The 72,089-nt window shown below is 43.6% G+C and overlaps 1 protein-coding gene across 3 annotated transcripts; it reads right to left on the bottom strand.

Annotated features, from left to right (window-relative positions):
* Window positions 1-13,067: 13,067 nt before the first annotated feature.
* LOC129838476 (sodium-coupled neutral amino acid transporter 4-like) lies at window positions 13,068-54,905 on the bottom strand. 3 transcript variants are annotated; one of them, XM_055905459.1, is made up of 16 exons: window positions 54,577-54,666; window positions 31,651-31,875; window positions 31,133-31,229; window positions 30,749-30,864; window positions 29,271-29,344; window positions 29,044-29,136; window positions 28,861-28,942; window positions 28,612-28,694; window positions 28,376-28,434; window positions 25,487-25,738; window positions 25,139-25,218; window positions 24,928-25,028; window positions 24,571-24,695; window positions 17,667-17,811; window positions 17,312-17,409; window positions 13,068-16,946 (listed from the first exon to the last, which is right to left on the bottom strand). In XM_055905459.1, the coding sequence occupies exons 2-16, from the start codon at window positions 31,761-31,763 to the stop codon at window positions 16,842-16,844; spliced, it is 1,623 nt and encodes a 540-aa protein (XP_055761434.1). In that variant the 5' UTR covers window positions 31,764-31,875; window positions 54,577-54,666; the 3' UTR covers window positions 13,068-16,841. The 3 variants fall into 3 exon arrangements, 2 of the variants coding, with proteins under 2 accessions (XP_055761434.1, XP_055761433.1); XM_055905458.1 differs by lacking the exon at window positions 54,577-54,666 and adding an exon at window positions 35,525-35,643; XR_008756853.1 differs by lacking the exons at window positions 13,068-16,946; window positions 17,312-17,409; window positions 17,667-17,811; ... (9 more) ...; window positions 30,749-30,864; window positions 31,133-31,229 and adding an exon at window positions 35,525-50,635 and having other exon boundaries at window positions 31,774-31,875; window positions 54,577-54,905.
* Window positions 54,906-72,089: the final 17,184 nt, after the last annotated feature.

The raw sequence follows: 72,089 nt of genomic DNA, 5'->3' as shown, positions 1-72,089 counted from the left end.
TGACACTAGAAAGACAGGCTTAAGATGACACTAGAAAGACAGACTTAAGATGACACTAGAAAGACAGGCTTAAGATGACACTATAAAGACAGGCTTAAGATAAGACTCAATTAGACCATTAATACATTGGCCTAACTCTTTGTAAGTGTTAGAGAAAGTACTCTGAGACTTACAAAGATCCAACAGCATACGCTGAGGTAATTAGACACACAAGTGGTACACTCAACAAGTGGTAGACCATGAAAGAAACATCAACAGAGTCACTGAGACAAGGCTGTGAAGAAGACATACAGACTAGGCCTACTTACAAATGAGTGCACTGTTTTCCCTCTGCCACAGCAACGGCAGTCAAAGTTCCTGTCTTCCGGTTGTTGTTGAGTGATTTTGGTCGCTTTGCTCAACGGCATTGTCGCAGTGCACCGTGCCGGAAGTGCTGTGAAATACCATCTCCATGACTATTTCCTGTGGAGAACAGGAGGTTAAGGGGACAGACATAAGGCATTATGACACAGCTTCCTGTCTGACAGCTTCCTGTCTGACATAATGTCAGCATTGGAGAAGATATGATTGGAGAAATATGTTCTCAGGAAGAGCTGTAAGAGGTGTTTTCAAGTGTCTTCTGGGAAGGGGAAGGAAATGTGGTGTTGTGATGTTAATCAAGAACATTTTCCACTGTGGCTGAAATGGTGGCGTAAACATCAGACCGGACTACTCCTATTTCTATAACTAGTACACCAACAGTTCCTCATTGCAAATGGTTACTGCTCTTTTCTTTATCAGAGTCAGGCAGTGCTTAACCACACCAGACAGAAAGAAAACAGCACCACATTGGTCTGGGGTTAGTTTCATATCACTTCTGAACACATTTCTATCCACAACACGTCCTGTTCTCTCATTGCTTACATGTCATTTTTTGATGAACAACTCTTTTCTTTTATTTGAGCAGTAAAATCCTTTAGTTTTTCTTGGAAAAGATGTGTTGACAAGATGTGTGAGTGTGTTACTAGAGCTGAACATTGGCATGTCGGATTCATTTAAGGGCTCACTTTGCTTCCAAAATATGAACAGAAAACATTTAAAATGTTGCTTTGTAGTTTGCACGACAGTTCTAATGATGATAAACGTTAAAGTAATTGTGTGACGTGGGTGAAGGATTGTGATAAAAAGACAATTTAATGTTTTATTGTTGAGAAACGTGAAGAAACGTATATGGCCAATAATAATCATAGTAATGAAAATTGCACACAAAAAATATGATAATCAACTTCCTACATAGAACATGGAAGCAGATTCATGACAGGATGCTGATAGTATATCCGTCGTAAATCCAAAATGACCTACTTACCGAGTGGTGTGAATGTATTGTAGGTTTGAACCACCTAGTGTAGACTTTTGGAACCCCCCAGTGTATACTGTTGAACCTCCCAGTGTAGACTGTTTGAACCTCCCAGTGTAGACTGTTTGAACCTCCCAGTGTAGACTGTTTGAATCTCCCAGTGTAGACTGTTTGAATCTCCCAGTGTAGACTGTTTGAACCTCCCAGTGTAGACTGTTTGAATCTCCCAGTGTAGACTGTTTGAATCTCCCAGTGTAGACTGTTTGAACCTCCCAGTGTAGACTGTTTGAATCTCCCAGTGTAGACTGTTTGAATCTCCCAGTGTAGACTGTTTGAATCTCCCAGTGTAGACTGTTGGAATCTCCCAGTGTAGACTGTTGGAACCTCCCAGTGTAGACTGTTTGAATCTCCCAGTGTATACTGTTTGAACCTCCCAGTGTAGACTGTTTGAACCTCCCAGTGTAGACTGTTGGAATCTCCCAGTGTAGACTGTTGGAATTTCCCAGTGTAGACTGTTTGAACCTCCCAGTGTAGACTGTTTGAACCTCCAAGTGTAGACTGTTGGAACCTCCCAGTGTAGACTGTTGGAACCTCCCAGTGTAGACTGTTGGAACCTCCCAGTGTAGACTGTTTGAACCTCCCAGTGTAGACTGTTTGAACCTCCCAGTGTAGACTGTTGGAACCTCCCAGTGTAGACTGTTGGAACCTCCCAGTGTAGACTGTTGGAACCTCCCAGTGTAGACTGTTGGAACCTCCCAGTGTAGACTGTTGGAACCTCCCAGTGTAGACTGTTTGAACCTTCCAGTGTAGACTGTTGGAACCTCCCAGTGTAGACTGTTTGAACCTCCCAGTGTAGACTGTTGAACCTCCCAGTGTAGACTGTTGGAACCTCCCAGTGTAGACTGTTGAACCTCCCAGTGTAGCCCATTTCAACCTCCTAGTGTCTTCAGGTTGACCCATATGAGACATGTTCCCATCTTTGTTGTTTCTTCTTCTCCTTGGTTTCTGACCTTCATGGTTTTCAAGAGGAGATTCTGTGGACTTTACTCACAAGGCCATCACACTAGGAGCTCCTGACACACACAGACACTCTACCCCGCCTCCTTCCAGATGCCAGGTGGGACCTAAACCCACTTTCAGCCATATTTCAACTCTAGTAAACTCTAATACAAGCTACGTTATCCACTTCTTTTTTCCAGTTTATTGTAGAAAGACTGATAAGCACGATACAGTAAAATTCTATGCAGAAATGTAATTGACAAAAGGGCCCAGGAGTTTAAAAAAAAAAGAGGACTGTGACTATGCACTGTCATGGCTTACCATAGCTAGCATCTTTGAACTGCTACAGTGGACCACACTTTGATAAGAGTTTTGTTTGGATTTTCACGATTGTTTCTTTACTTGGGGGTTCATTCTAAAACTGCACTTCTAATGCTGTTCAGTCATAAATTATTGTTGAGTCCTATCGATTCCAGCAGCATTTGCAGACTTGGTAGTGATACTGTAGCTATTAGTTCAAAATGGAGGATACCATATGTGACTCTTCATGTCCTGCCTTGAGGAAGACTATGAAAGTCAGAACATAGTCTGGAAGAACCAAAGAGTACCGATTGCAACGACCATCAAGTGCTTCAAAAACCAAGACGAGCCAAGAGAACTGGGTTAACTTGAGTTATGTGAACCTCTGGAGGGGTGAGAAAGAAGAGTTGGGTTACCAGGTGGCAAGGGGCCCGTTGGCACAATTATGGAAGGGTCAGGATAGGCTGTGGAATCTGATAGGGGTCAGGGACCCATGAAAACCTGGAGCTTTCTCTCCTCTCAGTCGCTTCTTCCTCAGACCCCACGGCCGCCTGGCTCTCTGACTGTCTGTTCCTTTGTCCACCATTGATTATATAAGTCTACGGTGTCCGTTCACCCACCCACTGAGATAGCTCATATGAGATACTGATACACACTGCCAGTGATCTCTACCGCTGTGCAGGGGGTAGAAACAGTTTATTTGTGCAGTCTCATTATTACATAGGCACGCACATTCCCTCAAGTTCTTGGTATGTGCTGTAGGAAAATAGGAACTTGTTCACACGCAAACTTAGCTGTCATCATAAGTGATTGCATCGTTTTTCTCACAATAACATATTGATTGTCAGAATGTTGTCTCCAAAAATGTGTTCAGGCATGACCTAGCAAGTATAGGGACCTACTTGCTGTTTTTACTCCCCAAAAAGCTACAACTCTAGCCACTTTCAAAGATGGATTCAGTTACTTAAATTACAGTAGAGGGCCTGGTTCCGCTGTCATCTAGTTGCTTTACTGCTACTTCCCTGGAAGATCCATGTGGCAGCACCAAGCATTGCATATCCCGTGAAAGAGCGTAATGCTATCAGTCCTCCCTATTAGCATTAACATTCCCCTTCAGCCTGTATAACCATAATGAACCTATCAGGCTAAACACACTTGCTATCAGCATTATGTCAAGGAAAAACATGCAACAACCTAATCACTGGTCTAGGATCACCTATGATCGACATGTAATGGCTATAAAGGAGAGAATGTGTGACCAAAAATGTCAATTTATTTAGCGGTGTAGATGCCTCTCATTGTATGTCTCTAGTCTGATCTATTTCCTACACAGTCATTTCCCTCTGGTGCTCTCAGGTTTACACCTGGAGAGAACATCAATGGCCACTCTATCGCAACTCCGGATGACTCTGCGTTTTCTTTTTGAAAACATTGCTGTTGCATACCTCCCAAAAAACAAACAGTGCCACCAAATAACAAGTGAACAGCTTTTGAAGTTCACACATGAAAGATACGAGTAGCTAACGAGCACTTTTCAGGTAATGTTTGTCAACTCACATCCGTCATCCTGATACCAATCAATTATAGATGTTTTACCTCAGATACTGTAGCTATTGATAAAGTAAGTCTTAAGAGTAGAGCGGTTGGCTTGAAAAGCTACATGCTTGGTTCCGTTAGGAATGACCCATTATGGTTCCGTGTGGCTCAGTTGGTAGATCATGGCACATTCAATGCCAGGACTGTGGGTTTGATTCTTATGGGGGACCAGTATAAAAATGTATGCACTGTAAAAAAAAAAGTAAATTGTCTTCCGGTAGGTGGCGTCACTTCTATCCAGCGCTGGTCTGTCAGACAGTGGGAATTACCTAAATAGATACTTCCTTTTGGGACACTGCTCTTTCTCTCCTAAGAGCTGGTAGGATCATGCAAATACAATCCATTTCCACGGTATGAGATGGTCACAGGATATACTGTCAAAGACCATTGTCCTGCCACATCATAACAACAAAGTGTACTGTACATAGTGGTTTGAAAAGTGTCTCGAAGACCATTCTGTGGACAAGGGTCTCTTTCAATCCTACAGCAGGACCTTTGGACTGAACCATCGATTTAGGCGGGAGCATTCTGCGGCACGAGATGGCTTATCACTGTGTTTGGAATGTCGTTGGGAAATGCTCACGTTCTTTCAGGGCTATAACACCAGCGACTCAGAAATGATCAAAGCTGTGTATCTTATCAACAGGAAGCAATAAACGAGATTCCACAATAAAACCCCAATAAAACCCATGTTACATCATTTTCAGTGGCTTTCAAAGAATGAACGTGCCATGATGAATCTATTTCCTGTTTGTGACAAAAAGGGGCACATACAGGCACCACTTGAAGAATGCTCCTGTGATGGACCTTAGTGGAGATCAACTTCAGGATTTGAGGTCCTTTTAACACTTAGGACATCCAGTCCATAAGTATATATATTAAGGCCATCATCTGCACATTAAGATTTTCTGTCCTGGTGCTGTACATTCTGTCCTGGTACATTAGGATCATACTGTGACCATCAACCGGCATGCTAACATTTCAGACAGACGCTGCCTATGTACAATATGTGTCAAGACTGTGGCATTGAATTGGCCAACTAGCCTAGTTTCCAAGGCCATTGCCCAAACCTGCTTCATTCACGGTTCCATTTGAGTTGTATTTACATTTAGAAACATGGTAAGCAAGCTGGTTTGTTTACCTTGACCTCCAGAGTCTGATGCATGTGAGACTCATTTAGCAACAGTCAAAAATGTAAACATTGAAGGCAATGTCATCACATTACATTTTCATACACAAGTAGTACTTTATTTCTACATATCTGTAGCCTATAGTCATGGAAGTGCTCTTAGGGTTGTTTAGCCCAGGGAAGGGAAAATGCCTATGGGCTCTCATGGCTTCAGAAAAGCCAATGGCTTCTCATTACGCCTTAGCCTGTGTCTCTGTGATTGGACCATTTGTCAATTACATGTTGACCAGGTAACAACGGTTCCTGAGAGGTCAGAATCATGGTCATTCTGAGTGGAGGGTCTTTTTTTGGGTGGTGGTCAAAGGTTGCTCTCTCACACCAAGCGGCTGCTTCTCTCACCGTGTCGCCATTTACAGGGTCTTGACCACCACTTGTGTGTGACACAGCAACTTCCAGTAAAGGACGTAGGAGCAGTAAACCATTCAACTCCACCAAAACAGATAAAACGGGGTATACTGAAATAGCTTATCTGTGTATATGCTACAAGTAACTAAAATAGCTGATCATAACCTCCCGGGTGGCGCAGTGGTCTAGGGCACTGCATCGCAGTGCTAGCTGCGCCACCAGAGTCTCTGGATTCGCGCCCAGGCTGGGCTGGGTTCGCGCCCAGGCTCTGTCGCAGCCGGCCGCAACCGGGAGGTCCGTGGGGCGACGCACAATTGGCATAGCGTCGTCCGGGTTAGGGAGGGTTTGGCCGGTAGGGATATCCTTGTCTCAGTATGTAAAATGTAATAAAAATGTATGCACTCTTCTGTAAGTCACTCTGGATAAGAGCGTCTGCTAAATGACTAAAAATAAATAAAAAAACAAAAAAATAACAACTGGTATCTCTAAAAGTTAATGATAACATTTCAACTTATATCTAAAATAGCTGATATCTCTAAAATAACTGATCATCACTGATATCTCTAAAACAGCTGATCATCACCGATATTTCTAAAATAGCTGATCACCACCGATATCTCTATAATAGCTGATCACAACAACTGATATCTCTAAAAGTTAATAATAACATTTCGTTATATCTAAAATAGCTGATCATCACTGATATCTCTAAAATAGCTGATCATCACTGATATCTCTAAAATAGCTGATCATCACTGATATCTCCAAAATAGCTGATCATCACTGATATCTTCAAAATAGCTGATGATCACTGATATCTTCAAAATAGCTGATCATCACTGATATCTCCAAAATAGCTGATCATCACCGATATCTTCAAAATAGCTGATGATCACTGATATCTTCAAAATAGCTGATCATCACCGATATCTTCAAAATAGCTGATGATCACTGATATCTTCAAAATAGCTGATCATCACTGATATCTCCAAAATAGCTGATGATCACTGATATCTTCAAAATAGCTGATGATCACTGATATCTTCAAAATAGTTGATCAAAACGTTTCAGCAGTTATCTCTAACAGAACTAGAGAGGCGGGCCATCGTCACAACAGTTTTCCAAACTCAAACAAATAATCGTTGTCACACAACCCTACATCCGACTTTCAACCTTTGTGTAAACATTAACAGAGGTGGGAGAAACGGAACTACCCCAGTTAGTCTGTGATTGTGTCCATCAGGGTCATTAGTGCAAACCGTAGCAAAACTCATCGCAATGGAACACGTTTTGCAACGAAAACGAAAGTTTTTTATTGGACAAGTTTAGGTTAGTGCCTCCCTGTTTCAGTCTGTTTTCCTCCACTTGGTGCCTAGTGAATACGACCCAGACGTTTCTCTTACATACGGTATGTTCCTAATGCAGGCTACACGAGGGTGGCAGGACTATGCGATCTGACCGAGGTCATCTCAAACATGGACACTGGATTAAGGTGACAGTTTTCCTGGAATTCTCCCCACCGTGCAGGACAGTTAATCCTCATAAAATAATGATCTGAAGGAGGGAGAAGAAATGAAGGTAGAGAGAGGGAGAGAAACTTTAGGGGTAAAGAAAATAAATAGGCACATAGGGTAAGAATGTCTAAAGTTAAAGTGAAGAGGAGGAAGAGGGGGATGGAGAGGGACATTGGGAAAGAGGATAGACAAATTGGATGAGAGGAATATGGAGGGATGAGGTATAAGAAAAATAGCTGTGGTTAAATATATGGGCACACTTGCACCCTTGCACAATTCACTATTTATTTTAAAACAAGTTGATTTGTGTTTATTTCACATACTGTATTATTTGTTTGATATACAACTGCACAGGGCCAAGAAAAAAAAAGAGTCATAAAAGGACCTGGACTAAACTATTAAAAATTCAAATGAATTTGGTTGATTCTCATCTATGTGTAACTTATCTCACCAGTGGTACATTTCAGATGCCTACAGGGTAAAAATAGCCATTCAACCACTTTCTAAAAGACAAAACTGAACATTCTACTCCATTGCACATCATTGTAAAGTGCAAGGGTGCCAATATATTTGACCGCAACTGTAACACATAAAGTGATTAATGAAGGGCGTGAGAGAGTAGTGCAGAGCAGAGTGGGTGAAAGTGGGAGTGGAAGAAAGAGAGAGAGGAGGGGAGGGGTTAAAGAGAGGAGGGGAGGGGTTAAAGAGAGGAAGGGAGGGGTTACAGTGAGAAGGGGAGGGGTTAAAGAGAGGAGGGAGGGGTTAAATAGAGGAAGGGAGGGGTTACAGTGAGGAATTGAGGCGTTAAATAGAGAAGGGGAGGGGTTAAAGAGAGGCGGAAAGATGTGGAGGATGTGAAGAGAAAAGGACAGGGTAGCCAAGCCTTTATTTACCTAGTCATGGCAGTCACACCACTGTGTAACATAACAAACTGCTCCAGGTTAAGTTATTAAGAGTGCGCACAAGGCATAGAGTTGCCTGTGAACGCAGTAGCTATTAAATAAACACAGCCTTGGCAACAGCCAAAGATCTTCAACATTGCAGGGATAATGATATGGGAATGAGGACGACACCCAAAATCCAATGTCTAGAAAGAAGAAATCCCCCAAAATAGGCACAATTCAACCCAGCAGGGTTGAATGTCAAAATGTTTTATCCAACCAAGTCAGTGGATTCTGTATGAAGTAATCCAAATAATTAGTCCACAAGAACATTGATGAACAATAAACAAGACTACTATTTAAGTAAATATGGGTGTGGTCAGTGGCCGTGAGGGGCCCAGTTTAGCCTACATACACGCACGCTAAGTAATTATGGAACCTTGTGGTTACATGGATTGTATGGGACCATAACAGCCATGCAATATAACTACAGGGGAGACTGTCTAAATTGCCTGGTATATGAAGTAAAAGGCCAGTCCTGTAATGGGCACTGTACTGTTTGAGATGACTAGTTTTAATGTCATATGGTCTATGGTGAAAAGACAACGCAACTACACTGAGCTCCAAAGGTATTGAATGAATCGTGAGTAATGATGAATGAGAACGTTACAAATATCATACCCCCCCAAAATGCTAACCTCCCCTGTTATTGTAATGTGGAAAGGTTAGCATGTCTTGAGGGGTATGATATTTGTGCTTCTGTAACTTTCGCACTCATCATTATTCAGGATTAATTCAGGATTATCCGTAACCATGGTAGCATCCACACTCAAGTGTTTAGAAACATTCTATTCTTACTTATAATAAAAGTGACTCCAAAATGACACAATACATTACTTACCATTCATTTCTATTGGGCACAAAATAATCTGAAACACAACCAAAACAAACAGCAAATGCATCCAACAAGTTGGTAAAGTCAAAAGCGTGACATAATAATTGAGTGCTAGAAATATGGGACCAAATACGAAACTTTTGAATACTTTAATATACATATAACTGCATTTATCCCAATACCTTTGGTTCCTTAAAATGGGGGGACTATGGTACAAAAAGTGCTGTAATTTCTAAATGGGTTCACTCGATATGAATGAAAATACCCTCAAATTGTATTTGTCACATGCGCCGAACAGATGTAGACCTTACAGTGAAATGCTTACTTACAAGCCCTTAACCAACAATGCCGTTTTAAGAAAAAATACCTAAGAAAATAAAGAGATAAATGTAACAAATAATTAAAGAGCAGCAGTAAAATAACAATAGCGAGGCTATATACAGGGGGTACCGATACAGAATCAATGTGCACCGGTTATTTGAGGTAATTGAGGTAATATGTACATGTTGGTAGAGTTCTTAAAGTGACTATGCATAGATAATAAACAGAGAGTAGCAGCAGCGTAAAAGAGGCGGGCAATGCAAATAGTCTGGGTAGCTGTTTGATTAGATGTTCAGGAGTCTTATGGCTTTGGGGTAGAAGCTATTTAGAAGCCTCTTGGACCTAGACTTGGCGCTCTGCAGAGAGAACTGTCTATGACTAGGGTGGCTGGAGTCTTTGACAATTTTCAGGGCCTTCATCTGACATCGCCTGGTATAAAGGTCCTGGGTGGCAGGAACTTTGGCCCCAGTTACGTACTGGGTTGTACGCACTACCCTCTGTAGTGCCTTGCGGTCGGAGGCCGAGCAGTTGCCATACCAGGCAGTGATGCAACCAGTCAGGATGCTCTCGATGGTGCTGTTGTAGAACCTTTTGAGGATCTGAGGACCCATGCCAAATCTTTTCAGTCTCCTGGGGGGGAATAGGTTTTGTCGTGCCCTCTTCACGACTGTCTTGGTGTGCTTGGACCATGTTAGTTTGTTGGTGACGTGGACACCAAGGAATTTCTAGCTCTCAACCTGCTCCACTACAGCCCCGTCGATGAGAATGAGGGCGTGCTCGGTCCTTCTTTTCCTGTAGTCCACAATCATCATTGTATAATTTCAAATCGAAAGTGCTGGAGTACAGAGCCATAACAACAAAAAATGTGTCACTGTCCAAAAATACTTTTGGAGCTCACTGTATGTGACTCACATGTACACAACCTCAAACAGCATCTGCATCAGCATGTGTCTTAGCTGTATACAGCATTTGAATTCCAACACACCATGGCTCAGTTTCCGGTGAATATGTCAGTTTGCCGGCTACAATCAATTGCTATTGATTCTTTGCCAGGAGATATTGATGTATGTGCTGTGGGTTAATGGGAAATGGAATCAGCAGGCATAGAGGCATTTATCCTTAACGGTAACACTTCACCTCATCACTTCTTGGTAAGGCCTGACATTGGTAGGCTGTCATTGTAAATAAGAATTTGTTCTTAACTGACTTGCCTAGTTAAATAAACTATGACATAACAGATGCCCTAAGCAGCCATGACAGCTGATGTCAGCTCATGGCAACTAACTTAACTCAGTTGTGACACAAACCGTTATTTTGCTAAGCTAGTTGGTTAAACTTACAGATAGTCAGTTAGCTGACATCTGCCATAGTGTTAAAGATGCAGCCCGGCATCTTAAGCACAACAAATTCATAACATATTGTACGAATGTAACATATCATGTGAATTTGCAGGACGTAACATATCATACATAACTGGATGACGTAGTACACAAAAAACGGAGACCCGTTTTGTCTCGTGAGCACCCCTAAAAAAACTACTGGCTGAAATTATACAAAAGTTCTTGAGAATCACTTTAAGTCATCTGTCATAAGAGTTAATGACTGCATATAAGGCATATTATGTCACTGCTATGACAGTGCTACACAAGCCTTACTACAGAGGATTCTGTACTTACCTCTTCAACAAACACACTATTGTGGTACAGCATATTTACTGAATATGGAATTCTCTAGACCAGAGCCGTATATCAACAGAAATGGCATTGGCCTAGACCTTTTTGTTTTGAAATGAAATCTCTGAGACGTCTCATTGGATGAATTACTGTATCACAGTGTCATAGAAGGACACAGAGAAGGAAGGTCAGCGCATCACTGGAAATGAGGTGAGTATGTGTCCTTGGTGGGACAGGGTGAGGATAAAGAGATAGAGGGAGAAAGAGAGAGGGGGGTGGTAGAGGCAGGGGATGATCCAGAGGCAGAGGCGTTATGTAACCAGATCCACAGGGAACCATTCAGAGGAGTGTGACCTGCATCCTGAGTGAGGCTATGAGCTGGTGCTCACACTCAGACACACAGACACACACCCAACAAATGTAATAATACAAGAAAGTAGTATTCTATTTTTTACTGTTATATTTTACTACAAAATCTAGTGGTATGTCTTAATGGCCCAATTTCTTGAAATTTACTGATGGTATTTCCCCAAATTTCACAACATAAATCAAATAACATTTAAAGCATTCATAATTAACCATGAACTGATGGTGCAGCAGGTAGCCTAGTGGTTAGAGTGTTGGGCCAGTAACCAAAAGGTTGCTAGATAAAATCCCTGAGCTGACAAGGTCAAAATCTGTTGTTCTGCCCCTGAACAAGGCAGTTAACCCACTGTTCCTAGGCCATCATTGTAAATAAGAATTTGTTCTTAATTGACTTACCTAGTTAAATAAAAAACATGAACTGAATGCACTTGAGCTACTGTACAGCCAGTACAGTTGGAATAGTGTCTTAATTCATATGAAACTCACAACCTGCTCCACAGAATTTGAAGGCTGATTCCTGATCTTAGATGTTTTTGGTAAGGTGGAGGGTAGAGAACAACACCTCCTAGCTCCCACCTGATCACCAGTGTGTGACCTGTCCTGGAACATGACAAGCGGGTGCTAGATGTCAGGGCTGGATGTTAAATAGACAGGACAAAGGTATATTTCTGGACAGGCCAGAGTGCACTGTGTCATTACACCAGTAAAATTGCTCCCAAATTAAGAGTTATTACGCCCTGTGAGTCGGTCACAGGCATCGTAACACCAGCCGTGGGCAGGGAGAGCGAGGATTTGGTGAGTAGATACAACCCCAAGCAAGTGCATACACGTACATGCACATGTCCATTAGCCATACTGCATATTTGTTGCGGAGCTTGAAAGATAATGATGAATTAACATTAACACTATAGCTGTAGAAGAGAAGAAATGAAATTAAAATGTTATCATAAGTTGAGGTTCAATCAAATGTAATTTAATTAGACCTCGTTGTCAAATGTAAAAAAAATAACAATAATATTTCACATATTTACAAAGAGTTATGGTATGATACTTAAATGATTATACTAAACTGGTCAAGGAATTTATAAGATGCATTACTGAAGAAATCAAGTCGTATTTTTCAGTAGCTAATAATCAGAGCAATTTTTTGTTGTTGCATTTTTAGTTTATTCTGGGTACTACTTAAGCAATAAGGCCCGGGGGGTTGTGGTATATGGCCAATATACCATGGCTAAGGGCTGTTCTTACACACAACGCAACATGGAGTGCCTGGATACAGCCCTTAGCCGTGATATATTGGCCATATATCACAAACCCCCGAGGAGCCTTATTCAGTGGTATAAAGTACTTAAGTAAAAATACTTTAAAGTACTACTTAAGTAGTTTTTTTGGGGTATCTGTACTTTACTATTTATATTTTTGACAAATTTTACTTCACTACATTCCTAAAGAAATGAATGTACTTTTTACTCCATACATTTTCCCTGAAATCCAAAAGTACTCGTTACATTTTGAATGCTTAGCAGGACAGAAAATGGTCCAATTTGCACACTTGGTCATCCCTGGTCATCCCTACAGACCTCTGATCTGGCGGACTCTAGGCACAACTCCTTGTTCTTACCTCATTTCAACAGCAGAGAGATCCAGCCAAGTTTATTTCACATTTTTATTGTTCATGTTACATGACATTGAAACAGCTTCTCTGATACAAAAATCCCCTTTGTTCAGGCAAATATACAATTTGAATGTTAGTTGATCCACAGGAAGCAGACACTGAACGGCAGGACACCGGTGCTGACCCAGTGCTTCTTTCAGGCCAGGTTACAGATAAGGCAGATGGTTTTGGGGTAGAACATTACTTAAATCCTCTGGCATGAAGCATACTTTACGTTGTCAAACGCATGACACGCAGTTTGCATGCCAGTGTTTGGTCATTTAACGTATATTAAAGTCAGCTGTCGTGACTACAGCATGTCCTGCTACGACAGTCTAAAGTATGCTTCATAACAGAGGGTGAGGACATTGTACCTGAGTGATATTGAGGGCAGCGCTGAAAGATCCCCTCCCCAACCCTATTCTTGAGTGTCTGAGACCCCAACATCTGTGGTCTCCGCTCTGGTCCTTCATTGGGAGAGAAAAAAAACGAGCCCCTTATAAACGTTAAGAAACAAATGAGAAAATCACTGTATGACGGTCTTACATCTGGTGCCGTGCCTGACCCTAAGGTTTGCTCCCTAGATGAACTGAAGTTTGCAATTATTAAGGCAAAGATTGGTTTCTGCATTCTCACACAATAGTAAGGTTTTTGTCAATACACTTCATGAAATGTATCTTCACATGCAGTAACTGAGGCTCAGGAGGAATTTCAGCAAAGACCCAGCAGCCCCTATCGATGCGGTCTGCATCTAAAATGTGACTGTTGGGTGGTTCTTACTAGAAGCATGTGATCTGAACGTCATTGATCTTTTGATAGCGCACCCACCTGCATGGCATGAATCAAATACTTCAGCTCAACATAGGCAATATCTACCTAAGTCTCGCAAGACATCAACACTGAGATTCTACTTGGACCCTGCAGCCACTGTAGGACTGAGGCATCAGACAACATTACCGACAAACCATTCATTAATTCAAGGTCTAGGTACTCCAGATATGTAACTATAAAGAAACGAAAAGGGATAGAGATTTTTTACAAATGTACAAGCTTCCATAAAAGAAATATCATCATAGCGCAAAATCAAAAACATTGAATACTAAAATAACAGTCAGATTGTAGAAGACTTCGGGTAAAATCCTTACAACCGCCCACACACATAATTCAGTGAGTGCACCATAAAATACGATTATTTACAAAGCATATACAAGTTGTCAGAAAAGACCATGTTTGTAATCCAAAACATACACATAACATACCATTTCATTTGAAATATCAATTTGTTTCATGCATATATAGATCCACAAAGGATCTGTAAATGTTGTCCATTCTGGCGGGATCCATTCGGAACACATATCTGCTTTAATACCTTAGAAAACAGGTATTCTATGCTTTGAATGCAAACTGCTAATGTAGCCACCTACTGACAAATGTTTTTTCAGCACAGCAATATTTTGAAATTCATTTATCGTGGTGTTAATGAATTAATTAGGGCATTTTAAGAAATGATGGTCTGTTGAAATGATGTAAATTACAGTAACAATAGTCACAATTACAGTAATAAACACATACTGTTTATGTTAACTCTACTATCAGCAGCAATCTGCCATAAACAAATCGCTGGTAACAACGTCACCAAATGACAAGCCCGCTAAGTAACAGTGGATGCATTTAATTTCTCTAATCTTCTCCACCTCTGACATTATGACCCATATTGAACTTAAAGGGGCAATCAGCAGTTGAAGAAATAACAAAGTGTAGCCCCCGCTGTTCCATAAAAATCTGAAGGATGAGATATACGGATGCAAGTACTGACCTTCCATATCAAAATTATGGCTTTAACCATGTTTTGAGGCTATATATTGTTTACATTTACGTTGTTTACAAACATTGGAGTAAACTAATCATATATTTTGGGATCTGATGGGGTACGACGGTTAAACTAAGCTCTTGAGGCATTTATAAGTTATATTTTTCAAGAATCAATGGGTACAAATCATTAATTTATAAGTAAAAAAAATGTAGCAACTGCAGATTTCCCCTTTAAGATGTGAACTGCAAACACAGATAAAACAATGTATCTTGTGTCTCAGAAACAGCACAGTCTGGAGGTCCAATCCATTGCTTATTTTACCCAGAATATTTTTTCCCACAATTGAATTTTGTCACAAGATATTGTTTTACACACTGGGATAGAATAAAAACATTCTCATGGGTTATAGGATCGCTGTGCCAAGTCAAATAGATAAATATACCTGTATGGTATACTGCCAGTAGACCTTCTTTAACTCTCATAGAGTTCTGTTGTTGTTCCTCTTCACTGAAACTAGCATTCACTAGTTGTATTTCATAGCACAGTTTACTTCACATGAAGTTTAGGAAGAGATGGAGTTACAAGTTGAAAATCATCTCAAGCCAACAACATGAGCTCATCTCCTGGTAATGTTCGCTGCAATTGACCCAAGGGCTCTGTAGCGTGACACATTGGACAAGAGTGAACAAGAAGGCAAAGAAAGAAACACGTAAACTGTCATTCAGTAGATCAGTAGACCATTGGCCAAGTACCGATACATTCAAAACTCGGCAACATTCAAATCTCTGCGACAATAACACTGAATGTAGTCTCTTGTTTGAAGCTCAGTCTACACGGCTGTTTCAAAATGGCTGACAGTGTGTGTTGATCATCGCGTTAAGTGTTGATTGGGAGAATGGACATGACTGAAAATTTTGACTTGGTGTATGTGTCTGTCAATGTGTATGATTGCTAACGTCTGACCTCATGATTGCTGTCAAGGGATGTTTGAGAGCAACACACTGGCCACTGAGAAATATGTGTGTGCACATAAACTGTGGTGACTTGACTGATTGTAAAAGTATAAAATACAATATAAACTACTTTACCAAATTATGGTTTACAAATATCCCTCAGAACAACTTTTTCCAGGCTCTAGCTCGGAAAAAGATACTACACCTGTCATATGTACCGTTACATCGACTTTGCTTACTCCCCCTAGGTGTACAAAAATATATTTTGACAGTAAGCAAAATAGCTCCAATTAGTGTAGATGGCGTGCTGTATGTGTGTGTTTTTTGTGTGTGTCTGGCTGTGTTAAAAATACATAAAAACTTGAAACATATGCTAAAAGTGCTCTTTGTTTTTGAACCCTTGTCCCACCTCTCTCTCTCTCTCTCTCTAATCTTCAAGTGTGCAGAGCCCATGGCCCTGAAGCCACGCCTGCAGTCACAACCAGCTCCAATAGTGGCAGCTCTCAGATCAGCTCTCGTTCTCTTTGGGTTCTCTTGACAGTTTAATGGTTGAGGTCCCTGCTCGTATTTTTCCTTCGCTCAGGTAATATCACAGAGTAGGGTTGATGGGCTATCTAGACAACTACGGCAGGGCGCGCAGCAACAGCCACAGCGTCTGCTGTCTTTTCTCCCGTTTCTGACCGTCCTTCTTGATTACTTTGTGTCCTTTCGGCGAGTCCCTGTTGTGGAGGATTCTATAGAACTAAACCATCCAACAACAACAAGAAAGAAAAAGAATAACAAACTTAAAAGAGTCTGTTTAAGTCGTAGAACGTAGTCCCCTCCAGTAATACTTTGTGGAAAGGGGTGGGGGTTGAGAAAAGCGAACCGCCCTTTTACAGTACGCTGATGTACTCAGTCTGTGGGTGATGTGTGGGGGCGCCCCCGGGCCCCGTGACCTTACCCCCAAGGCACAGTCAGGGGAGGGGGTTTGAGGTGAGAGGGGGTTGAGGTAAGGGGGGTCCTCTTAGTGACCACCGCCGGAGCCGGGAGGGTTGTGGATCCAGTCCATCACGATGAGCGACAGGCTGCTAAACATGAAGATGATGCCCACCACCAGGAAAATGGCCGCCTGAAAGACATCAGGAAAAAGAATAACGACACTGTGAGAGGAGGTTGTGTGAAGTGTTCATATCTGTACATTCAGTGCAATCATTTTTTGGCAAGATTCTCAGTGGGCCTCTGGGAAACCCTGTTTTGGGGGACTGCTGTAACTCTGTAAATCAGGGTTGTTGTGGATGGGGGTCTGTTCTAATAACAGCTATGGTGTGTCTGTGTGGACATGTTGATGGGTGCTAATTTCGACAGGCTGTATCATGTGTGTGTCATATGTTGCGTGCGTCAGAGTGGCTGTTCTGTGTGTGAGTCACCGTATGTGATTTTGAGTTGAGTGTTTGTGTGCGTGTGTTCGTGCACCATCGTTTCCTGCACACTTACCGAGATCTTCTGCACGGAGCGCATCGGCACGGACTTGACCAGGCGTAGATAGAAGGCAGCAGGGAGGATGAAGATGAGCATGGTGGCTGCAGAGGAGCCTGTCAGAGGGGAAACAGTAAGAAGACCACCATCAGTCGTTTAGTCTTTTCTGTCTAAACAAATGTCCTCACTTAGACAGAACTAGCCTTAGGAGGTGCGGGCGTTTGAGCCAGCCCAGCACTAACACACCTCATTCAACGAAATACCTCCACATCAAGACATCCATCAGTGTTAGTGCTTAGTGGGAACAAAAGCCTGCACACCCCGTAGCTCTCCAGGAATGGATTGGGGACCACTGCTGTGGTTGAGGACTCACCGATGAAGCCGAAGATGTCTCTGATGGTGGGGACGAAGATGACCAGCAGGTTGTTGAACAGGAGGATGAAGGCGGCGATGAGCATGTGACGCACCCAGCTGAACTCCCGTTGGCTGAACAGCATGGTATTGATGGAGGAACGGATCTGCAACACAAACCTCTTTATAACGTCTGATCAACCGCGACATACTGACGATCAGTTGACAATTAGGATACCACTTGTGAAGTGTTTTTTTATGTACTGATTAATACAGCACTTTTTTGTCCTTTTTTCTCTTATACACACACACACATACACACAAACGCACACACACACAAACAATTACACACACACACAGTCAAATTCAAGGGAGAGTAGGTAACAATATCGTCAGTCACGTCTGCAAACTAGTCTAAGCCCACAGGCCAATTCCCACAGTTGGCTGCTGACTGAAGTGTGTCAACTGCAGCAGCTGAGAGTCTAAGTGGGCAGCCAGGCAGAGAGGCGGGGAAGGAGGCCACCAGCTATGAGGCTGAGAGCTGCACAGCTCAAGGCATTGAGTTAAAGACTTCACTGGGTGAGAGGTCACGGGTATCAGGTGAAAAGGAACTGTTATGTGCCAGCCGGCCACAGGGGGAAAGGTTGAGGAGGCGGGGCTTAACGCGCCATTCAAAAGGCAGAGGATTAACTCCGGGAGAGCCACCTGCAACGGAACCCTGGGATTGCATCAGCCGAGGGCCAGAGAAGGCGGGACTGAAGGCAGCAGGATAGGCGTGTTCTGCCCCCAGGCAACGCTTGTCACTTAAAAATGTCCCTTTTTTCCCTTTACTGAAAGGGAAAAATTTGTTCATTTGTTCTTTTCACTAATGATACCTTTCCTATGTAAACATTTAGAGAGCAGAAAGACGAGACGCTTGGCTGGTTCATGTTTCAATCTAAATACTTGTTTGGTGAGGGTTGATGGCGCGCTGCTCTCTTGAGTTGTGGATCTAAAGCCAAAATGGCCGACACTGACACCTTGCTGAAAGAATGAAGGAGTGGCAGAGATTTACACCCTTATTATTTTAAGGGAGTGGCAGTAACCCTGCAAGGCAAAATTACCCCCCCTATTGATAATAAACAATCCCCTCTCCCAGCAGTCATGGCATAATTGGGCCGGTGAAAACCTGGAGCCTGGGCGTGACATTCCTACCCACCTGGACGCCAAGGCTCTGAACTATTCAGCGCCCAACAGAGATCCTGCGCAGGGCCTTTGGAGTGCACCATGCAATATTTGCCTGCATCTCCCTCCCTCCACCCGCTATGACAGCTCCCACTGGGGTGAGATATGTGGCAAAGCGCCACCGCTGCTAAGGTACCTGGGTCTACCAGGCCAGCCAAAAGCTAGCAACATGGCCCAAAACCAGGGAGCCAACTGGGCTCCAACCAAGTGAAAGATGCTGCAACCTTTTCAGATACAGCTAGATATATGGCATAGTATTACTACGCCTTGGTTTGCCCCTGCTTTTTTCATAGGGGAGGAAGACATTAAAAAGGGAAGAGCAAAAAGGTAAATCCAAGATTAAGAGAAACAATCACACCATAAAGTCAGGAATAAGATAGACAGGTTTTAACTTGAGATTTTTGAAATCCTCAATTGACTGACCATCAGAAATAAAACACATTTTAATCCCTTTTCCACCACATTTAACAAGCCTATTCAACCACTGTCAAAGACAGGTGACAGGGTTCACTTTGTAAAGCCAGTCAAATGATCCTGAAAATATTTTATCACAGCAATAACAAGGGCAGATATATAATTAACTCACTAACTATAAGCTTATTTTCCATGAAGTCACTGTGAAAAGACAGCATGCATGGCAGGCTACTTTTGGTAACAGCCAACTGGGCATTGTGCTTGTGCACCACAGGATTTGCCTTCTCTGACCTGCCCTCTAGTGGAAAACCTAACAACCCCATCACAAGAGTACCATCACTACTAGGCCAATGTAACCATCATAACTGACTGCAACACAAACATAATCCCATCTTATTACAGAGCCATAAGCAGCAGAAAAGACCAAGGTTAATAGTTAGAAGGCTATTTCCTGCGTTTATATTTCTCAGACAAGTGGCCCCACTGCTTTATTTAGAAAGAAAAGGTCAACCGCCTTGACATGAGGCCATAGAATATCACAATATAACAGATCATCTCACACCAACATTCACAAACAATGTTGTAGGTCCATTAAAATGACTCATGAAAACAGGAATCCTTACACTTAAGAACAAGTGACTTTTTAAACATCAAAATGAACAGTTGACTTGAAGTAATGTCATTATTTGTGTTCCTGTTATTGAGGAGCCATGAAACAAAGAGAGCATGGGAACTAGACAAGACTGCCTACCACATCTAAACAATGTTTCATTAAAACCTGCTGGTTCGTGACCAAGTATCTTTACTGTTGCCTTTAAGTTCTTTACTGTTTGAGCCCACTCTTTCACCTCGCCTCCCCTCTCCCCTCCTACACAAGTCCAGCCCTCCTGCTTGTAATAAAGGACATAGTGCTTGAGAGACAAAGCACACGTTAATCTGACTGCTGAAGGCCTCTCTGCCAAATGAAGGGCAAAGGACTCTCAAGGGAAGATCTCAAATGTCACGTCTCGTGATTCAGAGGGCTGGACACCTGGCAACGTGATGCCAGCATGACTGGTTACTTTCATCTCACCTCTCCTATGTCTCCACAACTATATCCTCAAGCTTGTGCGGTGAACTGAACTCACTGCGCTGTAAATGCTGAGGTGCACGTGATGCTTTGTTGAAGCCTGAGCAGCAGTCAAGGGGGGGGGAAATCAATGGTTTGATGCTGGGTTATCTAGGCCATGACTAACGTGTTTGGAAAAGATGCCATGCATATGCTATGCCCCACAGTTTTTCAGGTGTAACAGACCAGTAACTAATGGCTACAGAGAACAAGGCAGCACATCAACATGATTGTGTCCAAACATGTATTCGACATGCTGTACTTGCTTTATGTTCACATCGCCTCCCTTCATTTCTGTGCTTGACTACGGCCTGCTCAAGGAGCCTTTCTGCTATGGGAGAGGCTGTACAGACACACCTGGTGCCCTCTGATTCAGAATAGTTGGGTTAAATGCGTTAGACACATTTCAGTTGAATGCATTCAGTTGTACAACTGACTAGGTAACCCCCTTTCCCTTTCCCTAATGGATGATGTACACTACATGGTCAAAAGTATGTGGACACCCCTTCAAATGAGTAGATTCAGGTAATTCAGCCACATCCATTGTTGATGGGTGTATAAAATCGAGCACACAGCCATGCAATCTCCATAGACAAACATTGGCAGTAGAATGGCCCGTACTGAAGAGCTCAGTGACTTTCGACGTGGCACCTTCAAAGGATGCCACCTTTCCAATAAGTTAGTTCGTCAAATTTCTGCCCTGCTAGAGCTGCCCCGGTCAATTGTAAGTGCTGTTATTGTAAAGTGGAAACGTCTAGGAGCAACAACAGCTCAGCCGAGAAGTGGTAGGCCACACAAGCTCACAAAATGTGACCACAGAATGCTGAAGCGCGTAGCGCGTAAAAATCGTCTGTCCTCGGTTGCAACACTCAATACCGAGTTCCAAACTGACTCTGGAAGCAACTTCAGCACAAGAACTGTACGTTGGGAGCTTCATGAAATGGGTTTCCATGGCCGAGCAGCTGCACACAAGCCTAAGACCACCATGCGCAATGCCAAGCGTTAACTGGAGTGGTGTAAAGCTCGCTGCCATTGGACTCTGGAGCAGTGGAAATGCATTCTCTAGAGTGATGAATCAGGCTTCACCATCTGGCAGTCCGATGGACGAATCTGGGAAATCTTAACGCTACAGCATACAATGACATTCTAGACGATTCTGTGCTTCCAACTTTGTTGCAACAGTTTGGGGAAGGCCCTTTCCTATTTCAGCATGACAATGGCCCCATGCACAAAGCGAGGTCCATACAGAAATGGTTTGTTGAGATTGGTGTGGAAGAACTTGACTGGCCTGCAGACAGCCCTGACCTCAACCCCATCAAACACCTTTGGGATGAATTGGAACGCAGACTGCAAGTCAGGCCTAATCGCCCAACATCAGTGCCCAACATCCCTAATGCTCTCGTGGCTGAATTGAAGCAAGTCCCCGCAGCAATGTTCCAACATCTAGTGGAAAGCCTTCCCAGCAGAGCAGAGGCTGTTACAGCAGCAAAGGGGGGACGAACACATTATTAATGCCCATGATTTTGGAATGAGATGTTCGACGAGAAGGTGTCCACATACTTTTGGTCATGAAGTGTATGTGACGCAGCTGAGAGTCATGTCGAGACAAAGGGGTTTGGTTCAGTTAGTCGTCCTGATAAGCCTCTCCCAGATAGGTAATGCTGGCTACCTGGCAACAGCAGCAGCATGGCACTAGTTAAAACCTGTTAAAGAACGTGATGATTATGTCGATGGGTGAGGGAGAAATAACTTGTCTTATTGTTCACCATCTCCAATTTGTTCCATCCAACTTGATTTTATTCCGAGTAGGATAGAAGCCTAGACAATAAATAACTTGTAATGTTTGTAGTAACCATCTGGATACAATCTACTGCTCAATGGGGAGAGTTTGCGCTGCAAGCAGGCAACACAACAACACAGGGAACAGTGTCCTTCGCTCCCACTTGCCACAGTAAGGAAAGGGTAGCTAGATAGCGTAGCCAATAACAGACCATTGTGATAGCTGAAGCACATTTATTGTAGTTTTCACCAAAAATATACAACTCCTGCATTAACATCTAACGTTATATTAAAAAACATATATATACTCTGATAAAAACAAAATTATTTAAACTTCGGCAGACAAGTTTCAAATTCTCGCTGAAGTTTCTAGCCATAAGAATAAACTAGGTAGCTGTGAAGGGCTCATTGGGACTGACTGAACCCAGTACGTTCGTCTCTACTCGACTCTCAGTGCGCAAGAAACGTAATTAATTTGGGCACTAGGCGTGTCCGTATATCCTCCCTTCTGACACTGCATTTTGGTGTCAGCTGCAGTAGTCAGTGAGTGCATTGTCTCTCCCTTCCTCCCTCTGTCTTTCTCTCTCCCTCCCTCTCTCTAAGGGGGAGGTCACAGTGGGGTTTTTTCCACTGTCTGCTCAGGGCTTATCTCCTGTAAACTTCCACTGGGACTGTGAGATTCACTTGCACATTCCCATGACCAAAGAAGCGTTCACTCCCACAGTGAGAGAGCTGGTGAGTTTGTGAGTTTCTGTGTGTGTGTGTGTGTGTGTGTGAGATAGTGTGTCTGTGTGCGTGTAAGAGTGTGGGAGTATCAGTATAGCCCACAGACAAGGTGTGTGTGTGTGTGTGTGTGTACCACTGCAGCCCACAGACAAAACGGATACTCCCCCCACCTCTCTTTCTCTCTCCAAGCAGGGATTGACTAGAGCCATGGGGCTGACAGTTCTCCCATACCCTCTGCTGGTGGCTCAGTGTAACAACACCACCAACACATACTCCATTTACCCATCCACCCTAAAACTGTCCCTCCCATCACAAGAACCCATCTCCCAACTCCTGCAAGCTACAATGACTGAAGGTAAACAGTGGAATTGTGGTGCCGTTCCCTTGTATAGCACTTTAATCGCTTGGAGAAAAACACATTCCCTAAATCTAATCTATTATTACCATCTTAATGTTCCTTGGGTCAACTAAGTCCTTTGAGAGGATCCATTCTAATGGGCACTGCTAATAATATTACATAATAACCAGTGGAACAGAAACACAGTATCAGACCTGAACTGATGCTACAAACCAAGGCTAAACTGTACAAACCAAGGCTAAACTGTACAAACCAAGGCTAAACTGTACAAACCAAGGCTAAACTGTACAAACCAAGGCTAAACTGTACAAACCAAGGCTAAACTGTACAAACCAAGGCTAAACTGTACAAACCAAGGCTAAACTGTACAAACCAAGGCTAAACTGTACAAACCAAGGCTAAACTGCAGCTTACACTTTAACAAAATAAGGACGGTAGCAAGTGACTTTACGGTATTTATTTGCTAGGACAGCCTGTGGTGACAATGTGCAACTTAGAGCAGAGTGGGAAAAGAGAGACAGGGGAGTTGTGAACATTACACTGTGTTCCTTGGCAGCCAGGCTAAAGAGCTTGTGACGAACAAGACGTCTATTGTACCACTGCTTTTCACATTGACATTTTAGTCATTTATCAGACGCTGTTATACAGAGAGACTTACAGTAGTGAGTGAATACATTTCCGTGCTTTCACATGCTGTGTCTATTGATGTGTGTCCATCTATGTGTCTCCCAGAAGGAAGAGACTGAATATGTCTGGCATCATGTGAGGAGCAGTGTAGGGGTGTAATTGTTTCAAAGCTGTGTGTGCGTGTGCGTGTTAATTTGTGTTTATGCTTGTATTTGTGTGTCTAAAGTATGATTGGAGGAGGGACAGAGTGCTCTTGTAAGGAAGCTTACGACAGACAAACAGAGCTTGGAAAACATGGGCTGGTTCTCATTTGGGACCTGGGGAGTTGGATTGACAGGATAGCTGAAAGTCTAATAATGAGTCAGCTAACATCACATCAGAAGAGTATGTGCTTTACCAAGTTCAGCAAGAAAACCAGCCGTGTCAACACATCCACTCACTCACTCAGCCAATACAGAAAGAGACCCTCATGTTGGTATTAAAATAAATTAAAATGACCTGGGTGTTGAGCAGCGTGTGAATGTGTCTGCATAAATTGTAGGTGTGAGAATGTGTGCATATGTTTTGTGTATGTGGGTGTGTGTGTGTGTCTGTGTGCATGCATGCGTGTGCGAGTCTCTGCTTGTGTGTGTGGATGTGCATGTGTGTGTGTGTCTGCGTGCGTTTGAGCAGATGCCTCGTTGTACTTACAGGGAACAGGACAATGGGGACAGTCAGGGTGACAGCGGTCAGGACAGCCAGACGGACCAGCAGGAGCATGGTGTCAAACTTATACACCTTGGTGAATGTGTGGAGCAACTCTGCCTCCACGTTTTCTGTGTTCAGGAGAAAGAAGGAATACAAGCTGTCAGAGAAATACCAATACAAAAGCCTGAACTGGGTGTGAGAGAGAGATATGGTAAACAAACACACAATGGTTATAGTAGCTTACTAGTGTATATTAATACATACTACTGGCTCTTTTTCAAACATTTCACTTATAAAATGAACATATAACGCCAATAAAAGCAGAAACAAAGTAATAAAATTGCTGTAAATGTATCTTACCGTAGAAAGTGAGGTAGCCGAACAGCGCTGAAAGCATGTACATGACCAGCATGGCCAGAATGGACAGGTTGGACACGTTCTGCATCTTTCTACGGGAGCGACTGGGGAAAACGCAAGTTGAGATGTGAGATGTATGGAGAAAATGTACCACAGCAATTTATTTGAGCGTCTATGCAAACGTGTCTTTTGTAATTCACTTGGATGCACTTACTCTTTGAGTTCACTGTAGATGGGTAGAATTTCAGGGTGGCACACAAAGGAGAAGGCCAGGATGGGAACAGTGTAAGCAGTCTGAAATGACAGGAGAAGAGATTGTGGATGAAACACAGGCCCAGATACACACTCACAGCAGCTAACTATGTTTGGTTTGATTTCATGTACGTTAAGAATTGCGTTCTTCTAAACGTTGATTAATCACGTTTTTGGAATGTTTTTCAGAGGATATTGTTTCCAAAACACAGAATTATGACATGAAGCATCCCGACTCACCACATATACACACACACACGTATGCACACACCCCACCCACATACAGTAGCTCCACACCTCACTTACTCACCTGAGAGTTGAACACAAAGTACTTGGGCGTGCACATCTCCTCCACGTCGTCGGGGTGTGGTTCGAAGCGGACCCCTGAGGTGTGGTGGCCGTCCAGGTAGGAGGCGGGGGACATGTCAGCTCTGGAAAATTCCATGAGGACGGTGCCGTTGTGCAGGGCGTGTGGCCCCAGGGCTGTTCCATTCATACTGTGGTTGGCATGATGGTACATGAAGGGCATCGGGCAGGGGAGGTTGTACTTCTTATAGATCAGCTGAGGGGTAAAGAGGGAACAGAGGGGTGAGATGGGGACAGAGAGATGAGGACAGAGTGGTGAGATGGGGACATAGAGATGAGGACAGAGTGGTGAGATGGGGACAGAGGGGTAAAGAGGGGGGAGAGGAGTGACATGGGGACAGAGTGGTGAGATGGGGACAGATAGGGTAAAGAGGGGACAGAGGGGTGAGATGGGGACAGAGGGGGGAGAGGAGTGAGATGGGGACAAAGGGGTGAGATGGGGACGATTAGCAAACATAGAAATGCATTATATTACATTGGCAGCATTCCATAACATTGCAGAGCAATGAGTTCCTTCCAACCTGTAATCTTTCATTCTGTCTTCAAAGAAACAGACGCTGAACGCTAAACTATGTACTTTCAGGGTTACTAACTACATAGGATGCCTCTCCGATAGCTACTATAGTATAAACCCTGTAAAGCTGAGTGTGGCCGCAAGCACAGATCTATTTCATTAATGATGATACAGACTGTATCAGGGTTTAATATGATACAGCACTAGAGAGCAAGTGGGCCAAAGTGGAGTTTAAGATATCAATAGAAGGCTATTGATAAACTCATCTCTAATCTCATGTACGGTAACTAACCAGCTGAACTCCACACCAGGCATATTCTAAATGTTACTAGGAACTACCATGGCATGCAAATCACCCACATTGCCTGTGAGAGCAAAGCCAGCATTGGCATAATACCCTACAAACTGTCAGGATGACATTTAAGGAGGATAAAGTAGGTACGATCAAGACGCCGTGTGCCAAGAATACAAAAGCAATGTAGGCGAAATGTACTATTTTGGCAACAAGTATAGTGGGGCAAAAAAGTATTTAGTCAGCCACCAATTGTGCAAGTTCTCCCACTTAAAAAGATGAGAGAGGCCTGTAATTTTCATCATAGGTACACTTCAACTATGACCGACAAAATGAGAGAAAAAAATCCAGAAGATCACATTGTAGGATTTTTTATTACTTTATTTGCAAATTATGGTGGAAAATAAGTATTTGGTCACCTACAAACAAGCAAGATTTCTGGCTCTCACAGACCTGTAACTTCTTCTTTAAGAGGCTCCTCTGTCCTCCACTCGTTACCTGTATTAATGGCACCTGTTTGAACTTGTTATCAGTATAAAAGACACCTGTCCACAACCTCAAACAGCCACACTCCAAACTCCACTATGGCCAAGACCAAAGAGCTGTCAAAGGACACCAGAAACAAAATTGTAGACCTGCACCAGGCTGGGAAGACTGAATCTGCAATAGGTAAGCAGCTTGGTTTGAAGAAATCAACTGTGGGAGCAATTATTAGGAAATGGAAGACATACAAGACCCCTGATAATCTCCCTCGATCTGGGGCTCCACGCAAGATCTCACCCCGTGGGGTCAAAATGATCACAAGAACGGTGAGCAAAAATCCCAGAACCACACGGGGGGACCTAGTGAATGACCTACAGAGAGCTGGGACCAAAGTAACAAAGCCTACCATCAGTAACACACTACGCCGTACGCCGCCAGGGACTCAAATCCTGCAGTGCCAGACGTGTCCCCCTGCTTAAGCCAGTACATGTCCAGGCCCGTCTGAAGTTTGCTAGAGAGCATTTGGATGATCCAGGAGAAGATTGGGAGAATGTCATATGGTCAGATGAAACCAAAATATAACTTTTTGGTAAAAACTCAACTTGTCGTGTTTGGAGGACAAAGAATGCTGAGTTGCATCCAAAGAACACCATACCTACTGTGAAGCATGGGGGTGGAAACATCATGCTTTGGGGCTGTTTTTCTGCAAAGGGACCAGGATGACTGATCCGTGTAAAGGAAAGAATGAATGGGGCCATGTATCGTGAGATTTTGAGTGAAAACCTCCTTCCATCAGCAAGGGCATTGAAGATGAAACGTGGCTGGGTCTTTCAGCAACACACCGCCCGGGCAACGAAGGAGTGGCTTCGTAAGAAGCATTTCAAGGTCCTGGAGTGGCCTAGCCAGTCTCCAGATCTCAACCCCATAGAAAATCTTTGGAGGGAGTTGAAAGTCCGTGTTGCCCAGCAACAGCCCCAAAACATCACTGCTCTAGAGGAGATCTGCATGGAGGAATGGGCCAAAATACCAGCAACAGTGTGTGAAAACCTTGTGAAGACTTACAGAAAACGTTTGACCTCTGTCATTGCCAACAAAGGGTATATAACAAAGTATTGAGATAAACTTTTGTTATTGACCAAATACTTATTTTCCACCATAATTTGCAAATAAATTCATTAAAAATCCTACAATGTGATTTTCTGGATTTTTTCCCCTCATTTTGTCTGTCAAAGTTGAAGTGTACCTATGATGAAAATTACAGGCCTCTCTCATCTTTTTAAGTGGGAGAACTTGCACAATTGGTGGCTGACTAAATACTTTTTTGCCCCACTATGTTCTTGTCTGCATTGAAACATGACTGGACAGAAAAAGAATGTCAGAGTTGATAAAAAGCTGTAGTTGTTGGCATATTGACAGAAGGTGAAATGTAGCCGTCTTATCTCACATCTGATGGTACTTTATATAATATCAACACTATTATCCGTCATTGTACAGTCATTGAGAGGGCTAAAAATGCTAAACTAGTGGAGGCAGGTTAAACTTACCACTCCCAGGAAAAACACCATGCAGGATAGAGAGAATCCACTGGTGTAGCCAAGGTAGCCTAGAGACAAGAGAGAGAATTAGAGAGAAACTCTATGTACTAATGTACTATCAAGCAAACACTCACACACATTATGTAAACAAAGCATACAAAGACTAACTCTGAAACACACTCGCAACCGCACACTCACACACACCCTCACGCACTCACGCATACACCCATACACACACAACTTACCCAGGTTTTTGAGTATGCAGAGAGGCAGGATGATACCGATGGACACAAACACAACCAGGTAGTTTCCATTCATGTACCATTCACTGTAAACAACGCAGAGAGAACAGGTCTCACACGCAGAGCATCAATCCATCCATCTATCTATCAATACACCAACCAAACTGTGTAGTGTGTTGTGCCACCTGTGCCAAATGAAATACAAATAATGGATTTTATGAAATAGTTAGCCAATGACAGACAGACACTTACCCAGAGTTCTGCTCCAGTCTCATGAAGGCACGGATCACTTCTGGCAGTTCATACTTTACAATAAAGAGGTAGCTGGACATGGCTGGGTGCAAACAAACACAGATATTCCCACACTGAAACACATGTACATTTCAAAATAGAATCATAACACTACGATGAATTCAACATTAGCTGTTCACTTACCACCAATATTTTGAAGGGTTATCGATCCAAAAGCAGCCATTTTCCCCGGCCAGCCAAAAGCTCGCTCTCCCAACTTTTCATAGATGAGAGAGCCTGTTAGAACAACGACAATGTGCTGATGAGTGATATTCAAAGATACAGAGAAAAAAGGCAGAAAGGTGAGGACAGATAGACAGACAGAGGCTGACGAAAGACAGACATGCCCAAGAGTTAAAACATACACCTACCTCCTTCTTTTGCAGTCATTAGCAGCAAGTGAACGGAGTACAACGACAAGATGGCCACACCCAAGAGAAGGACTCTACGTTGGGATAAAAACCAGTCAGACAATAGCATTGGGCTATACCATACGGAAATCTTACACAAATCACAAAGAACAACACATGGAGGGGAATCAACTGAGTTACAAAACACCCTACATAATAACTTTCACTAGTTTCCCCCCTAGTCACTCTCACTCTGTTTCCCCCATTACCTATTTAGGGAGGTAAACTTAGCTTTAGAACTGCAGTCGTATTTAACTTGGGGGTGGGGGGGGGGGGGGGGGGGGGTCCGGATGCTTTCTCTGGCATGCATTTATTGCCTATTTGAGAAGACCATGTTCCAATGCCTAAAGCACATGTCAAAGACACTATCATGCCATGTCGATATGTGCCAGCTCAGACAAAATAGTGGCAGACCAATGCGTGTCAGTGCTTAGAGACCAGACTAAACGCTGAGCTATTATATAAGTCAATAAAGTAACTTGTGAGGTATTCCGGGAGGGGATGTATGGGTTTCCCGCATTGGCTGAACATGATCAGCCTTAAATCCTTACACTTAAAGAGGTCACAAGGGGCCATGGTCACCAAGGAGCCTCTAACCCAATGATCCAGTCTCCAATGGGCTCCAACGTATTAAACTAACTGAATTAAATATGTTGTTTTTGAATTGAGAGTTGCCCCTCTACCCCTCACTGTACTATTGTTGGCCAGACAGGTAAGCAGGTGAATGACTGTATCAAATGGGTGTTATGTGATACCACCTTACAGAATGTCAAGGAAGCCCAGAATAGATGGTGCGGAAGTAAGATGTCGCAACTGATGAGGGGGACTGACGTTAAAGGACTCCCTGTAAACTCCTTAGGACCGGAACAAACCGGCTACACCAATATAATCATCAAGTGGGTTTCTAATCTACTTCCTTGTCTCCTGTCCTTCAATCACTTTCAGGGATATGTTTTTGCTTAGTGAAAGTACCGTCACCAAATTCTTTCTTGGTAAAGCCCAGCCATATACAATGGAAACAGGACATCATCCTGTTTTGGACATTTGAGAAACCTGGTTATAGGGATTGTTTGAACAGACTCTTACGGACCTTAAACACAATCCGGGGAAGCTGGGAATGGATTGGGTGACATGGTTGTTCACGCCACCTTTGCATGCATGCTGGGGATGGCATGTCACAAAAAGGTCCTGACTTCGAACCAGAGTTAGTGTCTGTGTCTGCCTATTCTCGAATACATACCCCACCACTCACCCTGTTGTCAAACCCCACTTGCTATATCAAGGACTCTGAAGTTATTTCAGTCCTATCAGTAATACTATACGATGCAGACAGAATACTTTACTTTATTAGCTGGTGCTTTAATAACTTGACTGTTGCAGAAACCAAACATTGACCCCGTTCCACATTGTCTCTATGGCAGAAGCTGACACACACTTACACAAAAAGCATAATGCCAGTGTTGGCCATGGCGTAGGAGAGACCCAGGATGCCGCTGCCCATGATCGCATTACTCAGGTTGAAGACCGACATACCAAAGGAGGTATGTCCTGGGTGCTGAGAGAGAAAACGTTAGAGAGAGATTACTATGAGTTCAACTGATCGTAAACAAGAACATTTCACACACACACACACGTGCATGCACCACCCGTCACACACATGTAAACTATCAGTTCCTACGAAAGGGTTCCTCGGAATGAAAGTTTGAATAAAAGCAGACAGCTTTTGAGGAAATGGCCAAGGTTGTTGCTAAGAGATACAGTGTCCATAAGCAAGAGCAAACATGCATGTGTTGTCATCGATAGTTCATCGTCAGTCTTCTTACGTATTCTTCTTGATACTCCTCGTACTTCTTCTTCTTCATAATCCCATTAGTGAGAAATTTGTGGCTCTCTGCGTCTCCATCCTCCTCCAGGAAGTGACTGCAGATGTACAATCATTGAATCAATCTCTAGTTTAAAATACTTCTTTATGACTAGTTTATGACAGCTATGTTTGGACTTTTTGAGTGGTTACAGGGTCAGTTAGCCTAGTTCCAGCTTCTATATGTTTATTACAATTTTTTGGGTGTTTGAAGAAATGATATTACAGTGTAGCTAATCTGTTGGCGCTTTACAGTGAAGCTATGAGCTGAGAGATTCTCCTAACCAATGTATTGAAAAGCATTGTGTACATTAGACAATGATAGGTAGGAGACAATAAATGTATGATAAAGAACATAATTTCTATACAGTTTGGCAAAGAACACATTCTTGTTGCAACAACTAAGGAAATGCGCTTTCTTTCCTGTTTTTTTCTGTAGAAAGTCTCAGATAAAATAATTGATACAGTATTGAACCACACCTGTTGATGGTGGCCTTCTCTGAGTCGATGGGCTCTGTGAAGCGGTCGTCCAAACTGGCTGTGCTGTCATCGTCTGCCTCCGTGCAGACTTTCTTCAGCTCCATGCGGTCCATGGTTACAGCTATAGTCGTACGGGGCTGGGGAAGGGGTCACGGTCCAAAGCAGAGCAGTTGTACTCGGTAGGTTGGCTTGCTTTATCTCAGCCTTACACTATAGGGCAAATACCTGCAGAAAACAGCAAAGGGAGAGATAGTAAATATTCAGAGAGCTGCTGATGTGGCGGGAAGCCCTTATAACCAGCAAACATACAACCAATCATTCAATGTTGTCTAAACGTTGACTAAAAGTTGTGGGCCTGAACTAGCCATAATTTCTTTGCAATTACACTTTGACTAGCCCTCTATAGTGACAATATCCCTAATAAGATACAAAGTAGTACATGTCCAGTCAAAAAGGCCATGGCCACAAGTTTTCTCTGATTTGACTGTGTAATCTGTCAACAATGAGCTAGTTACTGTTAATGTTATGAAGATACATTCAATGAGTCTTATCTGACTGGCCAGAACTCTAGGGCCTTGACAAAGGACACTTCAAGGGGAAGAAAAGGTGTCATTCTACACACACCCATCTGTGTCACATTCCCCTGAACCCGCAGCACCATTTGACCTCCCCTTTCGATACATGTTGGTAGCTCACGCACTTCAGTGTGCTTTAACTATGGCGTCGTTCATAAACAATATCACTGTTCCTGTCACGCATTGGAATCTTGACATTCCGTGCAGACTGGTTTTGGATACTTTTTGTACTCTGCCATACACTGAGAGTTAACAAAATGGCCTCTAACTGTATCAAGTTCAAAAAGATTTTGTAGTCGATGTAGATAAGTCATTGTAGTCTTTTTTTGCTTAACAGACCGTAAAATCCCATATCAATTGTGACCTCAATTTTACATATCATCTATTTTAATAGAATAGCACACATTATTTTCCCTAAAAGAACCACTAAGTAACCCTTTCAGACACACGTCCATGTACTATTGCTGCGGTGCAGTTTCCTTTATGATGCTATAACCACATTAATTTTAGGTGGGTGAAAGCAAGTCTCAACATTATGTCAAAAACACGCCTGAATCCTAAATTCGGGTCAAAGAGGTCGGTTTATGAGGCCATGAGGCAGGCAAGTTTCCAACCAAATGTTCCCAACCTCTGGGAAAGCACGCTACAAAGGCCTGTCTGTATTGCTGTCCACGGTAAACCCAATTCAATTGAACGCACCGAGTGCACTGAAGTAGTGGGCCAGCAGGAGGCATGTGTTCATATTTCCATTCTATTGAACATTTGATTGCTGCTATTACGTAACAACAAGATGAGGCACTGGGCAGCGCACACAGAGCTCTGCTAAATTATTTTAACATCCAATTACCCACAGTGCTGTTCTTCCCATACAAAGGCTTCTTTGACATGAATGGGTAAAAACAGCTGAGCAGCCAGGCCCCTTGTCCATCCAGGTTCCCAAAAGTGGCACCCTGCTCCCTCCCCTGTCCTACCGACCAACACCCCAGGAAAAACACAACGGTGAAACACATCTAAACCTTAGTAACAAACATGGATGTCCAACGTTGTGACAAAGCCATAAACAAACAGCTATGGAATATGACCTCATCCACCAATCCAAGTCCATGAATTAACATTTCAGTGCTGCCCATCAAAAAACAAGCACTGTAAAAACTCTTCGAAAGGAAGTTTTAGTGCTAGAAAATACATTTCAGTCACATGCTATTTCAACTCTTGCTATTTCAACTCTTGCTATTTCAACTCTTTCTATTTCAACTCTTGCTATTTACACTCTTGCTATTTACACTCTGGCTATTTACACTCTTGCCCCAGGCATTAATGAAACTGGGCCAAGTATAAAATCCATCATCCTCACATGATCGTCAAAGCACGCCACGTTAACAGTCAATAAAACATTACGTAAGTGAGTCTATGCACAGTAGGTCCGCCATGTTGTACCCAGTCAGGACAGAGATCCATGGCCTTCAGGACTGAAACAGGTCATGTAAGGGGTTCCATGTTTCCCTTTAAGTCCATGCTGTGGAAAAGTCATAGACAGACTGAACCTGTATCTTACCACACACCTCTTTTGTTGTGACTGCTGTCACCTCCCCTGTATGGAAATGTATAGCCAAGCCAATCGTTAGCTGTTTGTGAAGCATTTTTCTACATACTTAGTTTTGCCTAGCTTGTCTACTCTACATAGTTCTGGTTTCATTGCATTCTAGTTCCTGCTGTGCCTATACCAGCTGCGTTCCTGGAACTGCTGTGTGTCCTAGTACATTCCTATGTTACGTCTCCTCTAGATAGACAGATTGACTGGTAGGTCTATATCTTCGTATTGGTAGATATTTGTATCTTTGTGATCGAAAGTGTGCATTGCATACAAATACAATCAATCATGGTCCCAACTGTACACCTCCCCAGTGTGCTACCCTCGAGCAAATAAGAACCTGCTCAACCAAACTTCACCCCTCCGCCCAGACAGCTAAGCACTCCACTGCTCCCCGTGCATATACCTTGTGTTATGCTATGACTAAGCTACCTATAGCCATAGACACAGCAAAATCTTTGAACCTTTGCCTTTCATGCACATCTGAAATGTATGCTTTACCCACTGTAGTTAAAACCACTGCTACTTTTGCATATGATTGTTTGAACAACAACAACTGAGTGAATGTGATTTAAAGTTGTCACAGTGTGTTAGTCAATGTGTCTGTGTATGCATTTGCTGTATGATAAAGCCAATGTGATAAATGCACGCAAGTACAGACTTTAAGATTTAGATTTTAATTTGAGACAGTTTTTGTTACAGCAGGAAAAGAATCCTGCAGCAACAGGAAATGTAAATTATGACGTGGATTATAATTAATGGACATTTTGTGTAGGGGTGATACATTTTTCGTTAGGGCAAGTCAAGTCTGACATTTTAAAGTGAAAATCACAAACTTTAGAAGCTTTTTTAAACCTCAAATACACTACAAGTTTCCATGTCCTGCTGTTAAGGAAAACTCCTGCAACAACAGGATGATCAAATTAAGATACGGCATCTGTATGCCAAATCGTTTATTGCATTATCAAACACAATATTTGATACCAAGTCTTGTACACTGTGCAAATAAAGAACCTTCTTGAAAATGCCTAACGCCTAAATCTAATGTAGTGTGCTTGCATACAACAAGGCTACAACACTTTTAATAGAAAAGTCAGTTCTGTGACACAACAAATACTGATCAAAACTTGAGATTCTTCTAATCCAATTTGCCAATAGCGTGACATCAATCATCTGAATGGGAAAAACATGAACTTCATTCGTTTTATCTGTCCAGAAGTAGCAGAAAAGGAGTCTGTGCAATTTACATAACACTCAACTCCAAGTTTAAGGACACAACAAAAGTAGAGTACCAGAGGATCCAATTCTTACTGGAGGTACACAACACATCATTAGCTCAAAGATTAGCTCTGTCTAACTCAAACTACCACTCAAGTTACGCAAGTCCCACTTCAGCAGTGGCTTGGTTTTCTACGCAACAAAACATCTAATAAACACACAAACAAATGCTCAAAGGAAACCAACTGAATACTTCAACCAATGAAATACCTCCCACAATCTCAAAAGCACAAAACAAACTATTTCAGCTAGGTGCATCTACAGTTTCTCAAGAAAACTGTAGAAAATTCTCCACTTTTCTCTACAAGATTTTTTATTTTCTCAGCAGTTACAACTTAGTGCCTATTTGAATAACAAACTTAGATCAAGTTAACTAAAGTTCCCCGACACGAGAATTAGATAAATGATGTGGAAAAGGAGACATACTCACTCATTCAGAGATGACAGAGAGGGGGTCCGAAGTGTTTTTTTTGGCTTGTTTGGGGGGGAGAATGAGGACAGTGCTAGTGAGCAGCCGGGAGAGGCAAGAGCTGCTGCTTTTTTGTAACCCAGGTAAGAGGAAGGCTTTTAAAGAGCAGGGGAAGGACCCACCCTGGCCAATCACGTCAGGAGCCTGAAGCCAACAACGCCTCCCCCCCTTTCCCCTACGTCAATGAAAAAGGAGCAAGAGAGAGGAAGGCAGAGAGAGGAGTTAATCAGTAGAAGAGAGGGAGGGGTTAGAGAGAGAGAGAGGGACAGCACACAGACATCCTGAAAGCTCGGCCAAGATTGCACAGTGAGCGTTGTTGCATCAACTGATGTTTGTTCTGTGATGGCCCGCCGAGCACACACGCCGGGTGGTCATCCCTGGGTGCAAATGGTACCGTCCTCATGCTGCGGTCACTGTCCTACCCTGTCCTGCCCTCAAACACACACCCCTCCCTTCCCACTAACCCTACCCCCTACTACCATGGGTTGACTCAGCGTACCGTTAAGCATTCAGAGCCTGCCAGAGACAACTGGCATCCATTGGGGAGGTTGTGACACTGCCCGCCAATCAGGGGCCACAGCTGAGTGTGCCGCTGAGCGCAAGGTCACACTCCGCTAAAGGATGGGGTCTTAACAGTCCAATTTTGTAATCCCCCTCATACACACGTACACGTACACACACACACACACACACACACACACACACACACACACACACACACACACACACACACACACACACACACACACACACACACACACACAGAGAAACTTCAAATCAGACACATGAAATGCTTCTTTTGAGTCCACAACCCACCACATTTTCTGAAATAAAATAAATATTACTGAAAGTGTTGTCTAGTCTACACCTGTTACAGCAGACAGTGTTGTCTAGTCCACACCTGTTACAGTAGAGAGTATTGTCTAGTCCACACCTGTTACAGCAGAGAGTGTTGTCTAGTCCACACCTTTTACAGTAGAGAGTATTGTCTAGTCCACACCTGTTACAGCAGAGAGTATTGTCTGGTCCACACCTGTTACAGCAGAGAGTATTGTCTGGTCCACACAAGACATCTGCAGAAGCAGAGCAGTACAGTCACATAACATCACTCACACATACAGATATAAACTCTCCACAGAATAACCTAAATAGCATGTCGTATATTCACATGTAGTATTTGTAATTAGTTAGAAGTTAAGACACAAAACAAACCAATTTTGAAAGTAAGTTATCTCAACAATTCAAAGACTGAGTCAGTCAGGACGATCCAAAGCTGGAAGACATGTCAACTCCATTTATACCTCAACCATCATTCACGGAAAATGATCTGCTACTAAGCACCAATAGCCCGAAAACACAAACAAAAATACTCTTCTATGCTACCATGGGCAATGCATCACCACTGTGGCAAATTACATGGAAAATATCCAGCCTATTCAGAGTTGAGTGCAATGTATAAAAAGAAGCTCAGAAATTCAATCAGAGTGAAGTTTTAAAGAGAAGGTATGAGAAATGAATACAGGGAGAATTAAATGAAAAGGTTAATTCTAGTGACAGTCCTACTGACCATGCCTGAAATCTTCACAGATCTTCACAGACTTCCTTCTGGCTATGGGAGCATTCCTTAAAAGGTGTCACACTTCTGAAGTGCAAGGGTTTCACACCAAACAGTCTAATGTCTCTGAGCCAATCATTAGCGGTTCTAGACCAGCCCAGGTCACACAGGAGAAGCGACTGACTGGAACAAGCCTGCTCCAGCCACTACTCAAACGAACAGAGACGTGCTTAGTCATTACAACACAAATTCTAAACTACAACACAAAAAGCCGTGACATCAATGTTATTAAGACAATAACTACTACATTGGCTGAAGCAAAGCTGAACATTATAGAAGCCAGTGAAACATTCTAACCAAACATTGTTTTATCACGGCATTTGTCATGTCATATTACATCACTCACACACAAGAAGATGCATATTTGGCCTCCCGGGTGGCGCAGTGGTCTAGGGCACTGCATCGCAGTGCTAGCTGCGCCACCAGAGTCTCTGGGTTTGCGCCCAGGCTCTGTCGCAGCCGGCCGCGACCAGGAGGTCCGTGGGGCGACGCACAATTGGCCTAGTGTCATCTGGGTTAGGGAGGGTTTGGCCGGTAGGGATATCCTTGTCTCATCGCGCTCCAGCGACTCCTGTGGCGGGCCGGGCGCAGTGCGCGCTAATCAAGGGGGCCAGGTGCATGGTGTTTCCTCCGACACATTGGTGCGGCTGGCTTCCGGGTTGGAGGCGCGCTGTGTTAAGAAGCAGTGCGGCTTGGTTGGGTTGTGCTTCGGAGGACGCGTGGCTTTCGACCTTCGTCTCTCCCGAGCCCGTACGGGAGTTGTAGCGATGAGACAAGATAGTAATTACTAGCGATTGGATACCACGAAAAGGGGCTACATTTTTTTTTTTAAGAAAAAAAAAGAAAAAGAAGATGCATATTTACTCGACCACACATGGACTGACCACGGAAACAACAACAGCTTAGCCCTCTGACCAGTTGCGCTCCTTACCCCAGCTATTTCCCCATGTCAAGACATTCCCATCTTCAAACACTCCTTTCAAATGTGGATATAAATTAAACCTTCCTGTAATTATTGTTCCAGTAAACATTTATTGACATTGAGGAACTTACGGAACACTTTGCATTGGGCTCTTCTGTATATAAGAGGCCATCTTCAATCAAATCAATATTCATTCAGTAACAGATTCTGAAAATCTCAAGCATCTACCTGGAGGATTATACAGTACCTAGCATTGTGGATAACGGGCTATAAATAAGAGCCAATGTTTTCCTGCTGTATATCAGAAGTTTCAGCTACATGGGCTGAACTTTCTATCGTATTTTTTTTTACAGTAATTTGAACTCTCTCTCCCTCTGTGTCTCTGTGAAGACCAAGAGCCAGATCCTTGCATTAACTGCATTACTGGAAGTACTTCAACTATGGTCCCCCAAAAACCCACTGGACTGGAGGCAAATACTCCCCCTCTAACGTATTCACTTTTTACGAGGGGTCTCTGACGTCGACAGAGTAGGATCTGGCCTGTAGATGCCTATTAGTTGGGTTATTTCTGCAGCAGGAGACCCACATGTTGGGTGAACAGCAGCTGGTTAACAGCGGTTGTCAATTACAGGTCAAGAGGCCTCCTGACCTCTCTTATCTTCCAAAACAAAAACACCAAACCAGTCCACTGGCACCAGCAGGTAACTGGAACAGCTGAAACACCATGTCACAGCAATACTACAGGCATTTCTAATAGGGTGAATACAGGGTCCTATCCCAAGAAAGGCGCATGCACTCTCACAAACTGTACACAGCACTCCAGTCACCAGACTCTTGCCAGCGCAGTCGTCCAACTAGCCTCATTCCAGCAGCCTCCACAGCTCTCTAACCAATTATAGAAAGCAGGAATTTTAAGGCAACCAAAATAAGTTGGTACCTCAGACACCATGTGACATGCTGCAAATAGCTCCGGTAGGTGGTGAATGATTGGCCAGATGACATATCACCAGGACGGTAATGGAAAGTGCCGCTTTTGTTGCATCAAACAAACCAACATCTCTTTCCGTCCAACATCAACATTGCTGGAAGAATGTCTGGGCCCTTACATCATAACAATTTAGAATGTGTTGAGAGACACATTTTGATCTTTGCTATGTAACTCTATGCTTACGTCTGGTGAACCATTAGAAGCCATTAGCCTGTGTTCTATCAGGTGTGTAACACTGGCATTCAAAAGCAAAGAGGATATAACACAATGCTCCTTCTGATAATCCCTCAAATGCTGAAAGGTCAATAAGGAATCAATACAGTGCAAGAGATACACCAGCCCTTCCACACACTTGTTAAAAATACAACAAGTGTAGACCTACCATGAAATGCTTACTTATAAGCCCTTAGCCAACAATGTAGTTTTAAGAAAAACAGGAGTTATTTAAAAAAAAAAAGTTAAATAACAATAACGAGGCTACATACAGGGGGTACCGGTACCGAGTCAATGTGCGGCGGAACAGGTTAGTCAAGGTAATTGAGGTAATATACACATGTAGGTAGGGGTAAAGTGACTATGCATAGATAATAAACAGTGAGTAGCGGCAGCGTAAAAAAAAGGGGGGCTCAATACCAATAGTCCGGGTACAACATGATGTCAAAAAAGACTCAGGTTACAGTGATCAGCTGACACCTCAGGGTAGTTTAGGAGAAAGTCAAGGGTCTCCTGCATGTGGGACTACTCTGAAATTCACAGAGTGGAGTTACATCCGTGAAAATTCTTTAATGGCATTGTCGAAGGGGTTACAACCAGTCAAAGCACATTTTGATGTACAAGTACACCTCCTGGACAGGACGCTAGTCTATCGCATGGCCAATCTAGCAAGCAGCACCAAGCAGAGACGCATCAGTTCCCTTTTTTACAGTATGACTCGGCCGGGGATTACATTAATATCCCCACAAGGTTGGTGGTATTAATGTGTCCTAACCACCCTGTCAGTCAAGTTGATACCCACAAATCAACTATTTAGATGTTGTCTGCACATGCAAGTTAATTATGAGTGGCATGTGCCTCTCTTTCTCTCTCACAGATGTGACACATTCTACATGTCCACTCTCCGAGGCTCCCTGCCACAATTTCAGCTCCACCATAAATGCCTTGGGTGTTATGGGAGCCCAGTTCAAGATGGGGTTGACTCGTGTAGCCTACATGGAGATGCATCCGATCCACTGCTTATCTACACTAGCTCGTTACTATTGTTGGCTGTGTGAGTCCTTTTATCCATCTGTACAACTAGAAAAGCTTTGAATGTCAGCCACTGATCAGTTTTAAACCCAATGTTGAATTTAGGTGTCCCTTCTCTCCATTCAACTCGCGAGAATGGTTTCTGAATGTCGGGAACTGAAATGTGCAAATCCAGCATTTAGCTATTGACATAGCAAAGGTTGCTTCATTACACTGCTGCTATTCACCTGTCTGGTATCAGTAAATACCCAAAGGTATCCATCCCAAAACTTGAAAGGTGTTTGGTTAGGCCTTTGCCAATATCATCTAACAAGTAGGTGTGTTCTCTAGCATTCCCACAGGTCAGAGCATGTGAGCTGGCGTCTATGGAGATGAACATGTGGGTTGAGGGTAAGCTCCAAAACATGCAAATATTTCCACGAGGATCTCCATACATATTGACTACAGCCAAATAGTACATTTGTTAAGAACCAAGTTAGCATTGAGAGCACAAGCTATCTTAAAGAACCCATGTTAGCATTAAGCACAAGTTAGACCAAAGAACACAAGTTAGCATTGAGAGAGCAAGATTGCCTCAAGAACACAAGTTAGCATTGAGAACACAGGTTAGCACTGAGAACACAGGTTATCCTTAAGAACACAGGGTTGGATTCATCTATGGGATTTGATTTAGAGCATAACTGGGCTGGAGAAATTATCTGATAGAGGCTGAGAGACTCCCATCAGGCCAAAGTCCACATAGCAACAGAGCTAAATATAAGCCATTCCTCAGAACATCACATCTCTACACTAGCTGTGACATGACTGCCATGCTTTTACCACTTCATGCAACACTTACTCCTGAATCTATCAAACCAATACAGTGCTGTAGAAGTGCACAAGGCAAACTGTTCACGAGAACATCTGGTTTAGTCTAAAAGATCTTGGCAACCCATGTGAAAGTATCAATATTGTTCAAGTTCAATCTCTCAGTGAAATCTGCTAAGCATGAAACACACGAGAATCTGACTGCCGATAGGTACTTATCAAAGTAGGAGGCCAATCCTTCTCTTGCTAGAAAAAGGCGTACCTTCTGTGTATTTGTAGAATCGCAATGGTCGGCAGTGGACAAAAACTTGACTTTGAGCCAATCAGAGAGCACAAACCTCCACGTGGTGAAGCCGAAAGGAGTGACAATAAGGGAAAAAAGGAGAGCTAATCCACTCTTTTTTTTATCAGAATTGTTCTACCTAAAACAATAAAGCTACATAAAAATTGAAAATCTATAGCAAGTGTTTACATATTTTACGTCTAGGTAAGGAGTTTTGTGCTTTTTTGGTAGGTTTGATAATGTGTACTATCTTATTAGTTAGCTAGCTAGCTGGCTAACGTTAGCTTGCTAAGTGAGCAAGGCCAATCACACACACTTCATATGAAACAAATGGGGTGGTAAGTGCAGCACAATACACACAACACTAACCAAGCATGCTACCAAGCCACTGTAGCTAGTAACATTATAATTAAATCACAAGGGATTTGTTTCCATGTAGCAGGTGCCTGTAGCTGTTGAGAGTCAATGCAGTATCTTTACTTTACCTAGCTAGCGAATCATGCTAACCATTTAGCTAACGTTAGCCAGCTAGCTAAAACTGTATATATGGGCTGTATGCGATTATGGAGAGTACATAAAAAAAAAAAGTAATCTTGCTAGCTAGCTGTGGCCATCTGGCTAGTATCAACAAGGGCTTTTTACAACCATAGTAACATTAGCGCATCTAGCTCGCTAACATTGACTAGACAAAGCAACACACACAGACATGCATTGCCAAACAACTCTACTGCCACCTTCTGGTATGGTGTATTTAAACAAGGCTGAGTGGCTGACGACTTCAAGGTCTTTGCTGTCTGAACACAGAAGAGATTGGCAGCCAACACTGTTGAGAGGTGCTAAGTACTGGCGGCAGGCAAACGTTTGACAATCCTATCTGTGTGTCTGAGCCATTGTACTTCAGAATTGGAGTTGGGCTTCGTCAAAGAAAATAGAGGCCATCAATGTACAAAGGTACGGTATGAGTTACAGTCACAAGCATGTACTGTACTAATCATAGGAGGTAGGTTGCACCTTAATTGGGGAGGATGGGCTCATGTTAATGGCTGGAGCAGAATAAGTGGAATGGTATCAAATACACATGTTCTCCATGCGACTATGTACATACGTACGACTCAGTGATCTTGTTGTACATACTTCTTTGCTCAAGCCTTAGCATCAATATAGGCATTTCTCATGCTGTACATACTTTTGTAAAAAAATAATGACTGTACATACTCTTGACGATCTTGTGAAGAGTGCGGTGATATGTATTGGTGTGGTCAGTGTAGCGTGGTTCGTTCTGCGTTGTGTAATTCTTAATTAGGACGCTGCCACAACTGATGGTCTGCTCGTTGAAATCTTTTTATTTGCCCTGCACACGAAGAGACAACACACACGTTACCCTTGGTGCAGTCACAGCTCTCCGGCACCTTGCTAGCCGAGGGTCAGGCAAAAAAGCGCCAAAAGGAATTAACAGGTGCTGCGTGCACACACTCGCTGCACAACAGCATATACAAGTAAAACTATACAGAACATAATTCTGACAAAATAAAAGACATACCTGCACACGAAGAGACAACACACACGTTACCCTTGGTGCAGTCACAGCTCTCCGGCACCTGCGCGAGCACATGTACACTCACTCAACCACTGTCACAAGTACTTAGAAGTTACAACAGATACCCCAGTCAGTGAGCTCTGTGAAACTTGTTAACATAAATTCCTACACTGTCCACACTATAACAAACGTATGGTTGCAAAACAGTACATTGTATAACCTTATGACGGTTTTATATTAAACAGTTTCGGAGCCAAGGACAACATACCTTGCTAGCCGAGGGTCAGGCAAAAGAGAACGATAAAGTGGTATGGGGATACAGATAACCCGCGATGGGCCAAACCAAAATATACAAAACTTTTACAATCACTTGTATGTACAATATTGGTATGAAAAAGTGTTTGTACACCAAATAAAAACATTAGCTATGCAGCTGTAATTAAATAAAAAAATACACTGAATTATTATTATTATTATCAGATTATTAACATCCCCTCTTGACCTGGCCTATTTGAATTGGTCCTTGTGTGCAATTTGGTGCGTAATCTAGGGGAACAACATCACACTGCTACATTCACCCCCACTGTTTTACACTAGATTATAGGCCCAAAACAAAACACATTACCTCAAAGGTAACAAAGCAAAGAAAGAAAAAAAATTCACACCCACAGGGCGACAGAGTAACCCAGTGTAGTCCCTTAATTCTAGACCCACAAATGGTCGATCAGCTGAAAAGCTATCCCGCGAAGGATTAGGAAAAATAAGGGGTAGCTAATCCCTTATTCAACCGTATACGAAAAATGCCATATACATTTTATGCCGATGGACTACAGACAAAGTTACATGAATTGTCAAATATATTAGACAAATCCACAAATCCTTCTAAGACATGCTTAGATTCCTACATTCCTACAAAAGAAAAGGTAGGCAATATCCTACCGTCACTGAGAAACCAAGAACTGTTTCATTTCCTGTGTAGACATAGTTTGGATTAGCCTATCCACTGGCTTAATAAGTCTACCCAGTCTAGTCCGAACACCCTCACCCACAAACCTAGCAGGAATGTCACAGACAGCACTAAACCCTGCTCAGAGGTCTAACCTCAGGATGGGGAGTACTACAGATCCGCATCTCCGGAGCCAGCACACTTTCAGTTACCGACTCAACACTAGTAGTGTCAGACGACTGATCAGAATCCTGGTAGATTGTCACAGACCACACTGACGAAGCATCTTCAACCAAGGTAACATCATCCACACTGAATGGAGTTTCGCAATCAGAACTCTTGTAGGCTTCGGGGATATCTCTCTGGTCCACTACTGCTGAGCACACCTCACTTAAGGGGACTTCATACGGTTGTTCCACCTCACTTCCAACAGCCGGGACTTCACCATCCTCTTGGAGTATCCTCCCAGAAGACTCAGAAAGGCCTGCTACCCAGTGGACAGTCCTGGCGTCACTCCCATCCATTTGGCTGGACATTGCAGACATCTCAGAGATCACGTCACCACTCGATAGAGATCCGTGACCCTCAGGTTCCTCCCACGAAGGTAAAGGCAGAAAGTTGACTGGCATAATCAGGTTCCTATGCACAGTTTTGATGCGTCCAGTGGTAGGGTGTTGGATACGATATGTGTTCAGTGAGCTGTTCTTTGCAACCACTATGTACACCACACTCTCCCAGCGATCAGCCAGTTTCTTCTTGCCCCTCTCCCCCTTGTTAGCAAGTAGAACTCTATCTCCCTTCTGCACCGAGTGACCCTTAGACCGTCTGTTGTAGACCTCAGCTTGTCTCTTTTGTTGCTTACTGGCATGCTGCTGGGCCAATGTCATGGCCTCTCTCAGATCCTCACCCAGAGACTGGACATACTTATCCACATCTACTATGTCCCCATCCAGCAGCACACTTTCAAACATAACATCTACCGGCAACCTAGGGGTGCGTCCGAACATCAAGAAGAAGGGTGGAAACCCAGTAGTCTCATGAACAGTGCAGTTATAGGAGAATGTCAATGTGTTCAACATCTGAGGCCATTTAGCATTAGACCTAGCTTGCAGAGCTCTAATCATCCCACCCAGTGTGCGATTCAGACGTTCTGCTTGACCGTTACCCATGGGATGATAAGGTGTGGTGTGGGACTTTTCAACACCAGATAACTGAAGTAATTCTGCAATAAGTAAACTCTCAAAGTTAGCACCCCTGTCAGAATGGATGCAATCAGCGAACCCATAAATGCAGAAGAAATTATTCCAGAGAACACGAGCAACAGTCTTAGCAGACTGGTTTGGACATGGATACGCACAGGCCAGCTTAGTAAAGTGATCAGTCACTACTAACACATCAATAGACTTGTTGTTTGAATCTTCGGCAGTCCAGAAATCAATACACACAAGTTCTAAAGGTGCCGTTGTCACAATGGAGACAAGTGGAGCTCTTGCTTCAGGCTCAGGTGCTTTACTCAACACACATCTCTTACAGTGGGCCACGTATTCCTTGACATCCTTCTCCATAGATTCCCAGTAAAACCGCTGTCTCGTGAGCCACAATGTGCGCTGCTGACCCTTATGACCAGCATCATCATGAACTCCCTTCAACACAAGGCCTCTCAAAGACACAGGTACGACATACTGGAATATTTTCTTCTTACTCACTGGGTGTTTTGAAACACGATACAGAATCCCTAACCGCGTGGTGAGTTTCCCCCACTGTCTTAGAGTATAAACTGTTTCTTTAGCTTCAAAGACTCGCTCTCTCCTAGATGGGCGCCGGCCTCTATCTACAAAGAAATCTCTGCTGATGATAGGATCCAGTGACTGGTTATCATACAGCTCCTTGTGTGTAAGGACAGGTAAAGGGCTCTGACCCATGGACATCAACTTCTCAAGATGCTGCACATGTGAAGCGGCCCTCACTGTGGCACCATCATCCCATCGGCGATGGGCTTGGAGGACAGCAGACACCTCTTCACAGGAAACCAACCCACTGACATCGTCTCCAGCTCTACTCAACTCACTCCCAGGAGCCATAGACGTTCCACAGCCAGCCTCGGGCTGCTCACAGGAGAGACGGAACATGTCTTGTACATCCTCCAGTCGAAGACCTCTGGCTTCCTCCAGCAGGACATCATATGGAATTCCTGTCAGTCGGTGCAGAACTTTGGAGCGGACAAATGGCTCTCTGCTCAAAGCATCAGCAACGACATTCTTGGGCCCTGGTATGTACTGGATATCAAAATCAAAAGGTGCCAGCTTTGCAACCCATCTCTGCTCACATGCATCAAGTCTCGGCTTTGTAAGAATATATTTGAGTGGATTGTTGTCGGTCCACACCGTAAACTTATGCCCTCGCAGCCAATGGCTGAACTTATCATGAATGGCCCATTTCATGGCTAGAAATTCCAGCCGGTGAGCAGGATACTTGGATTGTGCATGATTAAGAGATTTACTAGCAAAAGCTATTGGCCTGGCTATGGCCTTCCCATCTTGCACTTGGGATAGTACAGCTCCCAAACCACTAGTAGATGCATCAACAGAAAGCAAAAATGGCTGAGAAAAATCTGGATGAGCCAGCAGTGCCTGGTCAACTAGTGCTGCTTTCAAAGCTTCAAAAGCGAGTTGACACTCGGCAGTCCAGTCTGCAGCAGTGAGCCTGCGAGAGGGACCAGGCCTCTTTCTGCCCTTGCCTCTCCTAGGCTTCTTCTGACCTGTAGTCAGCTGAAACAATGGCCTAGCAACCATGGAACAATTCTCAATGTAGTGTTGATAGTATACTACCATACCAAGGAAAGAACGGATTTTGCTAGGAGACGGAGTGACACCATCAGCTTCCATCATCTCACTCTCAGTCACATTCAAAATGGTTTGAACCTTAGCAGGATCAGTGGCTACGCCCTCCTGAGAAATGATGTGGCCCAAAAACTTAACAGACCTCCTCAAAAACTTGCACTTAGACGGAGACAGTTTAAGATTGTGCTCCTGCAACCGCTGGAAAACCATCTCAAGTCTCTGCAGACTCTCTTCCTCCGTCTTAGCAAAAACCATCAGATCATCCAAATAGCAAAGGAGACTTAGAAAGTTTTGGTCCCCAAAGATGGTCAGCATCATTCTCATAAAAGTAGCTGGGCTGTTGCAAAGGCCCTGAGGCAAACGATTGTACTCGTGCAGACCTAAAGGAGAGGAAAAGGCAGTGTATTTCTTATCCTCTTCATGCAGTGGCACATTGTAGTACCCTGATGTCAAGTCCATTGTGCTGAAGAAGGCATTACCTCCCAGCGCCGCCAGTACATCAGCCTGATGAGGCAGGGGGTGAGCATCCTTCACTGTGCAGGCGTTTAACCACCTAAAGTCAGTACATAGACGCAAGTCCCCATTCTTTTTCCATACCAGCACCAATGGTGAGGCATACTCGCTGCTGGATTTTCTGATGATTTCCTTTTCCTCCATATCATCCAGTGTTTCCCTGAGTTTTTGGTAATGAGCTGGAGAAAGCCTACGATAAGGTAATCGAAATGGGCGGTCGTCAGTCAGCCGTATGCGATGGCAGAACTCTTTTGCCTCTCCACAATCCAGGCTATGTCTAGAGAACACCGTGTCATACTTCTCAATTAAACCGACAAGTTTGTCTTTCCAGAACTGTGAAACTGGACACTCCTCAACAGACAGGCCTTGAAGTCCAAGATTGCTCAGTGTACTGTTGTCATTAACTACACTGCCACCAACTGAACTCTTAGCTGTAAGACTGCCATGTGAGCTGTCACATTGTACTTTTGCCACGTTTTGGTAAGCAGCTTGCTGCTTGACATCATCAAAATCCTCCAATGCAATACAAGGGTACACATCTGCCACTTTAGCATTTCGTCTCAGGGTAACTGGCGAAGTTGTTGGATTCACAATCTTCACAGGGAGCCATCCATCCCCCCACAGAGGCGTAACTACTCTCCCTACTAGTATGTGTCGATTCACACAACGAGACGTGCTGGGCTCGACAACAACAGTACTGCCCACAGAGAGTTTTGTCTTTGGGGGTAAGCGGCCCCACACCAGATGCTCACTCATGGGTTGGAGCGTTACTGCCCTCTTCAACTTAATGGTGCCCACTTTATCTGGGATGGAGTCTCCTCTCCATCTCTCCAGATTTGATAGGAGACGCAGGAACTGGCTGTCCTCACACTGGCCAGAAAGACCTGGCGTACCCACCACCCGCCAGTAGCTGTCATTTGATTTGAACTGTCTAATCAGAGACTTCAACACGTTAGTGCCAACAATGAGTTCATCAACCTGCCCATCTACAATAAGCACTGGGACTACATAACTGAAGCCATAAAGCTGTAGTTTCAAGTCACACATGCCCACTGGGCTAGTTTGCGTCCCACCACAACCCACCAGTATGATGTCTGAAGGAGCTAGAAAGTTCCCCTCTACCACTCCTGCCTCCCTCAACCGAGGTACAATATCTGCGCGCAGAGTAGTAGCCATGGACCCACTATCTAACATCCCCTTCAGCTCAACTTTATCCTGTACTAGCACGGTGGTGTAAAACAAACTGTCATTCTGAGAAATTCTCATTGTGTTCTGAAAAATTACTGTGTTGTTCTTGGGTACTGACTCACAAAAATAAGAATAAACAGATTGGATATCATCATCATCATTGGAGGAAAAATTAGCCTGCCCCACATTGCCATCCTCAAAATGTAGGCTTTCTAGTTTTCCAGACCTGCCAGTCTGTCCACATCCAGGGCTCTTTCGCTTCCCAGTCTCACTACAGTCAAAGCTCATGTGGCCAGGAGAGAAGCACTTGAAACACAGCTGGTGCATCTGACAGTGAGCTTTAGTCCAGTGATTAGTTCTTCCACAGACAGCGCACTCACGCTCACGTTTGGGGAACTGTTTACGGGGCCCTCTGTTCACAGACTGAGTATTGCAAGAGCCTTCTCTAGCATACTCAAAACTTTCTCTAATGTCCCACCCTCAGATACAGATTGGGCCTGTTCTGGTTCACGGCCACATCGAGAAAAAGATGACACATTAGGTCTGCTCTCAGGATCCACTTCCTCCTGGGGGGAGTCGAAGACAGCAGCCACCTGCTGTGAAAGTTGTGTTCTACATGCTTTACGCTCCCTTAACAGTTCATCCAAACGATCCTGTACCTCACTGGCTGTCCAGTCACGCAGGGGTTTGCATTTGAACACTTGGACCAACTCTTTATCAGGACAGTTGCGTACAAACATGACTGCCAACTCTGAGCGCTGATTGGGCAAAGTTCTACCCTCACCTACAAGATACTGTTCAGCTGCGTCTGCAGCTTTGTTAAGCCTAATCCAGAAATCTAGTGGACCCTCATTAGCATATGGTTTCATTGAATAGAAATCAGCTAATGGCATACCTGAGTAGACAGTATCCCCAAAGTGTTGCTTGAGAACACTGAACACTGCCTTAACATCTGTGACAACAGGGTTGTTACGCATCCAGACTTTGGTCACATCCCGTGCCCTCCCCATGAGCCTAGACATCACCTCCCCAACATTCTCAGACCCAGTGTAACCCCTCTTCTCTAGGTAGACTCCCATTAGCTCCTCCCACTCCAGGACAGAGTACTCATCTGAGCCATCACCCCTGAAGAAAGGTGGAGCACTAACCTCTGACTTCACAACCAGATTCAGCTTGGACGCATCAATAAAAGTTGACCCACATTGTTCAGGCAGGGGAAACTGCTGGGATTGGTCAGGGGAATGGGCAGGAGAAAGACTTGAAGCCCCAGGCTGCAGTAAACTCGCTCTGATTGATTCTCCTATCTCTGAGCCAATCTGCTTAATAAGGTCACTCAGCTGACTCGGTGTCCCATTATTACTGAGGACTGGGGACGATGGTACATCAAGAGACAGAGGTGGGATACCCTGGTCAGGTGGAGTAAACAGCCTACTCCTCCCAGTGCTAGTAAACTCAGGACTAGCAACCACTCTACTCCCAGGAGCTGACTGTACAAATGGTGTAAATGCATGGACACCCCTCCCTCTACCCACACTAACCACACCAAAATCCCCAGCATAACTCATCTTATGGACTTGAGAGTCTTCCATGGCTCAATAGAGAACTAAACTACAATGTAATTTACTGCATACAAATACAAAAAAAATGCAATAAACAAATTCCCTCAAAACATGCAAATAAACGCCAATACAATTTTCTAGTGAATATGCTACATTCACCTTCACTATTTACAGTATACATTCACTTATAGCAAACCATCAACAAGTGCGCATGCGCGGGTCGCGCATCTCCTCCACATGCACAGCTCCGGTGGTCAGCTTGAGCTAACCAGTCGGCAGGTCGCGGCACCAGTTTGTAGCGTGGTTCGTTCTGCGTTGTGTAATTCTTAATTAGGACGCTGCCACAACTGATGGTCTGCTCATTGAAATCTTTTTATTTGCCCTGCACACGAAGAGACAACACACAAGTTACCCTTGGTGCAGTCACAGCTCTCCGGCACCTTGCTAGCCGAGGGTCAGGCAAAAGAGCGCCAAAAGGAATTAACAGGTGCTGCGTGCACACACTCGCTGCACAACAGCATATACAAGTAAAACTATACAGAACATAATTCTGACAAAATAAAAGACATACCTGCACACGAAGAGACAACACACACGTTACCCTTGGTGCAGTCACAGCTCTCCGGCACCTGCGCGAGCACATGTACACTCACTCAACCACTGTCACAAGTACTTAGAAGTTACAACAGATACCCCAGTCAGTGAGCTCTGTGAAACTTGTTAACATAAATTCCTACACTGTCCACACTATAACAAACGTATGGTTGCAAAACAGTACATTGTATAACCTTATGACGGTTTTATATTAAACAGTTTCGGAGCCAAGGACAACATACCTTGCTAGCCGAGGGTCAGGCAAAAGAGAACGATAAAGTGGTATGGGGATACAGATAACCCGCGATGGGCCAAACCAAAATATACAAAACTTTTACAATCACTTGTATGTACAATATTGGTATGAAAAAGTGTTTGTACACCAAATAAAAACATTAGCTATGCAGCTGTAATTAAATAAAAAAATACACTGAATTATTATTATTATTATCAGATTATTAACATCCCCTCTTGACCTGGCCTATTTGAATTGGTCCTTGTGTGCAATTTGGTGCGTAATCTAGGGGAACAACATCACACTGCTACATCAGCACAAGAGCCTGATGTATGAGGCCCTGCTATTACTAAGGTATAATCAAATACAACAATGTGTGACCAGGTTTGTGGTGAAGGGGACCACCCAAAGCATGTTCCATACGTGTTTGAGCTGGACCTCCGCAGTAAGATTTATTTTGTTGGCCTGATGGGGTTCAGGCTGTAGTCGTTGTTGCTTCCTGGTACTGTACATGGTCCGTCCTAACTTTGTTTGTGAACACTCTCCCCAGGTCCCCCATGTTCCGATGGTCTTATCAGTCCCTATTGATCTGTCCATGGCTTTTGTTGGCTGATGACGAAGTTGCACTGCTTGACGTAGGACCACATCTGAGTGGCCTTGAATTTGCTAGGGGAGGAGGGTGCTCCCGGGGCCAGGTAAGGCCCTGCATGTCATTAGCCGCTTGCTCATAATTGCGCAATTTCCGAGCCAGTATGTGCTGGCACCTGAGACATTTGAAACCGAGACTCATTTAAAAAAATAATTGATTTAACCTTTATTTAATTTCTTAGGGATAGCCCCCTTTTTTCAATTTTCACCTAAATGACATACCCACATCTAACTGCCTGTTGCTCAGGCCCTGAAGCAAGGATATTCATATTCTTGGTACCAAGAAAGGAAACACTGAAGTTTGTGGAAATGTGAATTGATAGTAGGAGAATACAACACAATAGATCTGGTAGAAGAAAATACAAAGAAAAAAACAACCAGTCTTTTTCTACCACCATCTTTGAAATGCAAGAGAAAGATCATAGTTAGAGCCATAACTCTGGTTGTAATTATGCAGTAGGATGTGGTATTACATTAATCAATGCAGGTTAGTCTCATAGAGATAACATCAATTATTAAGAGACCTGGTTCAAAGCCATTTCACAAAAATGAAAGCTAGTCTAAGAAATATTTCTTACCATCGCTAGTGCAGGGCATATTTAAGTTCCGTATTCTTATTGTTCAAACTATTTAGTCATTGCATTATGCAATAGTAGTGGTAAGAATAGCCAGCCCACATATTGTATGCCCTTCTCAGATTTCAAAAGGACATAGTGACAGTGTTTTGGAAAATCACCCGAAATCCCTTGATTCCTTTGCGGAATAATAGTGGATTAGTGTTAATAGTAACTGCCATGCACCACGCACCTCAAACACGACTTTGCGACTGGCTTACGGGTAAGTTTGCTCTGTTCCACACAGTCCCAATTGCATCAGCCGTCACTGTTCGAACATGAACAGCTCTGGGCTTTTTGACCTACATCTGTTCGGTCACTCAAGACCCTACATCACACACCTCATACTGACCAATGAAAAGAGCATGCCCATTTCTCTATCCCCACTGACAGGTGTGTGCAGAGAAAACGTGCCAGGGCCTGCCCCTGCATTTGAACACACCTGCACACTGCTGACATGAAAGTCTTTGACATAGAATGAACCCATTTTCTATTAGACCGTAAACAATCAACGGTGTACAGTGTTCTCTGTAATAGCCTAGGCTTCTGTCTGTCACCGAATGGTTACATCAGTAGATTAGCTGTGAAATCAAGATATTATCAAATGTGAAAACAATTTCTCACATTTGCAAGTAATTTCCAATCTTTGTCTCTATGATTTGTGTTACCATTTGTGAGAATACATTTTTTTAAAACACACATTTCTACACTTTATTAATAATAGTCCTTTTGACAGGTGTCAAAAGAGGCTTCACAGAGATAGAGATAGTTTACCCATATTACAAATTGACCTTATTTTATAGATACCTAGAAAATAGTCTGTGGACACAGTCAGCAACCCAAGATGTGGGTTGGATTTTACCAATTAACAATTTAGTAATTGCATTGTAAAGTTCAAAACAATGGGAACTGTATGATCCCTTTTGGCATGCTCTATATAACAGACCTGTATTTTCACCGTGATACATTCGGAAGTTAGACATTTTGTTTTAACTTCATGTATAACTTCCTGAACCTTCATGCCATAAAAACATTTCACTAAACTGTGAAATTTTGCTCAACTACTAACCTATATGTGTGCTGCACTTGTAAACATCAGCACTTGTCTACATATGTGCGAAGCATTACCCTTTAGGGACACACTTGAGATCAGGTCATCTGAATTTGGTTGCCCAACTCAAAACCAATATTACTTAAAATAATCCCATCTCACAGTACTCTAAAAAGTATGTTATTGGTGGCAAATGTAACCTAATAATGCATGCAGTGTCAGTGGGAGTGGGAGTTCACCAGACAATATATATAAATCTTTCCCTGAATCACTTACTTTATTTTTATTTATGATATATGTCTGAGCTTCTGTTATGGTAGGCTCACTGGGCTAATAATATATGCTACAACCTTAACTCGATGCTGGTACAGGGAGGAGTGTTTTTGAACAACATGGATTTGAGAACCCTATGTACTTTTACAATATATCTAGGTTTACATCTTCAATTAATAAAGTAGCAAATAGAGAAGTGAAATTAAATCTTAATATTCTCTGAGCATATCCCTATCAACGACATAAAGATAAAGAAAAAGTCTAAGGGTTAAAATGACTTAACCCTTTAGGAATCTTACAGATATACGCTCCTCCCCAATCAACGAAAGAAAGCGGATTCAGTCTGTAGGCTAAACCATACACTCCAAAATACCTTTCTCGTTTATTTCTACATGTCCAGATATTTCCACTATATTTATAATTGTAAAACTATTAACACACACACACACACAGAAATTGTATTCAAAAATAACTATTAAACCTATGTAAACTTTATAACTCCGACAGTGTCGTTATGTAGGTTATTGAATGGTAAAAATAATAATTTCCACGTTCCTTTGTAGTATGCGAAATGCACACGCGGGGCAGTTCCAAACAGTGGAAGAAACTGCATTGTTTCTTATCGAAAACACATCAAAATATTTAATGCATTTGGCTAGTAAGTGAATTACACATGTAATATCACTTACTGGCGTTATAATAATAATTAACGGTCTACAATAGAATATTGGCCCTTCATGTAGGCTACACGACACATTCGACACGTGTTATTTTCGCTAAAAACATTATTATTTAACATTCAGGCTACACCAAACACAGCAAATATACTACAGGGATGATGACATTTGATCAAATATCATGGCTAATACCTAAGAACGTGTTTTAAATATCCCATAGTTCCTTTAAACGACACGTTTATTGGCTAAACAGATTACCTGAGAGATTAAACCGCAATTTTCAGCCTTGGATAATTACTCTTGTAGATGTTTTGTCAATAATGTCAACATTAACCATTAGCTTTCCGGTGCGAATTGAAATGGGATACAGTGTTTCAAAATGCCGACGTTGACAAACAAGTATGCAATACCTACACAGCTATGGGAGAACATATACAGGCTAAACATAGGAAAAAAGCTTAAATGGGGACCTACCTACCTAAATTGTAAATGTTCGGGGCTTCAGAGGTGCAGGACAAGTAAGCGTAGTGAACACAAGTAAGGGAGACCCTTCCCATTTAACAACCGAGGGACACAGTGGAAATTTCCACCATGTGATGGCAACTCTTCAAGCATCATGTTTCACTACCAAGACACCCTCGAACTGAAAGCAACCAATTGCCTTTTGTATCTCGCAGTTGTCGATAAGCAATGGCAGAACATGAAAGTTGTATGTTGTATGATGGACAGTGACAGTGGTCGAGTAAAATATGTAAAACGTAGGCAATATGAAGAGCACAATTGATTTTGGAGCGCCTTCACGTTGGTGTGATTCATTTGTTGACATTACACATTCTGTTCGTAGAGTAGACCCACTCAAGGAGTGTGCACGGTTATCGTTGTTTGCGCGCGCCGCATAAAGTTTCCAAAAACCTTCAATTGTGGATGCATTTTCATTCAACACGTTCACTTTCAAATTCATTTCAGTTAAATAAGTGATTTTAAGAAAGTCATTACTTATATTAAATAACTGAAAATTGCAGCAACCAACAGTGTTTTTTTAAAGATGTCTTGTCTTCGTAATCCTCTCAGAGCATGAGGGAAAGTGTTTTGCAGTTTATCACTGTAGGGCAGGCTATCCTAAAAATGAAGACGATGAGTTTATTACAGATGACATTTTCCTAACCCAGGTATCATAATAATGCATTAAAAACAATTGCCATCTAGTCAGTCACCATAATTTCAGGCAAAATATTGATATAGGACAAGTAGCTTAATTATGTTGGCCTTTTGCATTTTGGTAGGCCGTAATTGTAAATAAGAATTTGTTGTTAACTGACTTGCCTAGTTAAAATAAAGGTTCAATTAAAAAAAATATTTAAAAAATATGCTCGCTCCACTTTACAACAATTTATGAATGGTTTAATATATGTGTAATATATACAGCCACAAAGATCTCATAAAGAAATGGTGCTAACTTTTTATATTTTTTAGCTACATAAATTGCCTAACAACCTACTACAGATGTAGGGTCATAATTTGACCACCCTGTTGCGGGATAACTTTTCTTGTAGTGTATTTGAGGTTTAAAAATGCTTCTGAAGTTTGCAATTTCCACTTTGAAATTTCAGATTGGATTTCCCTTACAAAAAACGTATCAACCTCTACAAAGATTTATATTAATTATAATCCACATAATTCTAATTTCCTGTTGCTGCAGGATTATGTTCCTGCTGTAGCAAACTGGCTCAAATTAAGATCCTACGTCTGTATGCAATTGTCTGTATTCTTTTTCTTATTGTTACAAGGTAATAACACCCCATATAGTGACCTCATAGTTGGTGAGTTGAACAGAAAATGTTCTATACAGTAGCAAGTCAGATGCGAGGACGTCAATGGAGCCAATGTAATCAAAGAACTGAGTGAGCTGTATAAATTGGATACATAAAATAACTAGCTCAACTGGCTATACTTTGCTTGTCTCAGCAGCTCATAAAATCAGCTTTAACATTCTCAAAGCTATGAGTCAGCAACCAACCGATAGAGCAAGCCTGCTAAGCATACTAAAAACTATATAATACATTAACAAAAAAAGAGAAAATCACCATTCATGCACTGAAGGTGATATTGACCCAAATTATTTTCCTGCAATTAACAACAGATTTAAAACTTTGGCATGACAAGGTTTCATCAATAACTCCACAAACCAATCAAAAGGGACATATTCAACCCCACTTGGTTTCCTGATAAGTTAAAAACAACTTCCTGTTCAGTGAAAAAGCAGTCTAGAATTATTTTAGTTTTGCACTATATATATTGTTTTCAAGTGCAAAATAGTCCTCTTCTGGACTTTCCCTGAACAATGGCTGATTAAACAAGGCCTGGCTATTGACATGGTCAATATGACTTTTTATTTTTTTTATTTCACCTTTATTTAACCAGGTAGGCTAGTTGAGAACAAGTTCTCATTTGCAACTGCGACCTGGCCAAGATAAAGCAAAGCAGTTCGACACATACAACAACACAGAGTTACACATGGAATAAACAAACATACAGTCAATAATACAGTAGAAAAAGTATATTTACAGTATGTGCAAATGAGGTAGGATAAGGGAGGTAAGGCAATAAATAGGCCATGGTGGCGAAGTAATTACAATATAGCAATTAAACACTGGAATGGTAGATGTGCAGAATTTATATATATATATATATATATATATATATATATATGAATGTGCAAGTAGAGATACTGGGGTGCAAAGGAGCAAGATAAATACATAAATACAGTATGGGGATGAGGTAGTTGGATGGGCTATTTACAGATGGGCTTTGTACAGGTACAGTGATCTGTGAGCTGCTCTGACAACTGGTGCTTAAAGCTACGTAGTGAGGGAGATATGAGTCTCCAGCTTCAGTGATTTTTGCAGTTTGTTCCAGTCATTGGCAGCAGAGAACTGGAAGGAAAGGCGGCCAAAGGAAGAATTGGCTTTGGGTGTGACCAGTGAGATATACCTGCTGGAGCGTGTGCTACAGGTGGGTGCTGCTATGGTGACTAGTGAGCTGAGATAAGGCGAGGCTTTACCTAGCAGAGACTTGTAGATGACCTGGAGCCAGTGGGTTTGGCGACGAGTATGAAGCGAGTGCCAGCCAACGAGAGCGTACAGGTTGCAGTGGTGGGTAGTATATGGGGCTTTGGTGATAAAACGGATGGCACTGTAATAGACTGCATCCAATTTGTTGACTAGAGTGTTGGAGGCTATTTTGTAAATGACATCGCCGAAGTCGAGGATCGGTAGGATGGTCAGTTTTACGAGGGTATGTTTGGCAGCATGAGTGAAGGATGCTCTGTTGCGAAATAGGAAGCCGATTCTAGATTTAAATTTAAATTGGAGATGTTTAATGTGAGTCTGGAAGGAGAGTTTACATTCTAACCAGACACTTAGGTATTTGTAGTTGTCCACATATTCTAAGTCAGAACCGTCCAGAGTAGTGATGCTGGATGGGCGGGCAGGTGCGGAGAGCATGCATTTAATTTTACTTGCATTTAAGAGCAGTTGGAGGCCACGGAAGGAGAGTTGTATGGCATTGAAGCTCGTCTGGAGGTTAGTTAACACAGTGTCCAAAGAAGGGCCAGAGGTATACAGAATGGTGTTGTCTGCGTAGAGGTGGATCAGAGAATCACCAGCAGCAAGAGCGACATCATTGATGTATACAGAGAAGAGAGTCGGCACGAGAATTGAACCCTGTGGCACCTCCATAGAGACTGCAGAGGTCCGGACAACAGGCCCTCGGATTTGACACACTGAACTCTTTCAGAGAAGTAGTTGGTGAACAAGGCGAGGCAATCATTTGAGAAACCAAGGCTGTTGGGTCTGCAGATAAGAATGTGGTGATTGACAGAGTCGAAAGCCTTGGCCAGGTCGATGAATACGGCTGCACAGTAATGTCTCTTATCGATGGCGGTTAGGACCTTGAGCGTGGCTGAGGTGCACCCATGACCAGCTCTGAAACCAGATTGCATAGCGGAGAAGGTACAGTGTGATTCGAAATGGTCAGTAATCTGTTTGTTAACTTGGCTTTCGAAGACCTTAGAAAGACAGGGTAGGATAGATATAGGTCTGTAGCAGTTTGGGTCTAGAGTGTCTCCCCCTTTGAAGAGGGGGATGACCGCGGCAGCTTTTCAATATTTGGGAATCTCAGATGATACGAAAGAGAGGTTGACCAGGCTAGTGATAGGGGTTGCAACAACTTCGACAGATCATTTTAGAAAGAGAGGGTCCAGATTGTCTAGCCCGGCTTATTTGTAGTGGTCCATATTTTGCAGCTCTTTCAGAACATCAGCTATCTGGATTTGGGTGACGGAGAAATGGGGAGGCTTGGGCGAGTTGCTGTGGGGAGTGGAGGGCTGTTAACCGGGTTAGGGGTAGCCAGGTGGAAAGCATGGCCAGCCGTAGAAAAATGCTTATTGAAATTCTCAATTATAGTGGATTTATCGGTGGTGACAATGTTTCCTAGCCTCAGTGCAGTGGGCAGCTGGGAGGAGGTGCTCTTATTCTCCATGGACTTTACATTGTCCCAGAACTTTTTTGAGTTTGTGCTACAGGATGCAAATTTCTGCTTGAAAAAGCTAGCCTTAGCTTTCCTAACTGCCTGTGTATATTGGCTCCTAACTTCCCTGAAAAGTTGCATATCACAGGGGCTTATTCGATGCTAATGCAGAACGCCACAGGATGTTTTTGTGCTGGTCAAGGGCAGTCAGGTCTGGAGAGAACCAAGGGCTATATCTGTTCTGGTTCTACATTTTTTGAATGGGGCATGCTTATTTAAGATGGTGAGGAAGACACTTTTAAAGAATACCCAGGCATCCTTCCAGGATACATGGGCCAGGTCGATTAGAAAGGCCTGCTCACTGAAGTGTTTTAGGGAGCGTTTGACAGTGATGAGGGGTGGTCGTTTGACCGCAAACCCATTACGGATGCAGGCAATGAGGCAGTGATCGCTGAGATCTTGGTTGAAAACAGCAGAGGTGTATTTGGAGGTCAAGTTGGTTAAGATGATATCTATGAGGGTGCCCGTGTTAACAGATTTGGGGTTGTACCTGGTGGGTTCATTGATAATATGTGTGAGATTGAGGGCATCAAGCTTAGATTGTAGGATGTCCGGGGTGTTAAGCATGTTCCAGTTTAGGTCACCTAGCAGCACGAGCCCTGAAGATAGATGGGGGCAATCAATTCAAATATGGTGTCCAGGGCACAGCTGGGGCAGAGGGTGGTCTAGAGCAAGCGGCAACGGTGAAAGACTTGTTTGTGGAAAGGTGGATTTTTAAAAGTAGAAGCTCGAATTGTTTGGGTACAGACCTGGATAGTAAGACAGAACTCTGCATGCTATCTCTGCAGTAGATTGCAACACCGCCCCCTTTGGCAGTTCTATCTTGTCGGAAATTGTTTTAGTTAGGGATAGAAATTTCAGGGTTTTTGGTGGTCTTCCTAAGCCAGGATTTAGATACGGCTAGGACATCTGGATTGGCAGAATGTGCTAAAGCAATGAATAAAACAAACTTAAGGAGGAGGCTTCTAATGTTAACATGCATGAAACCAAGGCTTTTGCGGTTACAGATGTCAAGAAATGAGAGCACCTGGGGAGTAGGAGTGGAGCTAGGCACTGCAGGGCCTAGATTAACCTCTACATCAACAGAGGAACAGTGGAGGAGTAGGATAAGGGTACTGCTAAAGGCTATCAGAACTGGTCATCTATTACGTTCAGAACAAAGAGTAAAAGGAGCAGGTTTCTAGGTGCGATAGAATAGATTCAAGGCATAATGTACAGACAAAGGTATGGTAGGATGTGAGTACATTGGAGGTAAACCTAGGCATTGAGTAATGATGAGAGAGATATTGTCTCCAGAGACGTTTAAACCAGGTGATGTCACCGCATATGTGGGAGGTGGAACTAAATGGTTGGTTAAGGCATATTGAGCAGGGCTAGAGGCTCTACAGTGAAATAAGACAATAATCACTAACCAGGAAAGTAATGGACAATGCATATTGATATTAGGGAGAGGCATGCGTAGCCGGGTGATCACAGGGGTCCAGTGAGTGGTTGGGCTGGCTGGAGACACGGCGATTCAGACAGCTAGCAGGCTGGGGCTAGCAAGCTAGCAGAAGGATCTTAGAGAGACGTCTCGACGGAAGAAAGTCTGTTTTAGCCTCCGCGTGCAGTGACGTTGATAGACCAGTCGTGATGGATTAGTAGGGTTCAGAGTAGCAGAGGGGTCCAAGTCCAATTGGCAAAATAGGTATAGTGGCCCAAGATTTTGGCAGATGGATCTATTCAGCTAACAGTCCAATATGCTCTAGACAGCTAGCGGGCCGCGGCTAGCAGGCTAGCAGATGGGCATTCAGGGGACGTCACGATGTAGGGGCCAGTTGAGTACCCCCTCAGTAAAAGGGGTCCGGGTATTGTAGCCCAGGAGTGGCTGATGGAGTGGCTGATGGGCCTCTTCAGCTAGCCGGGAGAATGGGCCTAGCATGGGCTAGCTCCAGGCTAATTGGTGCTTGCTTCGGGACAGACGTTAACCAGGAGTAGTCACTCGGGTAGCAGCAACATTATTACCTTGCACACCATTTTTTGAGGTTCAGGGTTCAAGGTTTAGTCTACTATGTGCACTATTTTGACTATGTGACGGCCATACATTATAAAGTGGTTCATGAGGGGCATGTCATCTTGATCAAAGGCAGGACTTTAAACAAGTCCTCTCGTTTATGTGATTACTGGCAAAAACATTTTCCCCATGATTTGGGAGCAACGTCTCATGATTACTCTGTCTGACCCTACAGTCTCTCTAAAAACAACAAATGCTGCTCAGATTAAAAACATACTTGAATGTCACTAGTCAGGTCAGTGAAGTCAGTCAGTTTCTGCTTTTTACTTGTGAGGATGAGATGCTATTCTGGCATTATCCTTTGTGTTCTGGGTTGAAAAGCATGGCTTCTAGAGACCTTGTTTTATATGACATTCAATTACATATTTTATCCATTCTGTCTGTATGACTTTTATTTAATTTAACCTTTATTTTAGCTATAGATATAGTTGTAATTTTTTTGTCACTCAAACATCACACGAATACACATTAGATATGGCAAAATGTATAGAATTGCAAGAAAGGGGGGGGGGGAGGGGGGTATCACATAGACATCAATTGTCAACATACAGTACAGATGTAGGGGGGGACGCGGAATGTTCCCCAATGCTGGAAGGGGGCCCCGAATGAAAAAGTTTGGGAACACCTGATCTAAGTGACAACTACATAACCCATATGTTTTGGTCACAAACTTCATGTTGATATATCACATAGACATCAATTGTCAACATACGGTACAGATGTAGGATCTTAATTTGAGCCATGTGCTACAGTAGGAAAATAATCCTGCAGCAACAGGAGATGTTGATTATTATGCGGATTATAATTAATGGACATTTATGTATGGGTTGATACATTTTTCTTGCTCAGGGGCAGAACAACAGACATTTATCTTGTCAGCTCTGGGATTCGATCCAGCAACCTTTCAGACACTGGCCCAACACTCTAACCACTAGGCTACCTCTAGGCTACCTGCCACCCTACAGTACATCAGCAGATGGTGAGTATGTTACTCTAATGTTTCCCTATCAGGACTCTGATTCTGGATCTGCTATGATTAATGGATAAATGATTTCTAAACAATTTCATTGAAGTCCATGGAGAGGCTGGATCCTGTTGTGCATTATCTGAGATCAGCTGTCTCACGCTCTGGTTTAGAGAGTGATACCTACTAAAGCACTCACAGGAGGAGGACCGGTGCCTACCAGCTGGCTAGCGGAACGTCTGTCCTAGACAGGTTAAAGACTCCTACACTGTAGTGAAGTTTGCAATTAAGACATGTAGGTTTGATCTAGGGAACCATGAGGATAGGACACAGGTGACGCCAAAGCAGACACGGCATGGGCGCCGCTATTCCCTTTAAAATAAGTATTTTCCCTTTTGTATATTTAACCATGATACCAAGCATTTCTGATAACATACTAGTTAAATATGTATTGCCAGTAACAGTGTGCTACATCAATAATTCACCATGTTTTTACAAGTTCTGCTTTATGATAAAGGAGGTATAAACAGTATTTGGGGTGGGTATGATATTACAAGAAACAGCCTGTTTAAAAGGGGAGGATGATAAAGCAGAATGATGACTTCTGTGTGGGATTGAGTAAAGGTACGTGATGGTAAAATCACGGGCACACATTGTGCACACACTCCTCAGGTTTCTGTGTCAGAGTGGCTGAGGCAGTGGGTATTTCACAGAGGTGGGAAACTTGGCTTGCAGAGGTGGCTGACCCAGTTAGCTGAAATAGACTGGCTTCAGATTTGGGGAGGGGGCACAGATAGGGGTTTGGGTGGGTGTGGGGGTACAGCCAGGAGTGACAGGTGTGACTGGGGTCACAGTCCCCAGAGTAACCTCATACATGGCATTGCATGGTATAATGCTCACGCCACCTTCCCATACTCAATTCTCCTACTCAAAACAAAGCTTTCAAAACAAGACCCTCCCCACTCCCTATGTCACCCCCCAAAAACCTCTTAATAATTGTTTCTCATGATGTATCAGAAATTGCCATTGAATTTCCCTTGTAGTAATAATGCTGAATTGGATTTAAATACTATTTTAGCAGGTGTTCAAAAACCTTTATGGGGGGACCTAGTAAAGACTTGGAATAAAAACTGGTATGGTCTATAAAGGTACAACGATCTGTGCAGTGTGACCGTTTTTTACATTTTAGTCATTTAGCAGGCGCTCTTATTCAGAGAGACTTACAGGAGCAATTAGGGTTAAGTGCCTTGCTCAAGTGCACATTGACAGATTTCACCTTGTCAGCTCGGGGATTCGAAACCAGCAACATTTTGGTTACTGGCCCAACTTCTTAACCACTAGGCTACCACCCAGCCCAGAATTAGTGCAACCTGTTATAGTAGAATGGTAATTTGGACCATTATAAGATGTCTGATTTAGTGAGTTCTAACAACACCTTAAAGTGATAGTTCTCTCTTTTTACGTTTTAGCTTCTTTTTGACTTCCCTGGGACGTTATCATTTCCACCAACATGTTTTTAAATTCGTTAGCTTGTTATTTAGCAACGTACAAAATCTCCTGGCTGGCATTTTTGGAGAATGCCATTTAGTTGCTACATTGTTTAATCTACTTATAGCCAGACATTTTGCCAGATAAACAATAGGAAAGTATTATGGAAAGATTATATCACCTTTTTATACCAACAAATCCCTAATTTGCTCTTGGGGATAAAGCAACCAATTTATAGTAAAATAAAATAAAAGCTTATCCTGGTCTTTCTCTGTGAAAGCTGAATGGTTTTCAACATAGCATGTGTTGATCAGATATGGGTGCGTCTTTAGCTTGCAGGTATAGATCTATAAATACCAAGAGAGTTTATGCAACAAATACTGTATGTTTTGATCTGTTAGCCAAATGGGAGTCACTCCATGTCACACCCTGGCCTTTGTTATATTGATTTTATTTATTAGTTTAGTTAGGTCAGGGTGTGACATGTTTGTGTGTTTTGTCTATGTTCTATGTTGCATGTGTGCACTTAGTTCGTTTTAGCTTCACGATCGTTTGTTTTTTGTTCGTTTAGTAAGTGTTTGTTTTTCTTCATTAAAATAAGATGTCTTTTTCCCACGCTGCGCCTTGGTCCACTCATTCGTCTCATAACGATCGTGACACTCCATTGAAACAGGTCTAGTGTTTATACAAGTTCTGATGTTATTTTAGCCATGACTGTGCCCATCTGTCTTTAAAATAAATCAAATTTTATTGGTCACATACACATATTTAGCAGGTGTTATTGTGGGTGTAGCGAAATGCTTGTGTCCCTAGCTCCAACAGTGCAGTAGTATCTAACAATTCAAAACAATACACAAATCTAAAAGTAAAATAATTGAATTAAGAAATGTATAAATATTAGGACGAGCAATTTCGGAGTGGCATTGACTAAATACAGTAGAAGAAAATTAAGCAATAAGGCCCAAGGGGGTGTGGTATATGGCCAATATATCACGGCTAAGGGCTGTTCTTAGGCCTGGACACCGCCCTTAGCCGTGGTATATTGGCCATATACCACAAACCCCCAAGATGCCTTATTGCTATTATAAACTGGTTACCAACGTAATTAGAGCAGGAAAAATGAATGTTTTGTCATACCTGTGGTATACGGTCTGATATACCACTGCTGTCAGACAATCAGCATTCAGGGTTCAAACCACCCAGTTTATAATACAGTATATACATATGACATGATTAAAGCAGTATGTAAACATTATTAAAATGACTAGTGTTCCATTATTTAAGTGGCCAGTGATTCCAAGTCTATGTATATAGGTCAGCAGCCTCTAAGGTGATAGCCGGCTAGTGATGGCTATTTAACAGTCTGATGGCCTTGAGATAGAAGCTGTTTTACAGTCTCTCTGTCCCAGCTTTGATGCACATGTACTGACCTCGCCTTCTGGTTGATAGTGAGGTGAACATGCCATGGAACAGGTGGTTGATGTCCTTGATGATGTTTAGGGCCTTCCTGTGACATCGGTGCTGTAGGTGTCCTCGATGGCAGGCAGTGTGCCCCCGGTGATGCGTTGGGCAGACCGTACCACCTTGTAGAGAGCCCTGCGGTTGCGGGCTGTACGGTTGCCGTACCAAGCGGTGATACATCCCGACAGGATGCTCTCAATTGAGCATCTGTAAAAGTTTCTTAGGGGCCAAGCCAAATTTATTCAGCCTCCTGAGGTTTAAAGGTGCAATATACAAAAATTTCTTTGCCATTTCCCGGTTGATAAAATTCTAATAAGTTCGCCTAATTTCAGTTTATGTGACAATTAAACAAGAAAGTATAGAGCCTTCAAACTCAACTCTGGACCTCAAAGCCAGTTCCACTTCATTTTTGAATTGTTCCCCTCTAATAAGGGACTGATTTAGACCTGGGACACCAGGTGGGTGCAATTAATGATCAAGTAAAACAGAAAACCAGCAGGCTCCGGACCTCGTTGTCACAATGGCGTGTATAGGTGGCAGAGGAAGTCAGGCGCAGGAGAGTCAAAATAGAGTGTAGCATGGAGTACTTTAATAATAGTCCCAGTAATTAGCTCCATAACACTCACGGAAAATTATAATACAAAAATCTGGGTATGAAGACCCATAGCACACCTATACACAGAACACACAACACTTGACAACGAACAATCTCTGACAAACACATGAAGGGAAACAGAGGGTAAATACACAACAGGTAATGAATGGGATTGACAACAGGTGTGTGGGAAGACAAGACAAAACCAATGGAAAATGAAAAATGGATCGATGATGACTAGAAGACCGGTGAAGTCGACCGCCGAACACCGCCCGGACAAGGAGAGGCAACGACTTCGGCAGAAGTCGTGACATTACCCCCCCCCTGACGCGCGGCTCCAGCAGCGCGTCGACACCGGCCTCGGGGACGACCCGGAGGGCGAGGTGCAGGGCGATCCGGATGGAGGCGGTGGAATTCTTTTAACATAGAAGGATCTAAAACGTCCTCCACCGGAACCCAGCATCTCTCCTCCGGCCCGTACCCCTCCCAGTCCACGAGGTACTGAAGGCCCCTCGCCCGACGTCTCGAATCCAAAATGGATCGAATAGCGTACGCCGGGACCCCCTCGATGTCTAGAGGAGGCGGAGGAACTTCACGCACTTCAGCCTCCTGGAGCGGGCCAGCCACCACCGGCCTGAGGAGAGACACATGGAACGAGGGGTTAATACGGTAATTAATGGGCAGTTGTAATCTATAACATACCTCGTTCACTCTCCTCAGGACTTTAAACGGCCCCACAAACCGCGGACACAGCTTCCGGCAGAGCAGGCGGAGGGGCAGGTTTCGGGTCGAGAGCCAGACCCTGTCCCCTGGTACGAACACCGGGGCCTCACTGCGGCGACGGTCTGCGCCAATTTTCTGGCGCCTTATGGCACGCTGAAGGTGGACGTGGGCTGCCTCCCAAGTCTCCTCAGCGTGCCGAAACCAATTGTCCACCGCAGGAGCTTCGGTCTGACTCTGATGCCAAGGAGCCAGAACCGGCTGATACCCTAATACACATTGAAAAGGGGTAAGGTTAGTGGAGGAGTGACGTAGCGAGTTCTGGGCTATCTCTGCCCAGGGCACGAACTTCGCCCACTCCCCTGGCCGGTCCTGGCAATGGGACCGCAGAAACCTGCCCACATCCTGGTTAACTCTCTCCACCTGCCCATTACTCTCGGGGTGAAAACCTGAGGTAAGACTAACCGAGATCCCCAGACGTTCCATGAACGCCTTCCAGACCCTTGACGTGAACTGGGGACCCCGATCAGACACTATATCCTCAGGCACCCCATAATGCCGGAAAACATGTGTAAACAAAGCCTCCGCAGTTTGTAAGGCCGTAGGGAGACCGGGCAAAGGGAGAAGACGACAGGACTTAGAGAACCGATCCACAACGACCAGGATCGTGGTGTAACCCTGTGAAGGTGGAAGATCAGTCACAAAATCCACTGACAGGTGCGACCACGGCCGTTGAGGAACGGGTAAAGGTAAAAGCTTACCTCTAGGCAGGTGTCTAGGAGCCTTGCACTGGGCGCACACCGAACAGGAGGAAACATAAATCCTCACGTCCTTAGCTAAAGTGGGCCACCAGTACCTCCCATCAAGACAGCGCATCGTCCGACCTATCCCAGGATGACCAGAGGAGGGTGATGTGTGAGCCCAATAGATCAATCGGTCGCGGACAGCAGACGGAACGTACAGACGACCAGCTGGACACTCAGGAGGAGAGGGCTCTGCACGTGACGCCCGCTCAATGTCCGCGTCCAGCTCCCACACTACTGGCGCCACCAAACACGACTCTGGGAGTATGGGAGTGGGATCCATGGGTCGCTCCTCTGTGTCATACAGCCGAGACAATGCGTCTGCCTTGACGTTCTGGGAGCCTGGTCTGTAAGTAAGTGTAAACACAAAACGAGTGAAAAACATGGCCCACCTTGCCTGGCGAGGATTTAGTCTCTTCGCCTGCCGGATGTACTCCAGATTGCGGTGGTCAGTCCAGATGAGAAAAGGGTGATTAGCCCCCTCAAGCCAATGCCTCCACACCTTCAAGGCTTTTACGACAGCTAACAGCTCTCGGTCCCCCACATCATAGTTACGCTCCGCCGGGCTGAGCTTCTTCGAAAAGAAAGCACAGGGGCGAAGCTTCGGTGGCACACCCGAACGCTGAGAGAGCACTGCTCCTATCCCAGCTTCGGATGCGTCCACCTCTACTATGAATGGCAAAGAGGGATCCGGATGAGCCAACACAGGCGCCGAGGTAAACAGAGCCTTCAGTTTACCAAAAGCCCTATTCGCCTCGGCTGACCACTGCAAGCGCACCGGACCCCCTTTAGCAGTGAGGTAATGGGAGCTGCAACCTGACCAAAACCCCGATAAATCTCCGGTAGTAATTGGCAAACCCTAAAAAACGCTGCACCTCCTTTACCGTGGTTGGAGTCGGCCAATTACGCACGGCTGTAATGCGGTCGCTCTCCATCTCCACTCCTGAAGTGGTAATCTGATGCCCTAGGAAGGAGATGGATTGTTGGAAGAACAAGCATTTCTCAGCCTTGACATATAAATCATGCTCCAACAGGCGACCAAGCACCTTGCGCACCAAGGACACATGCTCAGCGCGTGTAGCAGAGTATATCAAAATATCATCGATATACACCACTACACCCTGCCCGTTCAGGTCCCTGAAGATCTCATCTACAAACTATTGGAAGACTGATGGAGCATTCATCAACCCATATGGCATGACCAGGTACTCATAATGACCTGAGGTGGTGCTAAATGCCGTCTTCCACTCATCACCCCTCCTAATACGCACCAGATTGTACGCACTCCTGAGATCCAATTTTGTGAAGAAGCGGGCCCCGCGCATTGACTCCATTACTGTATTTATCAAAGGTAGCGGGTAACTATATTTTACCGTGATTTTATTAAGGTCTCTATAATCAATGCACGGGCGTAAACCGCCATCCTTCTTCTTCACAAAAAAGAAACTCGAAGAGGCGGGTGAAATGGATGGCTTAATGAACCCCTGACGCAGGGATTCAGAGATATAATTATCCATAGCCACTGTCTCCGCTTGCGACAGAGGATACACGTGACTCCTGGGATATGCAGCGTCTACCAGGAGATCTATCGCAAAATCCCCCTGTAGATGGGGTGGTAATTGAGTCGCCTTCTTTTTACAGAAGGCGAGTGCCAAATCGGCATATTCGGGGGGAATGCGCACGGTGGAAACCTGGTCTGGACTTTCCACCGTAGTAGCACCAACGGAAACCCCTACACACCTACCTGAGCACTCTCGCGACCACCCCGTGAGAGCCTTCTGTGGCCAAGAAACAGTGGGGTTATGAGTAGTTAACCAGGGTAGGCCTAACACCACAGAATACGCAGGAGAATCAATAAGGAAAAGACTAATCTTCTCCTTGTGACCCCCCTGCGTTATCATAGACAAAGGTGCGGTGACCTCCCTGATAAACCCTGACCCTATTGGTCGACTATCTAAGGCATGAATAGGGAAAGGCATATCCACAGAAACAATAGGAATCCCTAAACTATAAGCTAAATTTTTATTAATGAAATTCCCAGCCGCGCCTGAATCTACTAGCGCCTTATACTGGGAATGCAGGGAAAAATCCGGAAAGGTGACAGAGACAAACATAAGTGCAGCAGAGGGCTCTGGATGAGTATGGTGCCTACTCACCTGGGGTGATGCCAGAGTGCCCTGCCTGCCTTCTCTATTCCCAGAGGAACCAACCCGGCACCGATCAGCAGTGTGATCTCTGCGATCATAGATGGTGCTCGAGCGGGTACCCCCTCCGGTCTCCCTGCGCACCATCCCTCCCAATTCCATAGGTTCGGGAGAGAGAGTGCGGGAGGATGGAACAACCAGACCCCGATCTAGACGTCCCCGAGTAGCCAGCATGTTGTCCAGCCTGATGGACATATCCACCAGTTGGTCGAAGTTGAGGGTGGTGTCTCTACAGGCCAGCTCCCGACGGACGTCCTCGCGTAGACTACAACGGTAGTGGTCGATCAGGGCCCTGTCGCTCCATCCAGCGCCGGCAGCCAAAGTCCTAAACTCCAACGCGAACTCCTGAGCACTCCTCTTCCCCTGCCTCAGATGATAGAGGAGCTCACCTGCTGCTCTGCCTTCGGATGGGTGGTCGAATACCTTCCGGAAATGGCAGATGAGCTCCTCAAAATGGTCCAACGCCTTATCCTCTCCACACACAGCGTTGGCCCACTCCAGGGCTTTCCCGGTAAGGCAGGAGATGAGGGCGAAGCTTTTCTCACGGTCTGTTGGTACTGGAGAGACCGTGGCCAGATACAAGTTCAGTTTTAGGAGAAAACCCTGGCAGCTGGCAGTATCTCCATTGTATCCCGTGGGTAGGGATAACTGGATCCTGTTCTGTTCCGGAGGGGAAAAAACGTTCGAAGGAATTCCAGGGGGTGGTGGAGGTACTGGACACGCTCCCTGTCTCTCCCAGCGGTCCATACTCTGGACAATGCGATCCATGACAGCGCACAGACTGTCAATCTCCGCCGCGTGTTCCAGGACGCGTTCCTCAACCTCCATTAGTGAAGTGCCTCCTCCTGCTGACTTCATTTTTATGGTCAGAGATTCTGTCACAATGGCGTGTATAGGTGGCAGAGGAAGTCAGGCGCAGGAGAGTCAAAATAGAGTGTAGCATGGAGTACTTTAATAATAGTCCCAGTAATTAGCTCCATAACACTCACGGAAAATTATAATACAAAAATCTGGGTATGAAGACCCATAGCACACCTATACACAGAACACACAACACTTGACAAAGAACAATCTCTGACAAACACATGAAGGGAAACAGAGGGTAAATACACAACAGGTAATGAATGGGATTGACAACAGGTGTGTGGGAAGACAAGACAAAACCAATGGAAAATGAAAAATGGATCGATGATGACTAGAAGACCGGTGAAGTCGACCGCCGAACACCGCCCGGACAAGGAGAGGCAACGACTTCGGCAGAAGTCGTGACACTCGTAGGGTAAGAGTTGAATACCCCTGGTGTAGAGAATCATTGTACCATCTAAACCGCTGTGAAATATCTTTTCAATAACCAAAAATATTGTATTTTCAGCTGTTTTAGCTGGTGTACAAAACCAAAAGTAAAAGACACAAAAACTAAACTAAAGAATGAGAAGCATAGAAATACTGCACACAGAACAGATCTACCACTTGCTTACAATGAGAATGACAGATCTATAACTTTCTATGTGAATTTGTTTGGGTCGCCCAAAAAGTTGCATATTGCAGCTTTAAATAGTGGGTAGGTATGGTGTCCATTTCAGTAGAGTGATTTTTTGCTCAACCCCAATACCTGTCAGTCAAAAAGAAACCAGACGGGAAATGGGGTCACTGAGCCAAATAGGGTTTAGCCAGTAGCAACTGACAAAAAGTCAAAGCATATATCCAGATTTTCAATGTATTTTCATGATCTGACATGGTCAACTTACAGTAGACATGGGACCAAGTTCCAATTATTTCAAGTTCGGAGTAACATCAAATCAGCCATGTTTTTTGGACGGCTGTGAGACGCAACTGGTACAACTCCACAGATGTCAATGTTGCCTGTGGCATCAGTTCTGTAAGCTGCATGTTAGTGCAGCAGCGACACATGCAAGCGGACTTACATCCCTGTTGTGTGTTCCTCCGTATCAAGTCTATTTTCTATGGAGCATAAATACACAGTGTCTTACACTTCAGACTCAGACAAGTTATGTCTCTGAGATTGCTTGAGGTTGTAGAAGTTTGTGTAAAACTGAACTTGATAGAATACTCACCGCATGCTAACCCAATACCTCTGCTGTAGTTAATCACAGTTAGTCTTGACCTTCAAGTCTCAAGAAGGTTGCAAGTTAAGAGGGTCAAGTCTCAAGAAGTCGTCTTGTGAACATAGTGAAAGTGGGAGGGGTTTTTTGTATCAAAAAAGTGTTGAAATGGCATAACTGTCATCTGGTCAGTCATCAGTTTTAGTCTTACTCAAGTCCCTTTCAGTCTTAGTGTAAGGTTTGCCGTAATTTGCTCAATCATTTAAAAAAAAGTCTTATCTTAAGTCATGAAACACTTGGTAAGTCTGGGTGGAGTGTCATATCATATTTCTTTCTACTTTGAGTCAAGCCTACAACTCTGTTGTGTAGAATACATTAGGCTGTATTCAATATGGTCAATAATCAGGATGAAAAATGAACATGCATTATGGAACGTGTGTTGAGTCAAATATAGGAAGACCAAAGCGTTTTTGAACAGCAGACACCAGCTGTTCTTGTAGAATAATAAACAACTGTATTTTATTGGCTCTCAACATGACCTGGACTTGAATTGTTGGAGGGACAAACAGTACTCAAGAGTGAATGTGAAAAGGTGTCTATTTTTGCATGAGAGAACATCTGTGTACTCAGTTCATCTCACAGATAGACACAGAGGAAGTTCCCCAACCAACTGAAAAATAGAAGGCCCCCTACGGCTCCCTGTCCCTGTTCCTAGCTGTTTACTCAGGTGGGTAGGGGCCACTCAGTCGCTGCTCTGGGATCAGTGTTTAAGACAGGGCTCAGCAGAGCAATTTGTTCACAGGCATTGCCACTTACGATGGCCCCTTTAGATCCAAACATGCATAACAGGGGCACTGACAAACAAGGCATCGTTATGAATGGTTAGAAGAACCCTAATTACATGAACATCGACACATCTGAGAGGTATCATTTCCATTACAACTTGTCACACTTCAGCAAACGTCTTTTGCAAAGTACTTGCCTAAATTACGATTAGTCTATTGATCAGAACATTGATTACTGTCTCCTCAACTCAGATTTGGGTGTACTTGT

Source organism: Salvelinus fontinalis, chromosome 39, assembly GCF_029448725.1.
Source record: "Salvelinus fontinalis isolate EN_2023a chromosome 39, ASM2944872v1, whole genome shotgun sequence".
NCBI lineage: Eukaryota > Metazoa > Chordata > Actinopteri > Salmoniformes > Salmonidae > Salvelinus > Salvelinus fontinalis.
The sequence above is the reverse complement of the archived record's forward strand: the minus strand, read 5'-3'. Positions and strand labels throughout refer to the sequence as shown.

Coding starts and splice junctions, on each gene's coding strand:
- LOC129838476 (XM_055905459.1), bottom strand. CDS start 31,763: ATGGACCGCATGGAGCTGAAGAAAGTCTGCACGGAGGCAGACGATGAC. Junction 29,345..30,748: donor ACTGGCATTATGCTTTTTGT/GTAAGTGTGTGT, acceptor ATCCCAACGTAG/AGTCCTTCTCTTGGGTGTGG. Junction 17,410..17,666: donor AGACATCTTCGGCTTCATCG/GTGAGTCCTCAA, acceptor CCCCTCTGACAG/GCTCCTCTGCAGCCACCATG.